The 71,548-nt window shown below is 41.9% G+C and overlaps 4 protein-coding genes and 1 pseudogene across 9 annotated transcripts; all 5 read left to right on the top strand.

The window, feature by feature from the left end:
• Window positions 1–3,634: 3,634 nt before the first annotated feature.
• Window positions 3,635–7,659, top strand: LOC118375647 (ectonucleoside triphosphate diphosphohydrolase 2-like; annotated as a pseudogene).
• Window positions 7,660–14,474: 6,815 nt separating this feature from the next.
• On the top strand, window positions 14,475–32,473 carry LOC118375642 (negative elongation factor B-like). Of its 5 annotated transcripts, none has more exons than XM_035762226.1 (13): window positions 14,475–15,028; window positions 22,292–22,452; window positions 22,559–22,658; window positions 23,064–23,294; window positions 23,718–23,903; window positions 24,037–24,149; window positions 24,254–24,356; window positions 24,469–24,564; window positions 25,257–25,399; window positions 25,975–26,081; window positions 26,193–26,334; window positions 26,520–26,628; window positions 31,977–32,473. In XM_035762226.1, exons 1-13 carry the CDS (start codon window positions 14,927–14,929, stop codon window positions 32,127–32,129), a joined length of 1,746 nt encoding a protein of 581 aa, XP_035618119.1. In that variant the 5' UTR covers window positions 14,475–14,926; the 3' UTR covers window positions 32,130–32,473. The 5 variants fall into 5 exon arrangements, with proteins under 5 accessions (XP_035618119.1, XP_035618122.1, XP_035618123.1 ...); XM_035762229.2 differs by having other exon boundaries at window positions 14,629–15,028; window positions 22,296–22,452; XM_035762230.2 differs by lacking the exon at window positions 14,475–15,028 and adding an exon at window positions 15,781–16,272 and having other exon boundaries at window positions 22,296–22,452.
• Window positions 32,474–37,735: 5,262 nt separating this feature from the next.
• On the top strand, window positions 37,736–39,917 carry LOC118375648 (P2Y purinoceptor 2). The gene is made up of 2 exons (XM_035762238.1): window positions 37,736–37,855; window positions 38,488–39,917. Exon 2 carries the CDS (start codon window positions 38,492–38,494, stop codon window positions 39,599–39,601), a length of 1,110 nt encoding a protein of 369 aa, XP_035618131.1. The 5' UTR covers window positions 37,736–37,855; window positions 38,488–38,491; the 3' UTR covers window positions 39,602–39,917.
• Window positions 39,918–40,055: 138 nt separating this feature from the next.
• LOC118375649 (P2Y purinoceptor 2-like) lies at window positions 40,056–42,606 on the top strand. The gene is made up of 2 exons (XM_035762239.2): window positions 40,056–40,547; window positions 41,208–42,606. Exon 2 carries the CDS (start codon window positions 41,255–41,257, stop codon window positions 42,293–42,295), a length of 1,041 nt encoding a protein of 346 aa, XP_035618132.1. The 5' UTR covers window positions 40,056–40,547; window positions 41,208–41,254; the 3' UTR covers window positions 42,296–42,606.
• Window positions 42,607–46,094: 3,488 nt separating this feature from the next.
• LOC118375640 (arrestin domain-containing protein 1-like) lies at window positions 46,095–56,865 on the top strand. Of its 2 annotated transcripts, XM_035762224.2 has the most exons (9): window positions 46,095–46,308; window positions 51,182–51,292; window positions 51,634–51,684; window positions 54,300–54,454; window positions 54,571–54,756; window positions 54,950–55,126; window positions 55,230–55,547; window positions 55,717–55,815; window positions 56,119–56,865. In XM_035762224.2, the coding sequence occupies exons 1-9, from the start codon at window positions 46,191–46,193 to the stop codon at window positions 56,173–56,175; spliced, it is 1,272 nt and encodes a 423-aa protein (XP_035618117.1). In that variant the 5' UTR covers window positions 46,095–46,190; the 3' UTR covers window positions 56,176–56,865. The 2 variants fall into 2 exon arrangements, with proteins under 2 accessions (XP_035618117.1, XP_035618116.1); XM_035762223.2 differs by having other exon boundaries at window positions 55,230–55,815.
• The last annotated feature ends 14,683 nt before the right edge of the window (window positions 56,866–71,548 follow it).

The raw sequence follows: 71,548 nt of genomic DNA, 5'->3' as shown, positions 1-71,548 counted from the left end.
CTTTTGAAGATATCAAGACTATTTCAAGGACAGCTTTTTTCCAATGTTGAGGATCAGCGTGGCAGATGTGTTGTTACCTACCCTCACCACCTGGGGGTGGCCCATCAGAAAGTCCAGGATCCAGTTGCAGAGGGTGGTGTTTAGTCCCAGGATCCTTAGCTTAGTGATGTGCTTTGAGGGTACTATGGTGTTGAACGCTGAGCTGTAGTCAATGAATAGCATTCTCACGTAAGTGTTCCTTTTGTCCAGGTGGGAAAAGGCCGTGTGGAGTGCAATAGAGATTGCATCATCTGTGGATCTGTTTGGGCGGTATGCAAATTGGATTGGGTCTAGGGTTTCTGGGATAATGGTGTTGATGTGAGCCATTACCAACCTTTCAAAGCACTTCATGGCTACAGACGTGAGTGCTACAGGTCTGTAGTCATTTAGGCAGGTTACCTTTGTGTTCTTGGGCACAGGGACTATGGTGGTCTGCTTAAAACATGTTGGTATTACAGACTTAATCAGGAACATGTTGAAAATGACAGTGAAGACACCTGCCAGTTGGTCAACACATGCCCGGACAACACGTCCTGGTAATCCGTCTGGCCCCGCAGCCTTGTGTATGTTGACCTGTTTATAGGTCTTACTCACGTCGGCTACGGAGAGTTTGATCACACTGTCACCTGGAACAGCTGATGCTCTCATGCATGCCTCAGTGTTGCTTGCCTCGAAGCGAGCATAGAAGTGATTTAGCTCATCTGGTAGGCTCGTGTCACTGGGCAGCTCGCGGCTGTGCTTCCCTTTGTAGTCTGCAATAGTTTGCAAGCCCTGCCACGTAAGACGAGCGTCGGAGCCGGTGTAGTATGATTCAATCTTAGCCCTGTATTGACGCTTTGCCTGTTTGATGGTTCATCGCAGGACATAGCAGGATTTCTTGTAAGCTTCCAGGTTGGAGTCACGCACCTTGAAAGCGGCAGCTCTACCCTTTAGCTCAGTGAGAATGTTGCCTGTAATCCATGGCTTCTGGCTGGGGTATGTAGGTACAGTAACTGTGGGGACGATGTCCTTGATGCACTTATTGATAAAGCCAGTGTCATGACGTTTCCTTCTTTGGGTACAGCAAGCCGCATCCCCCTCTCCCTGTCTCCTACACCTAGGCTGCTGTGGTCAGAGAGAGGTCGTAAATTCTTGGAGGAGATTATCTCCTCATGGCCGCAGTATAGAGACAGAGTGAATTTTCATAGACAACAAAGGATTTTTTTCCACCTCACAGAACTTGAGGTCCGAACAACATTTATGTTCCGGAGAAGGTATAAAAGATCGGTTTCGAATCCAGCTATGAACTGGTCCGTTTGGTACAGTTTGGTGAAACTCATAGGAGACAATACGGCCACATTAACATAACGCTGTTTATATAATAGGCTCAGATATGAGGTTTACATCTAATTGTTGTATAAGATGAATGAGTGAGGATGATACTGTTTGTAAAATTGTGTAATGTGACTTCGGACTGTTTAATGAAGGAAACTCCAATTCCCTAAAAAGTTTCACAAAGTCCTTGGCACGCCCCCCGGGGTACAGACAGGACCGGGTGTCATGAGACAGCCCTTTTCAATGTTCTGCATAAAAAACCCACTTTGAGAATTTCTCAACAGACCATGTTTCTCTCAATTACGAGAGGACAAAGGTTGCAGACCAGCTTACCTCGATAACGAGAGGGCCAAGGTGGAAACCAGACTGCTGAATCTTTTAACCATCCCACGTGGTTAAACTCTTAGACTATCGATACCGACAGAATAAGAACAAGTCTTTGATATTAATTACTAGTCTGCAGCTAGGAATTCGGTATCATTGAACGGGAAGACCAACAACGGCCGAAACATATTCTATAACGACATGAATGTCACTCTGAACTATCCATTCTAACCACGACAGTTATGTACAGACTCAGTGAGCATAGCCTTGCTATTGAGAAAGGCCGCCGTAGGCAGACATGGCTCTCAAGAGAAGACAGGCTATGTGCTCACTGCCCACAAAATGAGGTGGAAACTGAGCTGCACTTCCTAGCCCCCTGCCCAATGTATGACCATATTAGAGAGACATATTTCCCTCAGATTACACAGATCCACAAAGAATTAGGAAACAAATCCAATTTTGATAAACTCCCATATCTACTGGGTGAAATTCCACAGTGTGCCATCACAGCAGCAAGATTTGCGACCTGTTGCCACGAGAAAAGGGCAACCAGTGAAGAACACACACCATTGTAAATACAACCCATATTTATGCTTATTTATTTTATCTTGTGTCCTTTAACCATTTGTACATTGTTAAAACACTGTGTATATATATATATATAATATGATATTTGTAATGTCTTTATTGTTTTGAAACTTCTGTATGTGTAATGTTTACTGTTCATTTTAATTGTTTATTTCACTTTATATATTCACTTTATATATTATCTACCTCACTTGCTTTGGCAATGTTAACACATGTTTCCCATGCCAATAAAGCCCTTGAATTGAATTGAATTGAGAGGACGGACACTCTCCAACAGAAACAAACTTTTCAACAGAGATCCCGACGACACACTGAGCGTAAATATATATATTGATTGCAATTGTTCCCGAATGAGTGAGCGTTCATGTGCAAAGGATTAGCATTTCAATTGTTATAATTATCAACTCTGTAGTGACTTCTCAGCTGACCCCCACTCCCCTTTTGTCTAACAAGCCGCCATGCCGGTTTAGCCCACTAGGGCACATTCCCCTATCATTTCTTGTAAACATATTTACTTTTTTTGTTTGTGTGTGCACTTCTGTGATTGTTTAGTTCGTTAATAAATAAATGATTTAAAACAATTGAGTTATGGATGACTCATAGTGAAGACTGGGTTCGTGCAATTTATGACTTTTGGAATGAGACTAATGTGAGGTAAAATAAATAATTCAATAATTCAGAAGACTATTGATCAGATATGAAAATATCTGAAAAGTTATATTAGGAAAATTATAACTTTGTAATCTGAATATTTTCCTTGGTGTTCCGAATACCTAGTTAATTATAGTTACATGATTAATCAGTTTAATCGCGTAATACTAATTACAGAGAATCTTTGATAAAAACTAAAAGTCTTAATTTAATGATAGTAAAGACACGACACCAGTGACTGATGTGGTGTACTCCATGTTCCAGTCTGTGCTTGCAAAACAGTCCTGTAGTTTAGCATCTGCTTCATCTGACCACTTTTTTATAAACTGAGTCACTGGTGCTTCATGCTTTAATTTTTGCTTGTAAGCGGGAATCAGAAGGATAGAGTTGTGGTCGGATTTACCAAACAGTTATGTTTTGCGTAATTGGGATTCTTAACTGAGTGTTCCGGTTCTTTTCTATTGCCATGTATGCTGTGTGCCCTCTTCAGTTCTTCCTCTATTTCATAAGTTTGGTTTCAGTTGGGCAAGTAATCATAGAAAAACTCCTGAAATTGTATTGCATCCATTCAGATGCAGTAAGTTTACATTTCTTGCTGACATGAAAGAAAAGGTCATGCACAAGTCAAAATTGGCAGAAATCACATATACACTTTGGGGTATTCATATTCTGATTAATATTGTATTCTATTGTATTTTATTGCATTATATTTTATTGAATGTCTACCTACTCAGGGGGAGGGATATCCAGCTATGCAGGGAAACGAAGGGGTGCAGAGAGCAGTCTGGAACCCGGTCTGGAATAGGCTTTGCAGAACATCCCCAAATCCAGACACCACCTCACTCCTGTGTATCTGGGAGCCACAGCCGGTATGAGGCTACTGAAATGAGTGGAGATGCACAACATAACATTAGATGTAGTTTCAGGTCAGATACACAGTATCATAGCATCTTCTGTTCATGGGTTATGTGAGTTACCACATTAGAAGTGCTTTACAATATGTTGGCTAATGACAACATTTGTATCCATTTTTTTGTCTAGTTCTGTCCCCTCTTTTCTCGCTCTTTCCCACAGTATATCCAACCCCACAGAGTCAGAGCAGATACTGAAGGACGTAGGCAGCAAATTGCGTACTTATCCTTTTGACTTCAGAGGGGCGACCATCTTGAGTGGACAGGAGGAGAGGGCATATGGCTGGGTCACTGTCAACTGCACACTACCTGTTAGACAACTTTATCAAGGTGAAGTTTTCACAGTTTCAGATCCGGCATCAGAGCTATTCAAGAACACTGAGGAATGAATGTTAAGCAGTGTTGGCCATGAAGAAAGATGAATTAGAAACATTGGTTTGTTTTCATTGTTTCTCAAGACAAACTGGCCCTTGTCATTTCCTTCTCATTCTTTCTTTTGTCACTTGGTATGGCTTTGTGGGGCGTTGGCTTAGTCCTGGCAGAGATACAGTGGGTGCTCTGGACTTCGGAGGCGCCTCCACTCAGATTACCTTTGAGACCACAGACGTGGTGGAGGATAAGAGTAACGTCTTGGATCTACGTCTTTATGGTCGAGACGATCACCCCTACACACAGAGCTTCCTGTGCTACGGCAGGGACCAGGTCTTACGCAGACTGCTGGCTCACTTGGTCAAGGTAACTAACGTTCTCTTAAAACACAGTAGTATCATAAATGCAGATTGATTGAGTACATAACAAACCAAAGTGCATAGTAATGCTAAAACAATAGAACAATGTTAGGCTAAAATAGTGCACACTGTATAGGCACTTATCACGATATGACTACAGAGCTGTCTTAAGTCTGCTTTGTCTCTCAGACTCAAGGTGCTGGGCCCCATATATCACACCCCTACTATCAGCAGGTTTCAATGTCTCCATGAAGCTGGACAAGGTGTTTGACTCCCCATGCACGGCAGACCAAAGGCCCTCTCCCTACAGCCCCCAAGTCTCCCTGACAGTAAATGGGCACTGGGAATTACCAGCAGTGCCTTGGCAATATGTCCAAGCTCTTCTTCTTCGACAGGTGCTCTTTCTCCAAGTGCTCCTTTGATGGAGCAGCTTCATGGTGAGGAGGATCCCCATGCAGGGATTACATTTGAAGATCAATCACAGGTTCAATCTATGGTTCACTGTTTCTTAGAATTTATCCAATTTTTTTATTCAAATGTACATAATATCATAATATATTTTTAACATACTTTGGTTCAAGCTATTTAACAATCAGATTAATTTCTTTTCAGAAATTCTGTCAGAATAATAAGCTATTTTTCAATTTTCATTCATAGGCTTGTTCACTGTAAGCCAAAGCATGTAGACAAACAGCCCACAGCCTCATGAGATTTATGGGACAAGATAATTGTCTGTTTATTACTCTGATGTCAAGGGGCAGATTGAGCAATCTCTTGTATCCTCCTCTCCACAGGCCTTCTCTGCTTTCTTATACACTCACGTGTTCCTGAAGCGCACAACTGGCATCACTGTCACGTCTCCCATTCTACTGGAGGGAGCCGTCCGCACTGTCTGCAACATGAGCTTCCAGGAGGTAATGCACTGAACTGCTGGGCTCGACTGAGATGTTTAATATGAGTCTGGAAGGAGAGTTTACAGTCTAACCAGACACCTAGGTATTTGTAGTTGTCCACATATTTTAAGTCAGAACTGGCCAGAGTAGTGATGCTAGTGTGGCAGGCGAGAGGGGGCAGCGAATGGTTGAAATGCATGCATTTAGTTTTACTAGCGTTTATGAGCAGTTGGAGGCCACGGAAGGAGTGTTGTATGGCATTGAAGCTCGTTTGGAGGTTTGTTAACACAGTGTCCAAAGAAGGGCCAGATGTACAGAATGGTGTCGTCTGCGTAGACTTGGATCAGGGAATCACCCGCAGCAAGAGCGACATTGTTGATATATACAGAGAAAAGAGTCGGCCCGAGAATTGAACCCTGTGGCACCCCCATAGAGACTGCCAGAGGTCCGGACAACATGCCCTCCAATTTGACACACTGAACTCTGTCTGAGAAGTAGTTGGTGAAACAGGCGAGGCACTCATTTGAGAAACCAAGGCTGTTGAGTCTGCCGAAAAGAAAACGGTGATTGACAGAGTCGAAAGCCTTAGCCAGGTCGATGAACGGCTGCACAGTACAATCGTTTATCGATGACTGTTATGATATCGTTTAGTACCTTGAACGTGGCTGAGGTGCACCCGTGACCAGCTCGGAAACCGGATTGCACAGCGGAGAAGGTGCGGTGGGATTCAAAATGGTCAGTGATCTGTTTATTCACTTGGCTTTCGAAGACTTTAGAAAGGCAGGGCAGGATGGATATACAGTGGGGAGAACAAGTATTTGATACACTGCTGATTTTGCAGGTTTTCCTACTTACAAAGCATGTAGAGGTCTGTAATAGGTACACTTCAACTGTGAGAGACGGAATCTAAAACAAAAATCCAGAAAATCACATTGTATGATTTTTAAGTAATTCATTTGCATTTCAGATGATACGAAAGAGAGGTTGAACAGACTGGTAATAGGGGTTGCAACAATGGCAGTGGATCATTTTAGAAAGAGAGGGTCCAGATTGTCTAGCCCAGCTGATTTGTACAGGTCCATGTTTTGCAGTTCTTTCAGAACAACTGCTGTCTGGATTTGGGTGAAGGAGAAGCTGAGATTTTTCTAACCCCCACCCCCTCCACTAAACAGATGCTAGTGAAGGCCCCAGACCAGTAGGGTCTTCTACAGGATTACTGTGCAGTCTCTGTCTTTGTCCAGGACTGTCACGACTCCCGCCGAAGTTGGCTCCCCTACCTGTTCGGGCGGTGCTCGGCGGTCGTCGTCACCGGCCTACTAGCCGCCACCGATCCCTTTTCCCTTTTCTGTTAGCTTAGTCTTATGAGTTGCACCTGTTCCTATTTGTGTTTTCTTGATTTGCTTACCTATTTAAGCTTGTGAAGCCCGCCCTTGTTTGTGCGGGATTATATTTAGTTCACGTCTTGTATCGGAGGTGTTATTGTGCACCGGACCATTGTTACCCTGTGTTTTGGGTTGGTCTGTGTTTTTACGGCCTGTGTTTTGGGTTGGTCTGTGTTTTCCGCCCTGTGTTTTGGGTTGGTCTGTGTTTTCCGCCCTGTGTTTTGGGTTGGTCTGTGTTTTCCGCCCTGTGTTTTGGGTTGGTCTGTGTTTTCTGCCCTGTGTTTTGGACATGACCATTCTGTGCCGGATTAAGGTGCATTTCTCCGTGAACCCTCTGCTCCCTGCATCTGATTCCTACCTTCCCCTCCTAGTCATCCGTGACAAGGTCTTCATGCTCCAAGGCTATGGCTTTGATGACCTCTCCTTCCCTCAAATCTCTTTTAGAGAAAGGTGAGCAGCAAAGTAAAACAATACAAAGGCTTGACTCTATTTCAATGCAATAAAAGCTATTTCAATATTTCTTTTCATGTACCACTTGCCTGTACATATGCTTAGGAGTTCAGTTGTGGTGTGTTGTTCTTATTTTGTGCAGGCAGGAGACACCTCTTTTGGCTGGGCGCTGGTTTACATGCTGTGCCTGAGCAATATGTTGCCAGGGGAGAGCATGGGACTGAGGAAGACTCTGCCCCCCAAGGCCTGGTCTTGTCTCATCTTCCTTTTTGTCTTACTCATCGTTGCGCCTGGATATCTTCTACTTAAGACCTACCAAAAGAAGAAGGGCAGTGTGACGGCATCATCTAAGATTGTCTTCAGGACACATTTTGGTTAATTTTCTCCCCAGTCAGAATATGCACTTTTTTTTTTGGCTGCCTTAACCCAGCGCAATTCTCAAATTCACGCTTTTAAACATGTTCGACCTGTTAAAGCAGCCGCTCTGCTATTTTCAAACCCTTGCGCCAGGATTGTTAATTGACCTGTCTTATATCAACTTGCTTGCACTGGGGAGGGAGGGATGGAAATATTTGAAGTGCGCCAACGTGTCAACAGCGCTTTGGGGATATTTAAATACCGAACAAAAGCTGGTCTTAGCGGTAGGGCAGTTGTCTATGGTATGGATTTCGCCAGCGGAGGTGCACAGTATCCTAATCAATAGAACAGCGTATCACCAATGTTTAATTAAAATATCACTTTCGGGAGCAGCAAAACAGTCAACCCCTATTTTCATTATATTGGATAATATTTATGTCCAGCTCCTGTGAAAGGTTTCGACGTGCGATGCCTTGGAATGAAAGATGTCAAGCCTATTTAGAAACATCAAGTCGTTAAAAGGCATTCTTGTTTCTCGTTTATCATTTAGTTGAAAAATGTATCTTCCAGTGTCCTCTGTTGAATTATGTTCACTGTCCGTGGTACTGAATCTGCTATTGTATTGATATTTGCCCACGTCTCTTAAAACCGACTCTAGGTGGACAGATACATTGTAGGAGGCAATCTGTCTGCATATAGGGAGACCAAGATTTGACAGATTGTTTACCTTTACAATTATATACGTGGCAAAGTCACCATAGAGACCATCTCAACGGCGAAGGTAGGCTAATCGTATTACGTTTGGTAGGCAATGTCTATTGCTCAGATATGCAATGCAATTTAGGCTATAGGCTACTGAAATTCAAATGCAACATTCCCATGTTGAAGCCAATAACTGTTTTTAAAAAGGTATATGAAAAACTGGATACGTAAACATTTGTTATAACTAGGACTATTTTAGAGTTACTGTATGCTTTTTAATAAAATAGTAGGCCTATCTTCAATGGATAGGACAAGCATCCATGCTCTCCCGACAGAGTTTATGACAAAAGAACATCAAACAGCGTAAATACACAACTTGAAGCAACCACAGAAAGCTTTGGAGTAGGTTTTCATTGTCCAGTGAGTGGTCACACCTTCAACGTGTTAATTCATTCCTGCCTCTTTACGCTACCGCCAGGCGTTACGCCCATAATGTTTTTGACACACCCAGGACTCAACTGCACCGCAAGAATGCACTCAGAATTACGTTAGTGTTTGGTTCGTTAAAATAGAGTCCTAGAGTTTCAATCATTCCAATGTCACACATTTCGGAGGAGGCCACAGAAGAAAAGCATATCCAAATTGACGAGGAGATGTATATTTCATTTGTGGTCAGATGTATTGATTGCCATTCAAACTACACTTTGTACAACTTTTGGTAATGATTAAGTGATTTTATGGCATGCACTGTAATTCCGAACCATTCTATCAGAGGTTCAAGTCAAAGGAAGCTGCTGAGGCGAGAACGTCTCATAATAATGAACAAAATGGAGTAAATGGAATGTCATCAAACACATGGAAATCATGTGTTTGATGTATTTCATACCATTCCACTTATTCCACTCCAGCCATTACTACGAGCCCGTCCTCCCCAATTAAGGTACCACCAACCTACTGTGATTAAAGTGGACCTGCATACTCTACAATGCTGAAATGCAAGTGAGCCGTCTGAATTCATGAATTGTCTTTTTATGCTGTTTTTAGACTTTGTGTTGACTCAGGACTGTGTGTGTGTGTGTGTGTGTGTGTGTGTGTGTGTGTGTGTGTGTGTGTGTGTGTGTGTGTGTGTGTGTGTGTGTGTGTGTGTGTGTGTGTGTGTGTGTGTGTGTGTGTGTGTGTGTGTGTGTGTGTGTACGGCATTCACTGCTAGAATGTCATGTCATTTTAAATAAGCTATGTTTATTTATTTTTCCATGTTGATAATCTGTCATTTTGACATTCCGTACCATGGAAAGATCGAATAGATCATGTCCAATCAGGAGGGATCATTGTGAATAAGAAAGTTGGACATCTTCAAAATTGTACTCCCTGTTCACTCATGCGGGCACAGCCATGCAGGACTCCAACACCATCATTGAGTTTGTCAATGACACAACAATGGTAGGCCTGATCACCGACAACGATTAGAATAGGAATAGGTTTGGTCGTGCCCTCTTCACTACTGTCTTGGTGTGCTTGGACCATGTTAATTTGTTGGTGATGTGGATGCCAAGGAACTTGAAGCTCTCAACCTGCTCCACTACAGCCCCGTCGATGAGAATGGGGGCTGTGCTCGGTCCTCCGTTTCCTGTAGTCCACAATCATCTCCTTTGTCTTGATCATGTTGAGGGAGAGGTTGTTATTCTTGCACTACATGGCCAGGTCTCTGACCTTCTCCCTATAGGCTGCCTCATCGTTGTCGGTGAAAAGATTTGGCATGGGTCCTCAGATCCTCAAAAGGATTTACAGCTGCACCATCGAGAGCATCCTGACGGGTTGCATCACTGCCTGGTATGGCAACTGCTCGGCCTCCGACCGCAAGGCACTACAGAGGGTAGTGTGTACGGCCCAGTACATCAACGGGCCAACCTTCCTGCCAACCAGGACCTCTATACCACGGTGTCAGAGGAAAAGCCCTAAAAATTGTCATAGACTCCAGCCACCCTAGTCATAGACTGTTCTCTCTGCTACCGCACGGCAAGCAGTACCGGAGCACCAAGTCTAGGTCAAAAAGGCTCCTAAACAGCTTCTACCCCCAAGCCATAAGACTCCAGAACAGCTAATCAAATGGCTACCCTGACTATTTGTATTGCCCCCCTCTATGCTTCTGCTACTTTCATTTTCTATGCATAGTCACTTTAATAACTCCACCTACATTTTCATATTACCTCGACACCGCTACCCATTGTATATAGCACCGCTATTGTTATTAACTGCTGCTCTTTAATTAGTTATTCTTATCTCTTACTTTTTTGGTGCATTTTCTTAAAATGCATTGTTGGTTAAGGGCTTGTATAAGTAGGCATTTCACTGTTGTATTCGGCGCATGTGTATTCGGCGCATGTGTATTCAGCGCATTGTTTCACTTCCGGCGCCGACAGAGATGGCCGCCTCGCTTCGCGTTCCTAGGAAACTATGCAGTTTTTAGTTTTTTTACGTGTTATTTCTTACATTAGTACCCCAGGTCATCTTAGGTTTCATTACATACAGTCGAGAAGAACTACTGAATATAAGATCAGCGTCAACTCACCATCAGTACGTCCAAGAATATGTTTTCCGCGACGCGGATCCTGTGTTCTGCCTTACAAACAGGTCAACGGAATGGATCGCATGCAGCGACCCCCCAAAAAAACGACTTCGTAAAAGAGGGAAACGTAGCGGTCTTCTGGTCAGACTGAGGACACGGGCACATCGCGCACCACTACCTAGCATTCTTCTTGCCAATGTCCAGTCTCTTGACAACAAGGTTGATGAAATCCGAGCAAGGGTAGCATTCCAGAGGGACATCAGAGACTGTAACGTCCTCTGCTTCACCGAAACATGGCTCACTGGGAAGACGCTATCCGGGGCGGTGCAGCCAACGGGTTTCTCCACGCATCGCGCCTACAGAAACAAACATCTTTCTGGTAAGAAGAGTGGCGGGGGCGTATGCCTCATGACTAACGAGACATGGTGTGATGAAAGAAACATACAGGAACTCAAATCCTTCTCTTCACCTGATTTAGAATTCCTCACAATCAAATGTAGACCGCATTATCTACCAAGAGAATTCTCTTCGATTATAATCACAGCCGTATATATCCCCCCCCCAAGCAGACACATCGATGGCTCTGAACGAACTTTATTTAACTCTTTGCAAACTGGAAACCATTTATCCGGAGGCTGCATTCATTGTAGCTGGGGATTTTAACAAAGCTAATCTGAAAACAAGACTCCCTAAATTTTATCAGCATATCGATTGCGCAACCAGGGGTGGTAAAACCTTGGATCATTGTTACTCTAACTTCCGCAACGCATATAAGGCCCTGCCCCGCCCCCCTTTCGGAAAAGCTGACCACGACTCCATTTTGTTGATCCCTGCCTACAGACAGAAACTTAAACAAGAGGCTCCCACGCTGAGGTCTGTCCAACGCTGGTCCGACCAAGCTGACTCCACACTCCAAGACTGCTTCCATCACGTGGACTGGGACATGTTTCGTAATGCGTCAGATAAAAATATTGACGAATACGCTGATTCGGTGTGCGAGTTCATTAGAACGTGCGTTGAAGATGTCGTTCCCATAGCAACGATAAAAACATTCCCTAACCAGAAACCGTGGATTGATGGCAGCATTCGCGTGAAACTGAAAGCGCGAACCACTGCTTTTAATCAGGGCAAGGTGTCTGGTAACATGACCGAATATAAACAATGCAGCTATTCCCTCCGCAAGGCTATTAAACAAGCTAAGCGTCAGTACAGAGACAAAGTAGAATCTCAATTCAACGGCTCAGACACAAGAGGCATGTGGCAGGGTCTACAGTCAATCACGGACTACAAGAAGAAACCCAGCCCAGTCACGGACCAGGATGTCTTGCTCCCAGGCAGACTAAATAACTATTTTGCCCGCTTTGAGGACAATACAGTGCCACTGACACAGCCTGCAACGAAAACATGCGGTCTCTCCTTCACTGCAGCTGAGGTGAGTAAGACATTTAAACGTGTTAACCCTCGCAAGGCTGCAGGCCCAGACGGCATCCTCAGCCGCGCCCTCAGAGCATGCGCAGACCAGCTGGCCGGTGTGTTTACGGACATATTCAATCAATCCCTATACCAGTCTGCTGTTCCCACATGCTTCAAGAGGGCCACCATTGTTCCTGTTCCCAAGAAAGCTAAGGTAACTGAGCTAAACGACTACCGCCCCGTAGCACTCACTTCCGTCATCATGAAGTGCTTTGAGAGACTAGTCAAGGACCATATCACCTCCACCCTACCTGACACCCTAGACCCACTCCAATTTGCTTACCGCCCAAATAGGTCCACAGACGACGCAATCTCAACCACACTGCACACTGCCCTAACCCACCTGGACAAGAGGAATACCTATGTGAGAATGCTGTTCATCGACTACAGCTCGGCATTCAACACCATAGTACACTCCAAGCTCGTCATCAAGCTTGAGACCCTGAGTCTCGACCCCGCCCTGTGCAACTGGGTACTGGACTTCCTGACGGGCCGCCCCAGGTGGTGAGGGTAGGCAACAACATCTCCTCCCCGCTGATCCTCAACACGGGGGGCCCCACAAGGGTGCGTTCTGAGCCCTCTCCTGTACTCCCTGTTCACCCACGACTGCGTGGCCACGCACGCCTCCAACTCAATCATCAAGTTTGCGGACGACACAACAGTGGTAGGCTTGATTACCAACAACGACGAGACGGCCTACAGAGAGGAGGTGAGGGCCCTCGGAGTGTGGTGTCAGGAAAATAACCTCACACTCAACGTCAACAAAACTAAGGAGATGATTGTGGACTTCAGTAAACAGCAGAGGGAACACCCCCTATCCACATCGATGGAACAGTAGTGGAGAGGGTAGCAAGTTTTAAGTTCCTCGGCATACACATCACAGACAAACTGAATTGGTCCACTCACACTGACAGCGTCGTGAAGAAGGCGCAGCAGCGCCTCTTCAACCTCAGGAGGCTGAAGAAATTCGGCTTGTCACCAAAAGCACTCACAAACTTCTACAGATGCACAATCGAGAGCATCCTGGCGGGCTGTATCACCGTCTGGTACGGCAACTGCTCCGCCCTCAACCGTAAGGCTCTCCAGAGGGTAGTGAGGTCTGCACAACGCATCACCGGGGGCAAACTACCTGCCCTCCAGGACACCTACACCACCCGATGTTACAGGAAGGCCATAAAGATCATCAAGGACATCAACCCCCCGAGCCACTGCCTGTTCACCCCGCTATCATCCAGAAGGAGAGTTCAGTACAGGTGCATCAAAGCTGGGACCGAGAGACTGAAAAACAGCTTCTACCTCAAGGCCATCAGACTGTTAAACAGCCACCACTAACATTGAGTGGCTGCTGCCAACACACTGTCATTGACACTGACCCAACTCCAGCCACTTTAATAATGGGAATTGATGGGAAATGATGTAAATATATCACTAGCCACTTTAAACAATGCTACCTTATATAATGTTACTTACCCTACATTATTCATCTCATATGCATACGTATATATTGTACTCTATATCATCGACTGCATCCTTATGTAATACATGTATCACTAGCCACTTTAACTATGCCACTTTGTTTACTTTGTCTACATACTCATCTCATATGTATATACTGTACTCGATATCATCTACTGTATGCTGCCCTGTACCATCACTCATTCATATATCCTTATGTACATATTCTTCATCCCCTTACACTGTGTATAAAACAGTAGTTTTGGAATTGTTAGTTAGATTACTTGTTGGTTATCACTGCATTGTCGGAACTAGAAGCACAAGCATTTCGCTACACTCGCATTAACATCTGCTAACCATGTGTATGTGACAAATAAAATTTGATTTGACGTGAGAAATAACATTTGATATATAACCTGAAAACAGCTAAGCCAACTCTGCTTGGGCGAGTAACATTCTTTAAGGAATACCTAGGATAGGATAAAGTAATCCTTCTCACCCCCCCCCCCCTTAAAAGATTTAGATGCACTATTGTAAAGTGGCTGTTCCACTGGATGTCATAAGGTGAATGCACCAATTTGTAAGTCGCTCTGGATAAGAGCATCTGCTAAATGACTTAAATGTAATGTAAATGTAACATGGTCAGTGAGGTGTTCCCTTGTTTGTCTGGAAGTAGCTAGCAAGCTTGCCAACTTTAGCCAGTGAGCTTGGGTGTTTGATTGCCGTTGTGAAGTCAGAACTCTCGGATCAACCCTTCTCCTCCGTCAGAGCTTCCAGTGTGCAATCTGAACTGATAATTTAACAGCGATCCGAATTTACAAACGACCCCAGAGCTGCGCACTCTGACACACTGGAGACAATTTACGAATGCACCCTAAGTAGACCAGACCCAGCTTCTATGCCATATGGGATACACACTCAGTTATGTAGACCGGAACGGGCTTTTTCGGGTGGTAGTCTTTATTTATTCATAATCTTTGGTTTGCCAAGAAGAACCAAAGTTGAGAACTTGTAGTCATTCATTCATCAACGTATTGTATTATTAGCCCTGTGTTTATTTGATTAATATAGCTAGTTATATTGTACACACAAAATGTTTGCGGGCCTGCCTGAGCTTGGGATATCTAATGGCGAGGATCTAAAAGAAACACTGACCAACTGCACAGAGCCTCTGAAAGCCATTGACCAGTTCCAGGTAAGCTAACCTGAAGTTAGCTAGCAAGCTAACAGCTAGATAAAACAGGACTAAAAGCATGTTGATACTAGCGTATCGACAGTACAGTGGTTAAAACTATGTATTGTGCTCATTGGTTACTATAAATATCAGTTAAGTTAGTGGTTAGTCAACGTAGGTCATTCAAATAACGTTAGCTAGTCAGTTAATGTTAGCTAGCAATGACACAGGGCATCGTTCGGCAGCGCTTCCACCGTCGCCCTGAATTAATCGTTCATTAAATAACCCCACTGGGGGAATTTTGTTTGGGAATGGCTTCAGTAAACGTAGGTAACTTAATTTCCGAAGTAAACACGCTGCTGGAGTTATTTAGAACAATTCTTTCTATTCGCGCCTTCTAATTTCTCCAAAATATGAGTGCGCGTGGACCCGAGGCTTTATTTAACTAGAAAAAAAACTAGGCAAGTCGGAAGAAATTCTTATTTACAATGACGGCCAACCCCTGTATGATGTCAAAGTGCTCTAAAGTCGTGTATTTTAAACGGAAAACGTTTTGCAACGAAAACCAGTGGTGTATTCATTACACCGATTCTGTTTCGTCTTTTAACATAAGCGTTTAATCCTAACGCTGTTGGGTTCCGGGGTGTATTCATTACGGAAACCGGTTACAATTTAACAGCCAAACGGAGTTTCAATTGGACAAATTCAGTTAGGTCCCTCCCTCCCCGTTCCATTTGCTTCTGTATAAGACACGTTTTGCAACAGCGTCTGGAAGAAAGAACCCTGCAGATTTCTCCACTTTAGATCAGGGAAGAATCGATAATTGAGATGTGCAATTTGTGCCGAACACTTCGCAGATTACTCAGATTGGAATGGCAACACGTGGAAATCATACAATTGAAAAATAACCACTACTTCCGTTTAAGAACACAACAGCTTGTATATGATGTTGAAGAGCACTTGAAGTAAACTGTTCCTGTTGCAAAACGTTTAGCAACAGAATTGGTTCAAAGAATGCACCCCGGGAGAGTCCATCACAACGTTTTGCAATGGAATCCGACGAGCATCGGAGCCGGTGTAGTACGATTCGATTTTAGTCCTGTATTGACGCGTTCTCTGTTTGATGGTTCGTCGGAGGGCATAGCGGAGTTTCTTAGAAGCTTCCACGTTAGTCGCGCTCCTTGAAAGCGGCTGCTCTACCCTTTAGCTCAATGCGGATGTTGTGATTGGATGAAATCTGTGGTATATCAGACCGTATACCACGGGTAGGACACAACTTGTATTTGTACTGCTCTAATTATGTTGGTGAACCGTTTATAATCTAAATAAGGCACATGGGGTTTGTGGAGAGCAAGAAAAAATAATCAGTGTTGCAAGCAGTAGTTTTTCCATGTTAACGCTAGTAATGTTAGCTAGCAGGTGTTGTAGTAGTGTGAAAATTGCGGCTGCAGCAGCTGTTATCAACTTTAAGGGTAGATGTTTGTTAGCATCACCCTTTTCAAGATTGACTTTCAAACTTTGTTTACAAATGATCATCATCTGGTTCGTGGCACTGTTTTTTGTTGCAGCCCACTTGCTCTTAGCTATCTCTTTGAAAAGAATGACTGAGAAACGTTGTTACATTTAAACTTTAAATCACTGGTTAGTGTGATGAAAGCTATAAAATATATTTGCAATGGGAAGGAATAGCTGGTTAATTTCATTTTGCACATGAAATGTTTGTGCTTTCGTATTGGTATGATTTCATGGAGCCTAATGGAGTGAATGGGCTGCCTATTCTTTAACATTGTGTGTGACTGTTGTCTCCTGTCTATCAGTAGTGTCTGTGTTTGACCAAAATTGTCTCCTTCAGAGCCATGGAGTGCAAAGGTATTAAGGTTGCTGTCCTTTCAGCACCATAAGCCTGTCACCTTTGATGTGACACTGTTGTTGTCACTATTGGTTATAGTGTGTTGGCTACCATAAGTTGGTAAACTGCATTATTTTATGCTGTGTGTCATGTATGCATGCCGGTTCTGTCTTTGTGTGCAACAGCCCGAAGCGCAGCCAGGCCTGTTTTGATTCATTCTTCATAATGTCATCAAAAAGTATTGCTCCTCCTTCACTAGAACAATAATGGTCCTACTAAAGAAGATATGTCAGGCGCGTTAATGATGCTATGTTTTCTGTTATTTCCAAAGATTTTGTTTTGTTTGATACAACGTATAGGTCTTGATCATATGAAGAGGTAACTCCGGTGACCATTTAGCCAATTTATTGAAAGCAAGCCAATGTTACAGTTGCCGAGCCAGCTAATATTGTCAATGTACCTGCTCAGGAAGCTAGTGTTTCATTAGCTATCTCTGTCAGTGAATTCAATTGAAATGTTTTGGCACGATTGTCTCATTTCATGTAACCAAACTCAGCAAAAAAAGGAAATGTCCTTTTTCAGGACCCTGTCTTTCAAAGATAATTCTTAAAAATCCAAATAACTTCACAGATCTTCATTGTAAAGGGTTTAAATACTGTTTCCCATGCTTGTTCAATGAACCATAAATATGATTGAACATGCACCTGTGGAACGGAACGTACGTTAAGACACTAACAGCTTAGACGGTAGGCAATTAAGGTCAGTTATGAATATGTAGGACACTAAATATGCCTTTCAACTGATGAAAAGAAAGATGCCCAGGGTCCCTGTTCATCTGCCTGAATGTGCCTTAGTCATGCTGCAAGGAGGCATGAGGACTGCAGATGTGGCCATTGACGCCTAAGACAGCGCTACAGGACGGACAGCTGATCGGCCTCGCAGTGGCAGACCACGTGTAACAACACCTGCACAGGATTGGTACATCCGAACATCACACCTGCGGGACAGGTACAGGATGGCAACAACAACTGCCCGAGTTACACCAGGAACGCACAATCCCTCCATCAGTGCTCAGACTGTCCGCAATAGGCTGAGAGAGGCTGGACTGAGGGCTTGTAGGCCTGTTGTATGGCAGGTCCTCACCAGACATCACCGGCAACGATGTTGCCTATGTGCACAAACCCACCGTCGCTGGACCAGACAGAACTGGCAAAAAGTGCTCATCACTGACGAATCGTGGTTTTGTCTCACCAGGGGTGATTGTCGGATTTGCGTTTATTGTCGAATGAATGAGCGTTACACCGAGGCCTGTACTCTGGAGCGGGATCGATTTTGGAGGTGGAAGGTCTGCCTTGGTCTGGAGCGGTATGTCACAGCATCATCAGACTGAGTTTGTTGTCATTGCCTGCAATCTCAACGCTGTGCGTTACAGGGAAGACATCCTCCTCCCTCATGTGGTACCCTTCCTGCAGGCTCATCCTGACATGACCCTCCAGCACGACAATGCCACCAGCCATACTGCTCGCTCTGTGCGTGATTTCCTGCAAGACAGGAATGTCCGTGTTCTGCTATGGCCAGCGAAGAGCCCAGATCTAAATCCCATTGAGCGCGTCTGGGACCTGTTGGATTGGAGGGTGAGGGCTAGCCCCCCTGGTGCAGTCCATTAGGAGGAGATGCACTGCAGTGCTTAATGCAGCTGGTGGCCACACCAGAGACTGAATGTTACTTTTGATTTTGACCCGCCCCCTTTGTTCAGGGACACATTATTCCATTTCTGTTAGTCACATGTCTGTGGAACTTGTTCAGTTTATGTCTGTTGTTGAATCTTGCTATGTTCATACAAATATTTACACGTTAAGTTTGCTGAAAATAAACGCAGTTGACATTGCAGACGCTTATTTTTTTGCTGAGTTTAGCTGCAGGCTTAAAGAAACATTCAATCATATAATTTGCATAGAAACCCAAATAAAAGCATGTCGATGCGAAGATGTGTGTGTCATGTATGCTAGAATGAAGGTTTAAAAATGACAGCTGCATATGCGTATTAATCAATACACATGGCATAGCCTACACACATGGCATACCTTGAAATACAATCCTCTCTAAAAACAGCTGTACAATGTGCCTTGCAATAATATAATCAGAGTTTGATTTCTAAACCAGATCAGTTGTCAAATAGCAGCTTCCCAATCCCATAGTGGGTATGCATAATGTTGGATGCATTGGAATGTAAGATATGGAGAATGATAAAGGGTCGGTAGGATTATAGAAAAAGCATTTGGGAAATTGTTTGAGTTGCAAATACTAAATGTTCAGTGAATGTGAGTATATTTGGGTGGTTAGTAACTTTGGCACCATAAACTTTTAGAAGGTTGTTAACAATTATGTATTATTCTAGTAACTATGACTGGGTGTGAGGCATGTTTCCATTTCACGCATATGCATTCGAACACAATCCCAAATAGTGTTTCACCATTTATTGAGTACAGAGACAAATAGCAAAGGTGTCTCAGGCAGTATTTGAATTATCTAAATATAGTGTAACCAACCATACTTTGGAAACTACTCAGACCCCTTGACTTTTTCCATATTCTTTACAGCCGTATTGTAAAATGGATTTAAAATAAAATGCTCAGCAATCTATACACACTACCCTATAATGACAAAGCAAAACCAGGCTTTTTGAAATGTTTAGACCATTTGCTATGAGAGTCGAATGAGCTCAGGTGCACCCTGTTTCCGTTGATCATCCTTGATGTTTCTACAACTTAATTGGAGTCCACCTGTGGTAAATTAAATTGATTGGACATGATTTGGAAAGGCACACACCTGTCTATATAAGGTCCCACAGTTGACAGTACATGTCAGAGCAAAAACCAAACCATGAGGTCGAAGGAATTGTCTGTAGTTGTCTGAGTTCCGAGACAGGATTGTGTCGAAGCACAGATCTGGGGAATGGTACCAAAACATTTCTGCAGCTTTGAAGGTCCCCAAGAACACAGTGGCCTCTGTCATTATTAAATGGAAGAAGTTTGGAACCACCAAGACTCTTGCTAGACATGGATGCTCGGCCAAACTGAGCAATCGGGGAAGACGGGCCTTGGTCAGGGAGGTGACCAAGAAACCGATGGTCACTCTGACAGAGCTCCAGAGTTCCTCTGTGGAGATTGGAGAACCTTCCAGAAGGACAACCATCTCTGCAGCATGGTAGAGTGGCCACTCCACAGTAAAAGGCACATGACATCCCGCTTTGAGTTTGTCAAAAGACAACTAAATACTCTGACCATGAGAAACAAGATGCCATGATGGAACTCTTTGCCCTGAATGCCAAGCGTCTAGAGGAAATCTAGCACCATCCCTATGGTGGTGGCAGCATCATGCTGTGAGGATGTCTTTCAGCGGCAGGGACTGGGAGACTAGTCAGGATTAAAGCAAAGATTAACTGTGCAAAGCATAGAGATCCTTGATGAAAACCTGCTCCAGAGCGCTCAGGACCTCAAACTGAGGTGAAGGTTCACCTTCCAACAGGACAACGATCCTACGCATACAGCCAAGACAATGCCGTAGTGGCTTCGGGTCAAGTCTCTGAATGTCCTTGAGTGGCTCAACGAGAGCCCAGACTTTAACCCAAGCTTACATTTCTGGGAGACCTGAAAATAGCTGTGCAGCAACGCTCCCCTTCCAACCTGACAGAGCTTTAGAGGATCTGCAGAGAAGAATGTGAGAAACTACCCAAATACAGGTGTGCCAAGCTTGTAGCGTCATACCCAAGAAGACTCAAGGTTGTAATCGATGTCAATGGTGCTTCAACAAAGTACTGAGTAAAGTGACTTAATACTTATGTTTTTGCTTTGTCATTATGGGGTATTGTGTGTAGATTGATGAGGAACAAATACAATTTAATCCATTTTAGAATAAGGCTGTAACGCACCAAAATATGGAAAAAGTCAAGGGGTCTGAATACTTTCCAAATGCGCTGTATATGTCACGTGTTGTGTGGGCACAAGCTTACAATGTTTACAGTCCAGAAATGAGAGCTTTACCATCTATGCCAAAAGCCCGGGCCTTTGATGGAGACTGTAGAACTGTCATCAACGCATGCTTCAGTATTCTCCCTTCTATCTAGGATCATTTGTGTGCTCAGGCCACATATGAGTAAAATAAATGATCACAACAAAGGAATGTAGTTTGTGAGCTAGAAAATGAACATCCTAGCAGTCTGAGTCAGGTTGCTCTCCAATCATCTTACTCTAGCTATCGACAAGGATAATGTGGCATTTCTTATTTGTCAGTATGAATGAAATTAGTGGGTCCTGCCTTGATGACTGTATTCCCTTTACACTACTTAACCTATAGATTTGTTTTTTTTTGTCTGAAATTATTACTTGGATTAAATTGATAGCTAAAACACTCCTTGTCCTGGAATGACATAGCTAGTGATTTTTAAAGCTATCTGTTCCTGCTAACTAGCAACTGATCTACTTGTTGTACCTAGCTAACTAACAAGCTAGCTACATTACTAAGGCTAATGCATTTTAAGTTGGGAGTCATTTTACAGCTAAATAGTTAGATTACAATTAAATAAAGACTCTCTCTCAAGCTGTTACCAGATGTGTTTTGTACCTTAGATACAGAGAATGTGATTGGCAGATGTGATCAGCAGAGATGGTATCTGGATAGTGAACAAGTTTTGATTGGTTTACAGTTTAGTAGTCGGCAGCATTTGGCTGTCCAGCTAGTGAACATAAAAGTATTTAGAACAAATGTGCAAGAATTGACATTGCCAACAAATGGAAATGTATTCAGAAGGAACATACACTATCTAAAAACCAGCTCCTCTCTTGACATTTGGAAACTAAAGCAAATGGCTTGCTTCAGCTCACCATCAAGTACATGTAATGATTACACATTTTTTTTAAACTGTAATAATTTGTTACCTGCTAAATTATTGTAATCATTACTTCTTCTATTACTTTTAAATCCAGGAAGGATGTTTGTGAAGAAAATACCTTTTCTGTTTTCCTGAATTTTTCAATTCAGCATGAAAAAAAGGCACACGTTTTTTAAGTTTGTTCCACTTGAGCAAGTCTGATCCACCAGTCCGAGACCACTATTTAGACTCATGGATCCTTTTGTCTTTTTCTAAAGGCTCTTAAGGGAAAGGTAATCTGAAAGTAATTAGATTGGTATGGAGTTTGGGTAATCCAAAAAGTCTGTTACTTATTACATTTCTAGACAGGTGAATAGTAACTAACAGATTACATTTAGAAAGTAACCCACTCAACCCTGGTAAGCAGGCTCCATGAGTAATGTTAGATTACACAATTATCCCTGCAATGATTATAAAATGTGTAACACCACCATGTCAGTGCATTGATTATTATCTCATCTTCATCAGTCTGTTTTTGGTCTGTCTGGGCTGTGTTGTTTTGCAGACAGAAAATGGCATTTTGTTACCAACTCTTCAGTCAGCTCTTCCCTTCCTGGACCTTCACGGAACTCCTCGGTTGGAGTTTCACCAGTCTGTCTTTGACGAGCTTCGTGACAAGTTGATGGAGCGAGTCGCCACTATCGCGGGGGGCAAGGATGAGGACCGGTGCGACATCAATGCTAGTAAACGGCAGGTCTTGATAGAGAAGTCATCAACCATTGTACATGTATTTTAGGCATTGAGTTTCTGGGTATTCCTGCTCCCTCTACAGTTATGGTAAACTTAAAGAGCTGCTGGAGAAGAGCTTTCCGCTGGTGAAGATGCCTTCCATTCAGCCAGTGGTCATGCAGGTGCTGAAGCATCTTCCAAAGGCAAGTCTCGGTCTTCCCACCTTCAAATCCAATCTGCATTAGGGGAAACAGCTCCACTGTTCGCCCTAGCTCCTTTGTTATGGTTTTGTTGTTGGAATAGAGGAGAGGATCCTCCGGCAGCATGGTAAAAACAGGTACGTACTCCGCTGTTCAATCTCCTGTGCAATGATGTCCGAGATGTAACTTCTTTGTTTTAATATCCCAAACGGATGTGGCACTTTCACCAATTTTAATGATTCTAGCTTTAAGTGAATGCACTTCTTTTTCAATTTATAGTTCTTTGCAAATCACATTAGCCATAAGAAGTGACTTGTTTTCCATGATTCTTTCTCCAAAGCACCTTGATCTCTACCACAGCTCAGTGTTTGAAATGTTCTGATTGAGTGTTTATTTTCCTATGAACAGGTACCAGAGAAAAAGCTGAAGCTTGTGATGGCTGATAAGGAACTGTATACGGTCTGTGCTGTTGAGGTGAAGAGGCAGATCTGGCAGGAAAACCAGGCTCTCTTCGGAGATGAGGTCTCGCCCTTGCTCAAGCAGTATATCGTGGCAAAGGAGGCAGCACTTTTCAGCAGCGATCTCTCTATTCTGCACAACTTCTTCAGCCCCTCCCCCAAAGCAAGACGCCAAGGAGAGGTGAGCCACCCCAGTACATCTGGACCTTTTCATTACTTTTTCACTCCCAATAGATTCTGTTCACATTCCAATAAGCATTTGTTATGATTAGGGCCATGAACCCATTATAACAAGTAGGGCTGTGACGATACCAGTATCACAATATTATTTTTATTGCAAAAATGATAACACAACGCAGACAAATCTTTGGTTCTTTAAAAACCTGCTGTATGTAAAATATTGCATAACTGTTTGTTTAAGATTGTTTTCCTAAAGAAGTTAAATGTGCTTAATGTTTTGTTTCCTTGCCATGAAACAAACAGGTATCATCCCGGCCCTAATAACAAGAGTCAATAGTTTTTTTTCCCTCAGTCAACCATTTGTTAGTCTGTAAATTCAAGAGAGAGTTGGGTGTGCTTGAGACTATCCCTTCTTCTGTTTTAGGTAGTCTTGAAACTGACCCAGATGATTGGGAAGAATGTGAAACTATATGACATGGTGCTCCAGTTTCTGCGAACACTTTTCCTGCGTACTCGTAATGTCCACTACTGCACCCTGCGTGCAGAGCTGCTCATGTCCCTCCATGACCTGGACATCAGTGAGATCTGCTCAGTAGACTCCTGCCACAAGGTATGGCCTAACTCATGTGTACAGCATGTCTTCTGTAAGCAAACAGGAGTAGTATTGATTTCAAATATATGCAAATACGTTGGCGAATGTTTTGGATGCTTGTGCAGAGTGCTGTATGTCTATATCTTGGCAGTTCACCTGGTGCTTAGATGCCTGTATCCGTGAGAAGTTTGTGGATGCCAAGCGGGCCCGGGAGTTGCAAGGTTTTCTGGATGGAGTGAAGAAAGGACAGGAGGAAGTTCTTGGGTGAGAGAAGAAGAATGGGGGAAATGTGATTGAACATGTCTTATTGCACCATTTTAGGATTAATAAAAAGATGTCACAAAAATGTTATTGGTCTTGCTTTCCAGGGACCTGTCCATGATACTGTGTGACCCATTTTCCAGTAACACCCTGGTTTTGAGTACGGTCCGAAACCTGCAAGAATTGCTAAGCCAGGATGCTCTACCCAGAGTAAGACATTCAATGTTGCCTTATATGTTTTTGTGTCCATTTCCACAATCTGTCGATGCTATGTGGAGACCTATTGCCACTACTAAAGAGATGTTTCTGTGTGAATGAACAGGACAGTCCAGACCTGATGCTGTTACTCAGAATGCTGTCTCTTGGACAAGGTGCTTGGGATATGATTGACAGCCAGGTCTTTAAAGAGCCTCGATTGGTATGCAGTCATTTCTTTCTATTAGTATTATTTTATAATCACGTATTTTTGTTCAGTGAGTTTACCTGTCTGTATTACATTACTTATGAGCTGCACAGCAACAATAGTTTGTTGTGCAGAGTAGGAAAACAACCTCTTTACAATGAACTACAGCTAGGTCCTCCCGAGTGGCGCAGTGGTCTAAGGCAGTGCTAGCTGTGCCACTAGAGATTAGAGTCCAGTCTCTGTCGCAGCCGGCCGCGACCGGGAGACCAATGGGGCGGCGCACAATTGGCCCAGCGTCGTCCGGGTTAGGGGAGGGTTTGGCTGCCAGGGATGTCCTTGTCCCATCGTGAACTAGTGACTCCTGTGGCAGGCGCAGTGCACACTGACAAGGTCGCCAGGTGTATGGTGTTTCCTCCGACACATTGATGCGGCTGGCTTCCGGGTTAAATGGGCATTGTATCAAGAAGCAGTGCGGCTTGGTTGGGTTTCGGGGGAACGCACAGCTCTCGACCGTCGCCTCTCCCGAGTCCGTACGGGAGTTGTAGCGATGAGACAACCAACTACCAATTGGATACCACAAAATTGGGGAGAAAGGGGGGTAAAAAAAAATATATATAAAATAATACAATGAACTACAGCTAGATGGTGTAGATGTGACATAACCAGCCAGGGCAGAGACTCATCATATTTGATTCTTTCCCTCTCAGGAACTGGAAGTTGTGACCCGTTTTCTCCCAGCCATGTTGTCAGTACTTGTGGACGACTATACCTTCACTGTAGAGCAGAAACTCCCTAGTGAGGAGAAGACCTCCCTCTCCTACCCCACAGCCCTGCCTGATAACTTCAACAAGTAGTTACTGGGATGGGATGTCACACTGGGGAAGGGACATACTGTTACTTTGGTAGATGTGGCATGCCTGTAATTCAATTTTGTATATGTGTGTTGACATTAAGAACATTATCATGTAAAAAAAGTAGTATTGATATTCTAAAATAGACATTGAAATGATCAGTGTTATTTACAGTGTACATGAACCTGCTATATGTTTAATGAGGACAAACCTGGGTTCAAATACTATGTAGGGCATTTAAATTACTTTCAAAGATATTTGGAACTAAGTAAAGACAAGTAGTTGAAGATTGGAATGTATTTGGAAATGCACTTTGAAAGTTTTGGAAAATAATCAAATACACTCACTCAAATAAACTCCCATGCATTTAACTCAGGTATTTAAAAATAGTATTTGAAATAAGTATTTGAAATACTGTATTGAAGTATTTTCAAAAATAATTATAAAAATAATTTGAAAATACTCAAATACACAGAAAATAAGTATTTAAATAACATGTTTAAATACACATTTATTTGAACAGAGGTCTGAATGAGGACCCTTTTTGATTAAAGTAAGTTCTCCCCTGCCCTAGGTACCTGCAGGAGAACAGGGTGGCTTGTGAGATGGGTCTGTACTACGCACTCCACATTGCCAAGCAGAGGAACAAGAATGCCTTACAAAGGTTACTTCCCGCATTGGGTAGGTTCTGCACTTGTTTTGCCACAGGTTAATATAAATAAATAAATACTGTTAGTAAATTGTTGTTAACCTGGCTCTCACCATTGTTTTGTCTCTATCATGTAACTGCAGTGGAGACCTACAACGACATGGCCTTTGGGGACATGTTCCTGCACCTCCTGACAGCACACCTCACCTTGCTCTCTGATGAGTTTGGGACTGAAGAGTTCTGCTCTGCTGTGTTTGATGGCTTCCTCCTCAACTCTTTCTCCAGGTCTGTCTTTTCCTGGGACATACAGGAGATTACTGCAAGTATTGCATTTGAAATTAATGGAAATGTTACTAAACATTTATGAAATGTGTGAAATTGAGGTAGAGTACTGTACTTCCTGTACTAATGGTCATATATTTTACCTTTATTTCACATTACACCCTGACATATTTTTATGTGTATTCCAGTAAAGACAATGTCCACAGACACAACCTACGCCTGTTGCTTCACCTTCACCAGAAAGTGCTGCCATCTTGTGTGGAGACCTTAGTGAAAACCCTGGAACCCTCAAAACAGGTGGGCAAACTGCCATATTGCATGAAATAGGTTCCAAAGGAGATTGAACAGGATCTTGAGCACTTACAAATTCGTAATACATTGTATAAATTGCAATTCGGGATTGCAGGATTATTACATGTTTTATTTGCACGGTATCATACTAAATGAATGATGATGTAAACAATTGTGCACAATTTTCAGAGATCTGTTTTGGCTCATGAGCACTGCTTTCAAAATTACTTGCATAAATTATACAAATCCTTTCATCTTTAATTGAAACACCTAAATATCTAATGGTGTAACCACGCATTTTCTCCATGAAAACGTAATATTAACCATATAAGATCAATGTTTGGGGTTATGTAAAAAAAATTGTCTGTCGATCACACTAGGTGGGGGCGGAGCCAGTCTAGGAAGATCCAATTACACAACATGATTGTTGTAGACACTCCACTTCTCATATAAGTGGCCGTAATGCGCTCTCATCTCACTTCTTTCGTCTTCCTCACGGAATTGATGTAGATCCTCTACGACTCTCCTAACGATCGACTTGGACCTCTGTCACCTGTGAACAGGTTAGCAGGAAAAAATGAAGGACACCGCCGCCAAGCATTGAACAGTAGCTTCTCGTCGAGAGGATTGAGCTCACAACAAAATCTACTCAGGTTTGAGGCTCACAGCTAGCCTTCGCCCGCTTAGCATCCTCCAGATGGCATATGTGTCCGCAGCATGCTCTGTTAGGGCACTGTACGTTACCGCTCACTGATGGCCTGTCAAGGAGAGCTACAGGAGACCGAGCGGTCATTCGCTGTAGATGTTTCAAGGTCCCGCCCCAACGATTCCCCTGGAGGAAAGGGGGGGAAGACGGTCCTAGGGGTCCCTCCCCAGCAGCAGAGGGGTGCAGTGCATGGTTCACACGATGTTCGGCCCTGCCCCCTCCCAGGCTGAAGACTGCAGGAGGGGCACTCTGCTCCACCAGAGCGCGTTCCCAGTGCAGCGGCCAAGCGTTTTTCTATCAAAGCACAGAAAAGATGGAGCAGACCACTCTCCCGCGGAGTGTCCTCCATACCCTAGTGTTCACCTCAACACCGTTGTTGGTTGAGTCAGAGGCCAGAAGACAAGATTTCAGTTGCCACAAAGCACTGTCCCCGTTTGTTTTATTGCCTTTTCAAATAAAAATACCACTGTTGCACCAAAGCATTTCGCCAGGAGCACAGAACATATAACCAAAAGAGGAGCACAGGGTGCTACGACAGTGACCCACTTGCTACACTTCCATCCCTGGGTTCTATCCATGGTTACGAGAGGCTTCCGACTTCAGTTCACCAGAGAACCGCCAAACTTAGAACAGAATGTTGGTTTCTGTAGTGACTGGCGACTCAAATACTGGAGCAGGAGATCTCCACTCTGTTGAGCAAAAGGAAGATCAGAGTAGTAGCAGCAGCAGAAGCCCAGAGCAGTTTCAACTCTCGTTACTTCCTGGTTCCCAAGAAGGGTAGGGCAGCACCCCATATTGGACCTACGGATCCTCATCAGCTATCTAAGAAAGTCCACGTTCTATAATGTTAGGCGAAACGTGTGGTCTCTCTTCATTCGTCAAGGCTATTGGTTCATTACAGTTGATTTGCAGGTGCCTATTTCCACAAGCGTGGAAAAGGACCTTGTGGCTGAAAGGAGCCATGGTAAGTTGCTAGCTAGCATTAAACATATCTTATAAAAAAAACAATCAATCTTCACATAATCACGACTTAACTACACATGGTTGATGATATTACTAGGTTAACAAGCTTGTCATCCTTTGCATATAATCAATGCAGTGCATGTTAATTTATCATCGAATCACAGCCTACTTCAACTTCGCCAAACGGGAGATGGTTTAACAAAAGCGCATTCGCGAAAAAAGCACAATCATTGCACAAATGTACCTAACCATAAACATCAATGCCTTTCTTAAAACAAATACACAGAAGTTTTTTTTTTTTTAAACCTGCATATTTACTTAAACGAAATTCATGTTTGGAGGCAATATTAACTAGGGAAATTGTGTTACTTCTTTTGTGTTCAGTACAAGCAGAGTTAGGGTATATGCAACAGTTTGGGCTGCCTGGCTCTTTGTCAACTAATTTGCCAGAATTTTACATAATTATGACACAACATTGAAGGTTGTGCAATGTAACAGCAATATTTAGATTTAGGGTTGCCACCTGAACGGTTACATATTTAACTGAAATAAAAAAATATATATACATTTTTAAATGATAGTTTCCGGATTTAACCATATTAATGACCTACGGCTCTTATTTCTCTGTTTATTATAATTAAGTCTATGATTTGATAAAGCAGTCTGACTGAGCGGTGGTAGGCAGCAGCAGGCTCGTAAGCATTTATTCAAACAGAACTTTACCGCGTTTGCGAGCAACTCTTAGCAATGCTTGAGGCTCAGAGCTGTTTATGACTTCAAGCCTATCAACTCCTGAGATTAGGCTGGCAATACTAAAGTGCCTATAAGAACATCCAATAGTCAAAGGAATATGAAGTACAAATGGTATGGAGAGAAATAGTCGACGCGTCATAATTCCTATAATAACTACAACCTAAAACTTATTAACTGGGAATATTGAAGAACTGGGAATATTGAACCACCAGCTTTCATTTGTTCTCATGTTCTGAGCAAGGAACTTAAACGTTAGCTTTTTTACATGGCACATATTGCACTTTTACTTTCTTCTCCAACACTGTTTTTGTGTTATTTAAACCAAATTGAACATGTTTCATTATTTATTTGAGACTTAATAGATTTTATTTTTAATATATTAAGTTCAAATAAGTGTTCATTGTTCATTCAGTATTGTTGTAGTTGTCATTACTACACACATATATATATATATATATATATATATATATATATATATATATATATATATATATAAATAAAGAAGTGTGGTGTGTTTGATAGACGGTGTGATCAGAAACAGATCCTTCCATTTCTTTGCTCAATTCCAGAGTTACTCTGCCCCCTGCAGGACCTTTTGGACAAGGACAAGCCTTTTACACTGCAGAGATGTACTTGGCCTGCAACATAGGCTTTGACAATGGTACAGCAGAGAAGTACCACCTCGTCCGTAATTTTAAGGGTGCCCAGTATCCAAACGGCTAGTCTCATCCTGGGACCCTTCTGCGTGCTTGAGGACATTTCACAGCAGCCATTCATGCCGCTGGAAAGCATGGACATTTTATTTATCTCGTTTAAAACTGCTTTTAGCCATTATATCTGCAAAACAGGTGGGGGAATTGCACGCTCTGTCAGTCCACCACTAGTACCTGAGCTTTGCCCTGTGGTCATCCAAGTTTAGTTTTCTTGCATCCTTACCCCGCTTTTGTGCCTGAAGTAAGTTGTGCTTATAATCGCCTCACTTTACAGCTGTTGACCTTTCACCCACCGGCCTTGTCCTCCATGGAGGATGAGCGTCTCCACTGCTTGTGTCCAGTACGTCCATTGCATATCTAAATGTCTGGACGAGAGCCCTATGAAAGAGCGATCTGCTCTTTGTTTCTTGGGACCAATTTCTTGCAAGTGTTTATTCCATCGGATGATGGAGGCTATTTTACTGGCATATAACAGCAAGGGTTTACAACCTCCGAAGGGCCTGAGTGCTCACTCCAACAGACGTATGGCTGTGTCACGGGCATTGTTCAAAAGCGTCTCTGTTCAAGAGGTCTGTAATGCAGGGCTACCCCCCCATACCAACTGGACATCACTGTGCCCTCATTAGAGCATACGGTGCTTACTGTCAGGACTTCTGAGGGTTGATCCTGTCTAGACTTGGCTTCGGAGAGATTAGGAGCTCTACTGGAGTCGGCTACATTTTTATTTATTTAACTAGGCAAGTCAGTTAAGAACAAATTCTTACTTACAATGACGGCCTACCTACATAAGGTTACTTGACATAACCCAGGGTCTATGATATGAGTGAGGTGACTCAGTGTTTCCCTCACGCTCTGTGTAAGGAAGACCACATGTCCATTTTAAGTCGGAAGTTTACATACACTTATGTTGGAGTCATTAAAACTAGGTTTTCAACAACTCCACAAATTACTTGTTAACAAACTATAGTTTTGTCTAGTCGGTTAGGACATTACTTTGTGCATGACACAAGTAATTTTTCCAACAATTGTTTAGCCGGATTATTTCACTGTATCACAATTCCAGTGGGTCAGAAGTTTACATACACTAAGTTGACTGTGCCTTTAAACAGCTTGGACAATTCTAGAAAATGATGTCATGGCTTTAGAAGCTTCTGATAGGCTAATTGACATCATTTGAGTCAATTGGAGATGTACCTGTGGATGTATTTCAAGGCCAACCTTCAAACTCAGTGCCTCTTTGCTTGACATCATGGGAAAATCTAAATAAATCAGCCAAGACCTCAAAATAAATTGTAGACCTCCACAAGTCTGGTTCATTCTTGGGAGCAATTTCCAAATGCCTGAAGGTACCGCGTTCATTTGTACAGACAATAGTACGCAAGTATAAACACCATGGAACCACGCAGCCGTCATACCACTCAGGAAGGAGACGCGTTCTGTCTCCTAGAGATGAACGCACTTTGGTGCGAAAAGTGCAAATCCATCCCAGAACAACAGCAAAGGACCTTGTGAAGATGCTGGAGGAAACGGGTACAAAAGTATCTATATCCACAGTAAAACGAGTCCTATATCGACATTACCTGAAAGGCCACTCAGCAAGGAAGAAGCCACTGCTCCAAAACCACCATTTAAAAAAAGCCAGACTGCAGTTTGCAACTGCACATCGGGACAAAGATTTGACTTTTTGGAGAAATGTCCTCTAGTCTGATGAAGAAAAAAAAAATGACCATCGTTATGTTTGGAGGAAAAAGGGGGAGGCTTGCAAGTCGAAGAACACACATTCTTAAAATAGTGGTGATCCTAACTGACCTAAGACAGGGAATTTTTACTGGGATTAAATGTCAGGAATTGTGAAAAACTGAGTAAAAAAAAAATGTATTTGGCTAAGGTGTATGTAGACTTCTGACTTCAACTGTACTTAGAAGTGAGATGAAAGTGTATTACAGCCACTTATATTTGGATCTTCCGAGATTGGCTCCACCCCCAGGCGATACCCATTGTGAGACTCCTCACTCATATTATCATAGAGCTGGGGTTATATCAGGTTACGTTTTACTGTTCTGAAAATTACATGTGGCTTATAAAATAGTTTTTCCTACTCAGGTCACATAGTCACGTCCCATAGTCAGGGCCATGGGAAAGCTCCTGGCCCTGTGGCATAACTACTGTATTTCCATATTCTTCATTCTCTGTTCTCTGTGCTTGTCTGGTGTCCACAGAGCAGTGACCAGGTAAAGGAGCTGTACACCAAGCTGACAGAGAAACTGGAGGCCCAAAAGAAGGGTCCTCCCCAGCCAGACGAAGCCCCCTCCCTGGACCTCCATCCTGTTAAAGTGCCCACTACAGCTTCCACTCCAACAACATCGCTCTGAGAGAGGAGGTGGTAGGGAGCCGCAAAAGAAGGAAACCAATTAGTCTGAAAAAAGGATGCTGATATTACATGTTGAATTTAGGTTGGCTCATGAAACCATAAAAAAATGACTAAATGTAATTTCCTCTATGGGTACTATGGTTAAGGTTTAGTTTGTTTTCTAATACTTGTTTTATTAAGATGTCGTATTTGAAGCAGTTTTCCAGCTTTAACAATGTAACTCAGTTGCCAATGTTTTTCAGTGTGAATTATTACTTTTTAATTTTAGAAATACTTATAGTCTTGCTTAATTATTGTTATAAGTATATTTTCTTATGTACTGTATCTATAAAGACTGAATGTCAATGTGTGTGTATGTACTGTTTGTATTGTGTCAGTGGTGACGCAAGCTTTAAATAAATTAATTTAGAAATGGTTAAAAAAGTTTATACTATATATAGACGAGTATGTGGACACCCCTAGGATCTCCATAGATGAACATCGGCAGTAGAATGGCCTTACTAAAGAGCTCAGTGACTTTGTGTGGCACTGTCATTGGATGCCACGTTTCCAACAAGTCAGTTCATCAAATTTCTGCCCTGTTAGAGCTGCCCTGGTCAACTGTAAGTGCTGTTATTGTGGAAGTGGAAATGTCTAGGAGCAAGAACAGCTCAGCTGCGACGTGGTAGGTCCCATAAGTTCACAGAACGGGACCGCTGAATGCTGAAGCGCTTAAGAAAACGTCTGCCCTCTGTAGCAACACTCACTACCGAGTTCCAAACTGCCTCTGGAAGCAACGTCAGCACAATAACTGTTCGTCGGGAGCTTCATGAAATGGGTTTCCATGGCCGAGCAGGCTCACACAAGCCTAAGATCACCATGCTCAATGCCAAGCGTTGGCTGGAGTGGTGTAAAGCTCGCTGCCATTGGGCTCTGGAGCAGTGGAATAGTGTTCTCTGGAGTGATGAATCACTCTTCACCATCTTGCAGTCCTATGGAAAAATCTGGGTTTGGCCGGCACGAATGCTACCGGCACGAATACATAGTGCCAACTGTAAAGTTTGGTGGTGGAGGAATAATGGGCTGGTTCTGGCTAGGCCCCTTAGTTCCAGTGTTGGGAAATCTTAACGCTACAGCATACAATGACATTCTAGACGATTCTGTGCCGCCAGCTTTGTGGCAACAGTTTGGGGAAGGCCTTTCCTGTTTCAGCATTTGTATTTATAAGCTGCTGCAAAGGCAGCAGCAACTTTTCCTGGGGTCCGGCAAAATGAAGGCAGTTATACAATTTTAAAAACATTACAATACTTTACAGAATTCACAACACACTGTGTGCCCTCAGGCCCATACTCCACTACCACATATATACAACACAAAATTCATGTGTACTTGTGTTTACAGTGTGTATGTTATCATGTGTTTGTATGCCTGTGTCTGTGCCTATGTTTGTGTTCCTTCAGTCACATTTCAGTCCCCAGCATGACAATCAGTGCTTGACCTCACTAATGCTCTTGCGACTGAATGGAAGTCCCCTGCAGCAATGTTCCAACATCTAGTGGAAAGCCTTCCCAGAAGAGTGGAGGCTGTTATAGCAGCAAAGGGGGGACCAATTCCATATTAATGCCCATTAATTTGGAATGAGATGTTCGACAAGCAGGTGTCCATATACTTTTGACCTTATAGTGTCTTGAATTCCAAAAATAGTATAAAAAATGGAAGTTGTCAAGGGCAGCAGTGACTCATACAGGAGTTAAAATATCAGACATACAGAATGTTGACCTTTTTTAATTTAATCTCAGACCTCACAATGTAGAGCAGCAGTGTAAAGTTAAAGTATTTTTACTTACACAACTTTTAAGTACTACTGAAGTATTTTTTTTCTGTACTTTACTATTTATATTTTTGACAACTTTTACTTCACTACATTCCTAAAGAAAGTGATGTACATTTTACTCCATACATTTTCCCTGAAACCCAACAGTACATTTTGAGTGCTTAGCAGGACAGGAAAAGGGTCCAATTCACACTCTTTATCAAGAGAACACCCCTGGTCATCTCTACTGTCTATGATCTGGCGGACTCACTAAACATACATGGTCAATTTATAAATGATGTCTGGAGTGTGCCCCTGGCTGTCCGTAAATGAAAAAAAAAATGGTGCTGTCTGTATGGCTTAATATAAGGAATTTGAAATCATTTTTCCTTTTGATACTTACGTATATTTAAAACCAATACTTTTAAACCTTTACTCAAGTAGTATTTCACTGAGTGAAATTCACTTTTGCTTAAGTCACTTTCGATTACGGTATCTTTACTTTTACTCAAGTATGACAATTGGATACTCTTTCCACCTCTGATGTCAAGTGACCACTATAAAGAATATGGACTCGATTCTTGCTGAGTTTCAGGAAGAGGGTGGCTTTTGGAGGACGCTCTTTATCATCTGCTCATTTGAGTCTTTAAGTGTGAAGGTGACTTTAAGCTGGCCTGGATCCCACTTGTTAATGAAGAAAGGGTCTGCTGTGTCCTTCGAACTGTCCTCTTTACTTGTGTCCTCTATTTTCCTGCCACTCGCACACCCTGCGTCCTTATGGGAGTCATTTGACACCATACTCTTGAAGAAAGTCTCTTTTACTGGGTGACTTGTAGGTAGTGAGCTATACCTCTTACCCCCACACAGCTGGCCCCACTCCCCCTGCAGACACAGGCCCTCTAGCTGAAGCTGCAGGGCGTCTGGGGAGCAGCTACGGACCTCCAGGCAGTAATCTGATGTTGCCGTCTCTAGGTGTTCATCATCCATGTGACCTCCAAACGTTCCTGATGTGTGGGCAGATCTATAGGAGGGAAACAATGATATCATGTTTGAGGGAAAGTGAATATTACCAGTTAGCTAATCCTGCGAGCCAAACAAACTGTGACAAGAGTTGTCAAGGAAATGTCAGTGCTTGCCTTTGCCTGTCTTGACGTCTTCTCTGTGGCTCCTCAAGCATCACCTCATAGAAGCGCCTGAACACAGGAGCCGTGTTGTCACCCTGGTGGTATTTCTCTTGCACATTCTTCATAGGATCTTAGGAGGAAATGTGATTTATCATCACATAACAAAAGTTGAAACAGTCTTGAACAACTAAATGTTTTATCAATGGTTACAGTAGAAAGTCTGAAGAATGCTCAGTTTTAAATGAATGAAAGAACGAACAATGTGATTTTACCTGAAGTTATGCCAGTACACTGGAATATACTTGGTCTCTGTGGGCCAACAGGTTTCAAAGGCTTCAAACCACCATTCCTCACATGGATTGATTTCCTGTACTGCTTAAGATCAATGCTCTTTAGGCTGGTATCAGGTCTGAGCTGACTCCGGCTGTCCTGCAGTGTGTCGGTCTTAAAATCGTGTAGGTGTTGGATCCTAGCAGTGTTTACCCGTGAGACATTGACACTCTGAAGGAAGAGACACATCATTGATGTTATCTTTCCTCTTTCCCCTCAATACTCATGAAAGAGTTTGTGTTAGCAAGAGTCAACTCACCTGTGATACTGAGCTTGGTATTCTAAAGGGCTTGGACATTCGGGAATTCCTGATCCTCAGTGGCGACTTTGGGCCGGGGAAAGACAGTGCTGAAGTGCCGTCAAAAATAGGCCTAGCACCCCCAAGAAAGAAATTAATAATGTTTTCATTTCAATATGTATAATGAGTAAATTCTTCTGTCTCTCAAAATCCTGTTCTCACAAACGAGCTCTGACTGCTCAGGGTCCAGCCTACATAACACCGTGCCTCCTCATTGGCTCTGACAGAATGTCTTGAATTTGAGTGGTTGAAAAATCCATCTGACTGATAGTTCAAAGACATGTAAAATTTGCCTCTAGCTATCCCCTGATCAAGAGTCATCTTTTAAATCACTAGCTAAATTAGTTTAAATCAGGATGTGTGTGTATCTGACCATTGATCTGTTTTACGACCCGATTCCTATTGTTTTAAAATAGTTGCACTTGACTTTTTGCAAAGTTGTAAATATTGGCTAGTAGCTAAAGATTTGAAGATAGCTGTGTTGTTTCCTATAGCTATAACAGTAGGCTACTAGCTGTAAAATATTGAACCCAAGCTAATTGGCATTGGAGTAATGGAGGGCTGTTGTTTGGGAGTTAACCGTTGGTTTCTTGCAAACCCTAACATGATTTTCAATGACATGTTGAGTACATATGTATACTCAAAGATATTTGGTGATCGAGGTCGACATCGTTCTCCCTCACCTCACAGACGTGATCGCGTGTGTGCATGTAATCCACCCCTATGCAGTGAACAAGCTACCCCATAGCTACCCCAGTGAAAAAATCCTGCCGCCACCAATGCTGATCCTGTTGATGTCCCATTCAGACCGCTCTCTTTGACTCCACTTGTCCACATTGACTGTCCCCGACCTGTTACAATGGGATACTAAGAACTCATAAAGAACCCTGAACCGACATCACACATCTCCATGTAACTGTGTTACAACTGGAAAGGTGATAGTATCAGTTCCAGTTACAATCTCACACTACGTCATGTGTCTGGCCAGACTTGCATAGATAGGCCTTCTCAAATGTACATCTCTAGCATTATTATCTTTTCATCTGGTGTGATTAATGTTAGTCTAATAGAATGTACAGTTTTGCTAGCCTACCGTGGATCAATGGAAAGCATTGATGTATTCTCATGCTTTGAGGATGACTTGAAGCATGCTGACCTGCTTCTGATAGTATATCTTATCTGCATAACAAAATAATGTCAGAGGAAGAGACATGGCTATAGTTTTGAAACAGTTAAATGTCAGATGATTTGCAAATTAGTGCCTCTGGCATCATGATTCCCCTACCTGTTTTTTTCTCACTTGATTTGGAGTCTGTCTGGCTACTGACCTGGGCTGTAGCAGTGCTTTACCAATGCATTGCACAAAATCCAGGGGCGTTCCAGAACTTTTTTCTGGTGCCAGTGGAGTGGTTTGTTTGAGTTTCCACAAACTGGACATTTTTATCTGTCAAAACATTGAATGTGAGAAAAATTACAAATGTGTCTTTATAGCAGGTAGGCTACATGATTATACAGAATGAACAAACTTTGTCTTTTTTTATTGTCTCATCTTAATAATATGATCATCATTGCTGCATTCTTGTGAATTCTTTGTCTAATTACCATAGCGACACCTATTCATTTAAAGTTCCTTGGTATTGCTATGGTAACTGGACAAAGTAAAGAATTCGGAATTCACAATGTAGAAATACTGATTCTATTCTTAGCATTTCAAGACATTAGACTCAAAATAGAATACAACAAATCGAAATGATTGGACTTATAGGAAAGACAAAGTTAGAATAATTGTTAAAAAAAAATTATTAGATAAATGTTTAACTGTTTATTTAAATCCATTACTCAAGAACTGTTCCAAGTTTTACACAATGACAACTGCCAATGCTACAGTAAGATTTCAAGCATGTACTGTAAGCATTCGGTGAAGTGGTTTCACATCCTGGCTATAATAAAGTTGGGGGTTTTGACTCTTATAACTACACAGGAAGAATAATTTGATCTAGCCCATATTTGTGCTTCAACACGTGGTTATGAGAAAGACCAATTCTGCTTCTGCCTGTATATATTACATATCATGGTTGTGTGCGACTACAGCAGACCAAATCCTCACATAGAAGTCAGGGGAAGTTCGAACTAGCTTGTCATTCAGGTCTTGTCCCACTGATGGACTGCAAGCGCGAGCTTAAGTAAGTAGCCTACTCAAAAGTAGATGTTATAACCTTTCATCAGGATCACAAGATTCTCCATAATGCAGTATTTTCCTTTAAATGTGTCATTGTGTATAGATATTTTAACCTGCAACTAATTGGATTCTGATAAACTTTTCACAATTGTGTTCATTTACACTTCCCTCTTGTTTTTTTGGACAGTGAGGCTAAAATGTGGAATCCAAAATGCTAGAGTATAGAGCCAAATGTAAACACTTTTTTTTTTTTTTAAATATGGAGGGGAGTGTATGTAAGCTTGAATTTGCTTTAAATCATATATTGTGCATATATTGATTGAATGTTCATTTTAAAATGTGGTTATACTTTAAATCAGAGAGTTCTATTTGTTTTGTTGGAATTAAAAGCTATTTTGTGACGTGATGTCCCTACAATAGTTGACTTGGGGTGAGATCTGTTCTCACTTCAAGTTTTACATCCTGTTTAATGTGTTTTCAGTTCTACTGTCTGACTACACTGAACACCACCTTATAAGAATTAACAAGGATGCAACACACAATGTCTGCATCATTTATTTTACAAAATGTAACATTTCAAAGTTTCTTTGTGGTCTGACTAGTAATCCATTCGAATTTACTCTATTTTTCCTTCAGGTGAATGTTGATAGCCGGCATACCCCATACATCCCATCCTAAAATGAACAGCACAGTGTCTCCGTCCGTGTTGCCTCTGGACAACAGAAGTCTCTCTGAGTCCTGTACAGTGGAACCCCAACACGTGTCCATCACTGTTTTCCTCCTCCTGGTTGTCCTGGTTGGTTTCTTCCTCAACAGTTTCAGTCTGTGGGTCTTCTGCTGCCGTATACCACAGTGGAGCTCTGGTACTGTCCTGCAGTTTCATTTGGCTGTCAGTGACACTGTTATCACACCAGTTGCACCATTAATGGCAACATACTTTGTTATGGGTAGCCACTGGCCCTTTGGAGCTTTTCTGTGCAAGCTGAAGATTGCCTTGCTGAGCATTCACTTCTATGGCAGTATCCTGTTCCTAACACTCATCAGCATTCATCGATACGTGGTAGTTGTCCAGTTTAAAAGGGGCTCCTGTATGAAAAGAAAGGCGTTTGTTCAGAATCTGTGTGCTGGAGTCTGGCTGGTTTTGCTGGCTAAGGGAATTGCCTGTTTCTTCTTATTAAACACAAGCCCAATGGGAAACCGCACACAATGTCTCAGCATTCATCAGGAAAAATACATTGACGTCTACTTCGCCATCAACTTCGTTATGCTCATCCCTGGGTTCCTGCTGCCTCTCTCAGTGGCAGTGACCTGCTATGTTCAGCTAGCAAGATCAATGTCTCGTATCAATATCAACATGTCCAAGGGCCGTGATATAAAGGCCAAGTCACGTAAAATGGTGGCCATGTGTCTGGTGATATTTGCACTGTGCTTGACTCCTCTGAACGTGATACGAACTGTGGCTGTCATATTAAAGAAGTACTTTCCAGAACAATGCAGTCTTCTCCTGCAGGTGGAGACTGCATACTATATCTCCTGGATTTTGGCTGGAGCAAACTGCTGCCTGGACCCATTGCTTTATTGTTTTGGATCACACAACTTTGTCAAGGCTATTCATAGGTCTCTCAGAAAATTTGATGTCAAGTTTAAAGAAGACCCGGCCACAAATGACCAGATCATCTATGATACTGCTATTGATTCTCCCTCCATTGACTTAGAAGACATCCACACCCAGCATTCAAACACGTCTTGAATAAGGAACCTCATAGTAGTATAATCACATTGGCTTATTGTTTATTGTGTTTGCTCAGTGTCTTTTTCTTTTTTACATAAATAGTATCTAACATTGACATGGGACCTGTGAAGGAAGAATGTACAGGTAAGTGCCAAAATAAAGGAAACACTTGAGTAAACGAGGGATACAAATTATATTGAAAGCAGGTGCTTCCACACAGATGTGGTTGTTGAGTTAATTAGGTAATTAACATCTCATCATGCTTAGCGTCATGTATAGAAATGCCCAGTTGCCTATGATTTTGGCTACAATGGCTAGTCAGTCAGTCAGTCACCCACCAGATCTCAACCCAATTGAACACTTATGGAAGATTCTGGAGCAGAGCCTAAGACAGATTTTTCCACCACCATCAAACAAACACCAAATTATGGAATTTCTTGTTGAAGAATAGTGTCGCATCCTTTCAATAGAGTTCCAGACCTTTAGAATATATGACAAGGCACATTGAAGCTATTCTGTTGGCCCGTGGTGGCCCAACGCCCTATTAAGACACTTTATGTTCGTGTTTCCTTTATTTTGAAAGTTACCCGAGGGTGATCATAAATGTAGTTTTTTATTGATGTGTTATAATATAATTAGATACTGTCATATGGCATACTGTAATTGTAAAGCAAAACATGCTCTGTTTTAAACCAATTCAATTGTATATTGTATGCATTTTAAAAGGAAGATCTTTTCCACAGTCTTCATTTGTAATAAGTCCATTTTAGTCAGTTATACTGTATGGTTTTGTCACTTTTTTTTGTGGTTTGATGATTGCATTGCTGATGACGAAAAAATATTGTCATTACTTTCCCCACATCATGCAGGAAGTCACTAGATGTGTTGTGAGAAGAGGTGTTCACACTGTCCCATTCTGAGAGCAGCAAGTGTGACTGGTGTAATGCAAAGCTTACAAAGCTTGGTAAGATCTCTCTTATGGGTTTATAATAGCAGGTTGTCTCTGACAAAGGCAGATGGTAGAGAGATTAAATTTTTTTATTTTACCTTGATTTTACTAGGCAAGTCAGTTAAGAATAAATTCTTATTTTCAATGACGGTGGGTTAACTGCCTGTTCAGGGGCAGAACGACAGATTTGTACCTTGTCAGCTCAGGGATTCGAACTTGCAACCTTTCGGTTACTAGTCCAACGCTCTAACCACTAGGCTACCCTGCCGCCCAAGATGCACATATTTGCTTACTGTTAACAATATACAGTTATAAATTGAGAATTGCAGTCTTGATCTTAATATCATGGTTCATAAATATTTAGTTGTAGGCTACCTTTACTCACATTTCAGATGTTTTTGTTTAAATCCAGATCTGTACCTGGGTTTGTGAACTGGATATTCTTAGACAATCTTACCATTGTGAGATATAATTGTTGAGAGGCAGTGTAAGAAAATGTGGCAACACAGGAAAAGTTCAATGCAATAGCATCCTTTGACATCAGTCTATGAAGTGTTGTAAGATACAATAAAATGGTTTAAATGCATGAAAATGAGAAACAACATTTTGATATATTTTGGGGGGTAATAATTTTCCCATCCTAAATATTACTCTTCATAAATGTTTCCTTCAAAGGTGTTTTAAGAATATCTACTTCCACTCTACATCGATTTCTTCTCAAGATGACCAGCACAGAGTCTCCCTCCATGTCGCTCCAGTCCCTGACCACTATCCCAGCAAACATAAATGCCGACATAACCACCATCCCAGCCAACAGCAGTAACACTGAGCTCTGTACAGTGGAATCCCAACATGGTTCCATCCCTGTGATCCTAATCCTGGTCTTTGTGGTTGGCTTCCTCCTCAACAGCTTCAGTCTGTGGGTCTTCTGCCTCCGTATACCACATTGGAGCTCTGGTACCACCCTGCAGTTCAACTTGGCCCTGAGTGATGCCCTTGGCACCCCTGCAACTCCCCTGATGGCTGTATACTTAACCAACGACAGCAACTGGACATTTGGACCATTACTGTGTGTATTCAAGATTGTCCTTCTAAGTGCACACTTCTTTGGCAGCATCCTGTTCCTCATGCTCATCAGCATTCATCGTTATGTGGTGGTTGTCAAATTCAACAAAAGCTCCCGTATGAAACAAAATGGGTTTGTAAGGAAGTTATGTGGTGGAGTTTGGTTGCTGCTTCTAGTAGAAGCTCTTGTCCTAGCTTTCTTTCTTCCACCCAGTAAGGAGGGAGATAAAACCCAATGTCTGACCATCCATCAGCATGATCTGACAGATGTGTACTTTGTCATTAACTTCTTCTTATTCATCTTAGGATTCCTTCTGCCTTTCTCAGTGGCTGCAGAAAGCTATCGTCGCCTGGCAAACTCAGTGTCTAAACTCAATATCAACTCAGCAAGGGGCCTTGCCGTTAAGATCAAATCACAGAGGATGATAGGTATCTGCTTAGTGATATTTGGGCTCTGCTTTCTACCACTCAATTTAGTGCGGACAATAGGGGTAGTGGTAAACAAATACAGTGAAGCTTGTACGATGCTTCGACATTTGGATACGGCATATTATGTGTCATTCATCCTGGCAGGTGTCAATAGTTGCCTGGATCCTCTGCTGTATTGTTTTGGGTCCCAGACATTTAGAAAGGCATTTCAGGGTGGATCCTTCAGTGTGGGTCGGATGAACACTCAAAGAAGTACAACAGAGCTTTGAGTGAGTCGGAGACAGAGAGGTTATCAATTACACTGCAATATTATTGAATATATCACATTCTATGTACAGTATGCTGCTTTCTCTGTTTCATATTCATGTCTCATTGATAATTATCTGGATTGGGGTCATATTGGGTCAACTTTTTAACGGTTAAACTAAATTCTTTTTTTATTTTCCTTGTGTATGAATTTGCTATCATATTTTGTAATGTAATTATTGTTTCTTTGACATTTTGCTTTTATTTGAGAAAATAATAATGTATGAGGTCAATTACCTGTTCAAAATTCGGATTAAAAGAAGATGTACCTCTATTTTTCTATAGTTCTCATTTCACAAGCTCACAAAGGTGGGAGTGTTGACTATCCATACAGTAGGCATATCAGACACCCTAATTTGTCTCAGTCCTGTAACCAAAAACAATGTTTTACCTAGTCAATTTCAATTTGATGAATGAAAATGACATGGAATTCAAATGGATTTACCCCAATCACTTTCTGACAGCACCCCTTTTGATTTGAATGAAACCATCCCTGAAAACCATGAAAAACCGCCCAGACCATTATTCCTCCTCCACCTAACTTTACAGTTGGCACTATGCATTGGGGCAGGTAGCGTTCTGCTGACATCTGCCAAACCCAGATTCATCTGTTGGACTGCCAGATGGAGAAGTGATTCATCACTCCAGAGAACGCATTTCCACTGCTCCATGCTTGGCATTGCGCATGGCAATCTTAGGCTTGTGTGTGGCTGCTTGGCCATGGAAACCCATTTCATGAAGCTCCTGACAAACAGTTATTGTGCTGACATTGCTTCCAGAGGCAGTTTGGAACTTGGTAGTGAGTGTTTCAAACTAGGACAGAGGTTTTATATACCCTACACGCTTCAGCACTCAGCGGTCCTGTTCTGTGAGCTTCTGTGGCCTACCACTTCGCGGCTGAGCCGTTGTTGCTCCTAGACGTTTCCACTTTACAATAACAGCATTTACAGATGACTAAGGCAGCTCTAGCAAGGCAGACGTTTGACAAACAAACTTGTTGGAAAGGTGGAATCTTTTAATGTTCCACTTTGAAAGTCACTGAGCTCTTCAGAAAGGCCATTCTACTGCCAATGTTTGTCTATGGAGATTGCATGGCTGTGTGCTCGATTGTATACACTTGTCAGCAACAGGTGTGGCTGAAATGGCCGAATCCACTCATTTGAAGTGGTGTCCTCATACTTTTGTATATGTAGTGTATTTGACCATTGTAGAAGTGCTCAGAAAGTGACTTTTTGGACTTGAATGCCAAAACATTCAAGAGATAAAAGTGCTCAAATTTGACCCTTTTTTGCAAACTACAGAGTGCCTTGAGACATCAATGTCTTCATCACTGGAAAAGATAAACAGTTGAGATTGATATCATTTAAAAGCTTACAAACACGGTTGTCAAACTATCTTATAATTTATTTCTTCTTAAATGTTTAATAAAATGTTTCATTTTCACAAGGGGTACGTGTAATGCTGTCGGGTGTACCCCAAATAAAATGTGATTCACATTGTTTTTAATTTAAAAATGTATTATTCACATTTTCAAAAAGTCCATTTATATTTTCTAATGGGGCCATATATGTAGGTGAGGTTTTTCTCTCGCCTGAGTAGCCTCGTTTCCCTGCCAAAAATAAAATTAAACCATCTCGTGTTCAGCGAAATAACAACATAATGTCAAATACAGGTAGCCTAATCAAATAATTCACATCCAAACACATTAACCGTTACTCTCTTGCAGGAATTCCACTAACGGTCCGTATGTAGCCAAACGTAGCTGCTGCTCATGTTGGTATCTGTACTGATGGCACAAAAGCCATGACAGGAAGACATAGTGGAGTGGTAACACGTGTGCAAGCAGTTTTTCCCGACGCCACTTGTGTACACTGCAGCATCCACCGAGAGCCTCTTGCTGCCAAGGGAATGTCTGACAGCTTGAATGACGTTTTGGACATTACAGTGAAAATGGTTAACTTTGTTAAAGCAAGGCCCCTGAACTCTTGTGTATTTTCTGCATTATGCAATGATATGGGCAGTGACTATGTAACACTTTTACAACATACAGAAGTGCGCTGGTTATCAAGGGGCAAAGTATTGACACATTTTTTTAAATTGAGAGACAACCTTAAAGTTTTCTTTACTGATCATAATTTTCACTTGTCTGACCGCTTGCATGATGACGAGTTTCTCACACGACTGGCCTATCTGGGTGATGTTTTTCTCACCTGAATGATCTGAATCTAGGATTACAGGGACTCTCCGCAACTATATTCAATGAGCGGAACAAAATTGAGGCTATGATTAAGAAGTTGTAGCTCTTCTCTGTCTGCATTAACAAGGACAACACACAGGTCTTTCCATCATTGTATGTTTTTTGTGTGTAAATAAACTCAAGCTTACGGACAATGTCAAATGTTATATAGCGAAACACCTGAGTGAGTTGGGTGCGCAATTATGCAGGTACTTTCCCGAAACGGATGACAAAACAACTGGATTCAATACCCCTTTCATGCCTGGCCTCCAGTCCACTTACCAATATTTGAACAAGAGAGCCTCATCGAAATTGCAACAAGCTGTTCTGTGAAAATTGAATTTAATCAGAAGCCACTGCCAGATTTCTGGTTTGGGCTGCGCTCAGAGTATCCTGCCTTGGCGAATCATGCTGTTAAGACACTGATGCCCTTTGCAACCACTTACCTATGTGAGAGTGGATTCTTGGCAAATTATTTAAGACTGAGACTCTCTCCAATACCAGCATTGCATAGTTATGGTGCATCCTTTCAAGCACACCCTTCTCATTAACCTGTGGTGAGTTATTCACAATTTTCGATTAACAAATAAGGTTTTATATGTAAGTTGGTTAAATAAAGAGCAAAATTTGTGATTATTATTATAATATTATTATTTGTGCCCTGGTCCTATAAGAGCTCTTTGTCACTTCCCACGAGCCGGGTAGTAGAAAAACTCACACTCATTCTCATGTTTAATAAATGTATTGTATAGTGTTTGTGGCAGGCTTACAATGATGACAAAAAACAATATTTGAGAGTGCGCTGACCCTGGTGCGAGAGGTGGTACGCAGCTGGAGGTTGAATGTTTGAAGAGGTAAGGGACTATAACATTTTGGGAACCACTGGTGTACCAGATCAATTGCAGTGGTATGAAGGGATAGGTCCATTCTATGAATTATATTTCTATGATTAAATGGACGCCCACCTTGTAATCAAGAACATGTGTCTCAACCAATGGGGCACATAAAAATGTAAAAAACTCAGATTATGTAAAATAGCGTCTAAACGAAACATATGCGAATATTTCAAGTTTACACGTTTATAAATAATTGACGTAAAAAGTAAAAAATTACAATGTTTATTAATAAACGTGTTAATGATATCAAACTCAAACGTTTATCTTTTCTAGTGATGAAGACGTGGATGTCTAAAGCTAGCGTGAGGTATGCAAAATGGGTCAACTTTGAGCACCTTTATCTAATTCAGGTCCAACAGTCACTTTCTAACCACTTCTGGGAAGTTTCGTTTTAAACAAAAGGGGTGAGATGTCAAAAAGTGATGGAATTCAAATGGATTTAACCATTGAAAAATAATATCTGATATTTTGTTTACAGTACAAAGGACACATGCATAACATTTAAATACGTATTTAACATATACATGTGAGATACATTTTATGTGAGATTTATTTATATATTTATGTTTAATTTTTATTTAATACGAGACGCTAAAAAAGAAAAAAAGAGCTGTTTCCTGTTAGTGACGTCACGGCGGATCAACTTGGACAGGGAAGAAAACGCCACTACTGCGTAGTGCGCACAGGTGATTCAGTTGTCGGTGCCACCTTCTCGTGGTGGAAAACATGGGAAAACTCAAAGAATTCGACATAACTTTTAAAGACAATAAAGTTGTTTATAGTCCTGGAGAGTCACTTTCAGGCACTCTGAAAATCACAACCACCGAAGCTCTGCTATGTAAAGGTAGGGTTCTGGAAAACGTCACCATTTAACAATCATTGCTAACTTTCTTTCACCTGTCGTCTCCTCGGACAAGGAAGTGGCATTAGTGTTCCACTGAAGCAAACAATGGTTATGCAATTGTGATTTAGGACGTTTTAATTACAGTAGCCTACATTGTATCTTTGTATTTGTATTATTTTCAGGTGATGAACGTGTACAACTGACTTAATGTTTAAAGAATTCAGGTAGACTGACTTGTAATCATGTTCTTGGGAGGGCTTTTACTCGAACAGACACTTTCTTTAGATGTGTTTGAAGGAAAACAAAACCAAGGCGATCAGTCTCATTTGTTGTCAGAGAGGCAAATTGGACTCATTTTTGGGGTCTGTTGACTAACTTAATTTGTCATTTTACCATATCTAAAAAGTAAAACTATGCGAACAAGATTAGTCAAACTATTAACATTTATACCAATAATTTATTTGCAAGCATAGAAGGGGCAATGATCAACTCAAGCTGTGTGTGTGTGTGTGTGTGTGTGGTAGGATATAACATTGAATTGTTCAATGGGACAATATCTGTGTGCCTAATGAAAGGAAGGATCTCAAAGGGCTTTCCCTGTATCGAATAGCTATTGACAGCTGGTGGTCACCCTCATCCCTATCACCTGTTATAGTAGAACAAAATAATTCATCTATTCATCAAAATTGCACTGTGGGTGATCAAAAATGTTTTGAGGTAGTCACACATTTATATATACATTTTCACTGGTGTTTAGACAGTAGGTGGAGTTAAAGAACAACCCCCCAAAAAATATGTTCATGGTAAAACACATATTTTAAGATACATTTTCTATGACCCTTATTGAACATGAGAACTAAATTGCCCTCTTAAAACACAGAAGATGTTTTGTTTCATGGTTGTTTCGGCTCAATGTCTTGTGTTAAAGCTCCGGTTTGTTTACATTCCAGGTCAGGAAAAACAGATCAGGCTGTAGCAGCTTGAGTAATGCATTTAGATATGGAATACAGTGTCACTGGCCTCTCTGTTTTTAACTGATGTCTTAAGAACTTCATAATCAATACTGCAGTAACTTGGGCAGGTTATCTGACCTGTTGTGAGGACTTCACATTTGATTTTCACAACCGGTGGTACTCAACAATGTCACATATTTAGACTCTGTAAAGTGGATCTTTGTATTTATTATGGATCCCCATTGGCAGCAGCTACTCTTCATGGGGTCCAGCAAAATGTAGGTCAGTTTCTACAAATTTAAAACATTACAATACTACATTTACAGATTACACAACACACTGTGTGCCCTCAGGCCCCTACTCTACCACATATCTACAGTACTAAATCCATGTGTATGTATTAGAGGTCGACCAACTATGATTTTTCAATACCGATTTATTGGAGGACCAAAAAAAGCTGACACATTAATCGGCCGATTTGTATAATTTTTTTCAAAATTTGTAATGACAACAATAATACCGAATAAACACTTTTATTTTAATATAATACATCAATCAAATCAATTTAGCCTCAAATAAATAATTAAACATGTTCAATTTGGTTTACATAATGCCAAAACAAAGTGGTGGGGAAGAAAGTAAAAGTTCAATATGTGCCATGTAAAAATGCTAACGTTTAAGTTCCTTGCTCAGAACATGAGAACATTTGATAGCTGGTGGTTCCTTTTAACATGGATTTTCACTATTCCCAGGTAAGAAGGTTGAGATTATTGGACTTATAGGACTATTTCTCTTTCTACCATTTGTATTTCATATACCTTTGACTATTGGATGTTCTTATAGGTACTTTAGTATTGCCAGTGTAAGAGTATAGCTTCCGTCCCTCTCCTCGCCCCTACCTGGGCTCGAACCAGGAAGACATCGACAACAGCCACCCTCGAAGCATTGTTACCCATCGCTCCACAAAAGCCGCAGCAAAACAACTACTCCTAGTCTTAGAGTGAGTGACGTATGAAACGCTATTAGCGTGAACCCCGCTAACTAGCTAGCCATTTCACATCGGTTACACCAGCCTAATCTCGGGAGTTGATAGGCTTGAAGAGCTGCTGGTAAACACAAGAAAGTGCTGTTTGAATGAATGCTTACGAGCCTGCTGCTGCCTACCACCACTCAGTCAGACTGCTCTATCAAATCATACACTTAATTATAACATAACACACAGAAATGCAAGCCTTAGTTTCCAGATTTGACCATATTAATGACCTATCATTTAAAAAATAAAATGTTTATTATTTTAGTAAAATACGGAACCGTTCCGTATGTTATCTAACGGGTGGCATCCATAAGTCTAAATACTCCTGTTACATTGCACAACCTTCAATGTTATGCCATAATTACGTAAAATTATGGCAAATTAGTTCACAACGAGCCAGGAGGCCCAAACTGTTGCATATACCCTGACTCTGCGTGAAAGAAGTGACACAATTTCCCTCATTTAATATTGCCTGCTAACATGAATTTCTTTGAACTAAATATGCAGGTTGAAAAATATATACTTCTGTGTATTGATTTTAAGAAAGGCGTTGATGTTTATGGTTAGGTACACATTGGTGCAACGACTGTGCTTATTTCTCGAATGCGCTTGTTAAATCACCCGTTTGATGAAGTAGACTATGATTCAATGATAAATTAACAGGCACCGCATCGATTATATGCAAGGCAGGACAAGCTAGATAAACTAGTAATATCATCAACCATGTGAAGTTAACTAGTGATTATGTTAAGATTTATTGTTTTTTATAAGATACGTTTAATGCTAGCTAGCACCTTACCTTGGCTCCTTGCTGCACTCACATAACAGGTAGTCAAGTCAGCCTGTCACGCAGTCTCCTCGTGAACTGCCATGTAATCGGCCATGATTGGTGTCATAACATTGAAAATACAGATTACTGATTGTTATGAGAACTTGAAATCGGCCCTAATTAATCGGCCATTCCGATTAATTGGTCGACCTCTAGTATGTATAGTGCTGATGTTATCGTGTGTGTATGCATGTATGTTCCAATGTTCCATGAGGTGTTTTTTTAAAAACAATCTGTTTTTTAAATCTAATTTTACTGCTTGCGTCAGTTACTTGATATGGAATAGAGTTCCATGTAGTCATGGCTCTATGTAGTACTCTTTGCCTCCCGTAGTCTGTTCTGGACTTGGACTGTGAATAGGCCTCTTGTGGGGTATGCATGGGTGTCTGAGCTGTGTGCCAGTAGTTTATTAAACAGACAGCTCGGTGCATTCAACATGTCAATACCTCTCATAAATAAAAGTAGTGATGAAGTCAATCTCTCCTCCACGTTCAGCCACGAGAGATTGACATGCATATTATTAATATTAGCTCTCCGTGCACACCCAAGGGCCAGCCATGCTCCCTGTTCTGAGCCAATTGCAACTTTTCAAAGTCCTTTTTTGTGGCACCTGACCACACGACTGAACAGTAGTCAATGTGTGACAAAACTAGGGTCTGTAGGACCTGCCTTCTTGATAGGGTTGTTAAGAAGGCAGCACATTGATTTATTATAGACGGACTTCTCCCCATCTCAGCTACTACTGCATCAATGTTTTGACCATGACAGTTTGCAGTCTAGTGTTACTCCAAACAGTTTAGTCATCTCAACTTGCTCAATTTCCACATTATTTAGTTGAGGTTTAGTGAGTGTTTTGTTCCAAATGCAATGCTTTTCGTTTTTTAAATATTTAGGGCTAGCTTATAACTTGCCACCCACCTTGAAACTAACTGCAGTTATTTTTTTGAGTGTTGCAGTCATTTCAGTAGTAGTAGCTGATGTGTATAGTGTTGTCATCCGCATACATAGACACTCTGGCTTTACTCAGTCAGTGGCATGTCGTTAGTAAAAATGTTAAAAAGCAAGGGGCCTAGACAGCTACCCTGTGGAATTCCTGATTCTAACTGGATTATATTTGATAGGCTTCCATTAAAGAACACCCTCTGTGTTCGGTTATACAAGTAACTCGTTATCCACATTATAGAAGGGGGTGTAAAGCCATAACACAAGTTTTTTCCAGCAGCAGACTATGATCAATAATGTGAAAAGCTGCACTGAAGTATAACAAGACAGCCCCCACAATCATCAACATGCTCTTAACAAGTATAATTGTTTTAATGTTATTCAATTGTCGTTATGGGAAGTTAAGTTTAATTTTAACTTGTATAATTTAGCTGAATATCAGAGTACTGAACTTTATACTTCCACCGGGGTTTTTGATTAGTTTTTACTTGGCTGTCCTTCTCCAGGACTGTGTGTTGTTGGGCTCCATCCAGAATTATGATTGATTGAACTATTAATTAATGTGGGTCATAACCCACTACTGGCCAAGAGCCGTTTCCAATCCCCTCTAGGACTCCCATTTAGCACCCTTTAATTGATGTGCTAATTTGATTTGTTTATTTAACTAGGCAGACTTTGACCTTGTCAGCTTAGGGATTCGATCTAGCAACCTTTCGGTTACTGACCCAGCACTCTAACCACTAGGCTACCTGCCACCCTATTGGCTTGTGTGACTTTGGTGTGTTTTGAGTTTCACTGCTAGGTATGTGACTCTCATAAGAAAACAGACTGTTCAAGTGTGTTGCTTTGCGTCACACCAGAAACTGTTTTGTCTGTTTGACTTGTCTTTGTTTTAGGATCCCTCGTTATTTGAGTTTGGTTTTTACGAATATGTTCTGTGACATGTTACGTGTTTGCAGGAAAATTTCCCTCAATGTAAACTCTCCTCAAAGGCCTGTGAATAATTGATTGCTGTGGTCTGCATCTGCCAATCAAATGGAAGATACAAACATTCTAGGGATCTTAAGTTCTCTTATTTTCTTGTGAAGTTAATAGTTCAGTGTATTATCCCTGCAGATATCAAAGTGAATTGCCAAGGCTTCTGTGGTGTCACCAGCAAGAGCAATGACACAGCCTGGATGGTGGAAGAGCAGTACTTCAGCAGCACGCTCTCTGTGGCAGATAAAGGTGCTGTCAACTGGTTCATTATCTGCTCACGTTTACAGTTATAGGCCACATTCACCTCCCTTTTCCACTTCTTACTGACACTTCAGTTATGGTGTAACTGTTTCCTTTGAAATGACACGTACACACCTTCCAGTCAGTCTTTGTTTTTGTAATGATTTTCCTTTATCACCTACATATGCAAGAAGGATGAAGTAAACAAACATTGAATCCCTATTCTGAGAGCTTCCCCTTCTACCCTGAAAGTTGAATGTGATTCATAGAACAGGAACAACAGACATTGTTAATGGACAGAATGTTTTCAGACAGCTGATCTGGTGCTTATCTATCTTCCTGTCTCCCAGGAACCCTGAAACTGGGAGATCACAGTTTTCCGTTCAAGTTTCTCATTCCAGGTAAGGCCGCTGAGTGATGGAGCTTTGCAGACCTATGCACCACATCCTTTAAAATATATGGGTTTTCCTCACATTTTATAATCGGACATGCCCTGGCATGTGAGTAGATACTTTAGTTTTGACATGGCTCGTTCATTATCAGCAGAAGTAATATGAGGAATGTAGTACAGTTCCTGAATCTCTACATTAATGATTGAGGATGTGGATTACCATGGGGACCGTTGACGTGTCTAGAATGGAAATGGCGCTACAAATGACTGCACATTGGCAGAGTAATTGATGTGAGCCTCTAAAATAACTTACTCGTCTATAAGTAGTTCATAAATGTTTCATTATTAGCGCATACATACATGCAGTACCAGTTTGTACACAAGTTTGTACACACCTACTTATTAAAGGGTTTTTCTTTTGACTATTTTCTACATAGTTGATATCTTCACTATTATTCTACAATGAAATAACACATGGATTCATGTAGTAACCAAAAAAGTGCTAAACAAAAAAAAAAATATATATATTTTAGTTTCTTCAAAGTAGACACCTTTTGCCTTGACACCTTTTGCCTTGATGACAACTCTTGGCATTCTGTCAACCAGCTTCACCTGGAATGCTTTTCCAACAGTCTGGAAGGAGTTCCCATGTATGCTGAGCTCTTGTTGGCTGCTTTTCCTTCACTCTGCGGTCCAACTCATTCCAAACCATCTCAATTGGGTTGAGGTTGGGTGATTGTGGAGGCCAGGTCATCTGATGCAGCGCTCCTTCACTCTCCTTCTTGGTCAAATAGCCCATATACAGCCTGGAGGTGTTTTGGTTTATTGTCTTGTTGAAAAACAAATGATAGTCCCACTAAGCACAAACCAGATGGGATGACATATCGTTGCAGAATGCTGTGGTAGCCATGCTGGTTAAGTGTGTCTTGAATTGTAAATAAATCACTGACAGTGTCACCAGCAAAGCACCATCACACCACCTTGCTTCACGGTGGAAACCACATGTGGAGCTCATCCGTTCACCTACTCTGTCTCTCAAAGACGGCGGTTGAAACCAAAAATCTCAAATTTGGACTCATCAGACCAAAGGACAGATTTCCACCTGTCTAATGTCCATTGCTCGTGTTTCTTGGCCTAAGCAAGTTTCTTCTTATTGCTGTCCTTTAGTAGTGGTTTCTTTGCAGCAATTTGAACATGAAGGCCTGATTCATGCAGCCCCCTCTGAACAGTTGATTTGTCTGTTACTTGAACTCTGAAGCATTTATGTGGGCTGGTAACTAATGAATTTATCCTCTGCAGCAGAGGTAACTCTGGGTCTTCCTTTCCTGTAGTGGTCCTCATGGGAGCCAGTTTCATCATAGTGCTTGATGTTTTTTGCTACTGCACTTGAAGAAACGTTGAAGTTCTTAATTTTCCGTATTGACTGACCTTCATGTGTTAAAGTAATGATGGACTGTCGTTTCTCTTTGCTTATTTGAGCTGGTCTTGCCATAATATGGACTTGGTCTTTTACCAAATAGGGCTATCTTCTATATACCACCCCTACCTTATCACAACACAACTGATTGGCTCAAACACATAAAAGGTACTTTAACAAGGCACACCTGTTAATTGAAATGCATTCCTCATGAAGCTGGTTGAGAGAATGCCAAGAGTGTGCAAAGCTGTCATCAAGGCAAAGGGTTGCTACTTTGAAGAATCTCAAATATATTTGTTTAACATTTTTTGTTTCTTTACTGCATGATTCCATATGTGTTATTTAATAGTGTTGATGTCTTCACTATTATTCTACAATGTAGAATATAATAAAAATAAAGAATCCCTTGAATGAGTAGGTGTCCAAACTTTGACTGGTTGTATGTCTGTTAAAAAAGATAATTCTATAATGAACCATTTTAATGCGTTTGTTGAGATTGTGCCCTTGTCATTAGCTCATTAGCCTCCTTTTCCCCTGGTTGACTAGTATGGTAGGGACTGAGAGCATTGATACCCTGAGATGTGTTAGCTGAACTGCTTAGTTGCCAATTTCACCTGCTGTTTCAAGCCACCTCTTACCTTTGTTATACTATCCTCTGTACTGGTGTGACCGTGGCTTCCTCGCTTATGGTTTGTTCGTATGAATGACCATGAGACAATCTGGTATGGCCTACTTCTCTTTTGTTTCAAAGTATGACTCTTGATTATTGGACCGTTACACTTTGCATTCTAAGGAAATGAATCCCATTGATCATTATATGAACTATGTCACATTCTGCCTTATCTATGCAATAGCTCACAGGTAGAGGAGCCCTATGATAACATAAACCCTCCGCTCATTACTTATTGTTAAGATCTGTCAGACTGACCGACAGACTGCCTGTCCAGTTGAGAAGGGATTCACTTTCCCTCTGACAAAGTTATCTTTCATAACAATGTAGGTGATCCATACCACAGAAACCCAAACCAACCTAACTGGTCCTCAACTGTCCATTCTGATTTGAAACTTGCATCTGCTGTTCAATGTACACCGTCTTTTAATTGTAAAACAATTAGATACAGGCCATTTGTGTTGCCACTTTTTGCCTATTCTTGCCACCATGAAAAGACATCCTGTGCTAAATAACTACTCCTTCCATTCCCATATAGCCTCTGTTCCCACATCCTTTGAAGGAAACTATGGAAAAGTTATGTACAGAGTGAGGGCTTTCATTGACACTCCTCGCTTCTCTAAGGACTATAAGGTGGAGAAGCCTTTCTACCTGCTGAGTCTCCTCAACCTCAACGATGTACCTGACATCCATGTGAGAGCTTCCCTGGCTGATTTTGATACCTTTTCACTTTATCAGAGATATCCAAACCTCAGACACTGGAGATTGGTGAATCTGGTCTTAACTTTATATTTCCCACCTGTTTCCAGGGATGTAGTTCATCTTCCGTTACTAAGAAGTTCACCTACCTACTGGGGGTAAAGACAGGAACTGTGGTGCTGAAGGCCCATAGTGACATGAAGGGCTACACGCCTGGTCAGGTCATCCAACTGACCACAGAGCTCCACAACCAGTCTGGGAAAACCACAGGGACTGTGGTAGCCTGTCTCATTCAGGTATAGAGTACTGACCTCGTCTTCAGTGCTTGAAATAAAGCAAGGCTAAGGGAAGTGTTTCAACAAAGTGTGGTTGTGTTAATGACGCTATAAAGCTGCAATGGGGTAATTCTTGTCTCAGGTGAGATAAAAAAGGGATTGCTTTATCACTCAAACATTATCTACCCTATTTCTGTGTGCTCATCTCCAACAGAGAGTAACTTACCAGACAAAGAAGCCTACCATTGACTTGAGGACTTTAGTGCAGGTGGAGGGTGCGGGGGTGAAGGCTGGCAAACAAGTTGAGTGGAAGGAGCAGATTATTGTACCTCCTCTGCCCCAGTCATCTCTGGCTGACTGTGGTCTAATAAACATGGAATACTTTATTCAAGTAAGCAACTTTTCTCTTCATGATAACATTCCTCTACAGTGAAACCCTTTTTCTCTACAGTTTAGCACCCATGTTTTGATAATACCTTCTCCTCTTTACTTAGATCTCCTTGAAATCTCCTGAGGCTTCGTTTTTGTTGCCCATCCACATTGGAAACATCTCAGTGGATACCACGTCAGCACGACCCTCCAGACCCCCTCCTCCAACCACCGATCCTTCTCGCTCCTCCACAAACCCTACCAAGCTAGAAAACAGCAGACGCTCTGAGCCGTCCTCCCAAGACCAAGAAACTCCTACTTGCCCTTCCCCCCACCCAGCCCCAAAACCTGTTCCCAGAATCAGAGTCTCCACTTCCTCCCCTGCCTCCCCCAGTGCCCCTCCAGCTGAGATGGACTATCTGGTCATGGGCGCCAAGGGGCAGGTGACCGAGGCCCTCCCAACTGAGAGCCACTCCCAGCTTGGTTTCTTGAGCTCTCAGGCCACTGTCTCCCCCAGTGCCTTCAGCTATGCCCCAGGCCTCACCTTCTCCCAGAACCAGTCCCAGAGTGATGCCACAAACCCAACGGGACCTTTGTTCTGTGTGTCCACAGGCGCCACCATCCCATTCTTCTCTGAGGGCAGTACCAACCCCAAGCCTACCCTCTACCCACTCCTGCCTCCTGAGTACAGCACCTCAACACTCCCACATGGTCAGTCTTACACTCCTGTAGTGACTGGCGGTGCCAATGCTATTTACTTTTTACTCAGTTATCTTATTGTACAGTTTGATATTTAGTATTTGGGTGAGGTGTTTCTATTATTGTCATCTCAATGTATCAGTTGTGGCAGGTTTGAGAGTCTTGGCTAATATCCATTATGAAGGAGTCTAATTGCCACACCTTAGACAGTTATGTCTTTGCTTTGTAAGTTTTGCTGTGACCTCATGTAGTTAGGTGGGTCTTGTGTAATAATGTCTTTGTCTGCTAACTAATATCCGCTGTCCTCTGTTACAGAGGCTCCTCCCAGCTATGTCGAGAGCTGTAGCAGCAACACATAAAACAACGTCATGACACAGGAGAGACTGCTGGCAACACTGAACATGACAACCAACCTCCCTTCTACTCGATCATGCTGCCAGATAGACCTCTTATGTACGTTAGCCCAGGTTAAGCAACACCTTTTTTATGATTACTGATTGCTTTCACACATAGTTTGCGCTTTCAGGACAGTACTGTTTTTACGTAAACAATTTGTATAGCTGGAGACAAGTTTTCAAAGTTAAGTCAGGGTGGAATTAGTTAAGAATATTTTGAAATTGTATTATTTATTTTTTACTAGGCAAGTCAGTTAAGAACAAATTCTTATTTACAATGACGGCCTACACCGGCCATACCCGGACGAAGCTGGGCCAATTGTGTGCCGCCCTATGGGACACCCAATCACGGCTGGTTATGATACAGTCTAGAATCGAACCAGGGTGTCTAGTGAGGTTCTAGCACTGAGATGCAGTGCTTTAGACCGCTGTGCCACTCGGGAGCCAAAACACCTATGATTGAAACCAAGTGAAGATCCATGAAGCCCACTAGCAACTGCCCAGGCTATGTTTTATGTAACCTGTATGTTTATTTATTGTTTTCACTAAACTGTCTATTCATAGTGAATTGTCTATGTTCTATATCCAAATAATGTTTTATGCATAGGAAATACAGTGCCTTGATACTCTACAATGCACAACCTAATAAAATTGTGTTGTATGTTTAGCCATTTTTGTTTTGCTTTGTTTACTATGCCAGGGTAATTGTACATCTCTAGTTTTAGGCCCATTTATCAGTTGTAAACATGAAGGTTCTTGCACTCCAATATAGATGTCTGCTCAACATGGATTCTTGCTCAACATGGATTCTTGCAAGTCGGTACAATTCTTGTCTGACAGGGAAACTTTATTTTTATAGTTGCACTTTTTAAAGCATAATCATATTTAGTGGAATTGTAAGGTAAATCTGTATGCCTGGAAATGCCCTTGTCTGGAGCAGAGCATCCAAATTTCAAACTGTCCAGAAAAGTGCTTAAAATTCTAAAATCTCTCTCCCAGATAAATAGGAATTTTTATTAAAATGTTTTTAAAATTAGGTTTTCGAGTCAAAGCAACTGAGGAAAAACTAAATTGCTACTTTGTATACTACTTAAATGAAGAAAAAAGCAATTTTTGTCAACTCCATCTTGATTATTTAAAAAAGTTTATTTAACTGAATTGCCTAGTTAAGAACAAATTCTTATTTACAATAACGCCTAGGAACAGTGGATTTACTGCCTTGTTCAGGGGCAGGACAATAGATTTTTACATTGTCAACTTGGGGATTCGATCTAGCAACCTTTTGGTTATTAGTCCAAAGCTCTAACCCCCTCGGCTACCTGCTTCCCCAAGGGTGTTAACTCTGACAGAGTGCTGATAGACTGGTTGTTTTGGGGGGATTATTGTTGACATTTTACAAATGTTTATTGACTTTTTAGAAGGAACAATATGTCTGTTTTGAGTATCTGTCAACTCTGTTAGAGGCTTGTCAACTCCTCCATCACTGATGGATAAACCTCTTTAAGATTATAATATTTTTGTCAATATTCAGGAAAAATATTTTGATGCTCCCGCCTGCTGTGTACTGAAGTCTTAGCTTGCTAGCACAAGGTGTCCATCGCTCCTGCCTGCCAAACACCTGCTGTCGTTAACAGAACCTGTTCTCATTTACAGAGCTGCGGGAAAGTGCCGTGTGGTCTGCTCTATATATATATATATATATATATATATATATATATATCTCATGATGACTAAAGGGGCTCTGTTTTGAAGCCTCTGTGCCTCCATCTTGGCACTTCACCACAATTTTTTTGGGGAAGCTATGGAAATGCATTTATAAATGTCTACCTTTTTGTTTTTGCCATGTCTTTTCTATTACAGACACATTTAATGCACACTTTTAACGATATTGTGAGCTAAACATACTTTTTTATTTGTATAAAATGTATAACATTTTCCTTAGTACATTTACAACTAAGTAAAAAAATGTATAACTGTCCTCACATATAATTTTGTCCTTAACGTTTAATTGAAATACTGTAGAATTCCATTCATTACTATGAAGGACTGCTTTTTCTGGGCACTGCCAATATGGCCGCCCAGTGGCTTCAACACATAGCATCAGCAATCCAGGGTGTATAAACATCTAAACTTGGCAAAAAAAGAAAAGCCTCTATTTCAGGACCCTGTCTTTCAAAGATAATTCTTAAAAATCCAAGTAACTTCACAGATATTTGTTGTAAAGGGTTTAAATACGGTTTCCCAACAATTAATGAACATGCACCTGTGGAACGGTCGTTAAGACACTTAACAGTTTACAGACGGTAAGGTCACAGTTATGAAAACTTAGGACACTAAAGAAGCTTATCTACTGACTCTGAAATATGCCCAGGTTCCCTGCTCATGTGTGTGAATGTGCCTTAGGCATGCTGCAAGGAGGCATGAGGACTGCAGATGTGGTCAGGGCAATAAAGTGCAATGTCCGTATAGTGAGATGCCTAAGACATCGCTACAGGATGGACAGTTGATCGTCCTCGCAGTGGCAGACCACATGTAACAACACCTGCGCAGGATCAGTACATCCGAACATCACACCTGCGGGACAGGTACAGGATGGCAACAACTGCCTGAGTTACACCAGGAACGCACAATCCCTCCATCAGTGCTCAGACTGTCTGCAATAGGCTGAGAGAGGCTGGACTGAGGGCTTGTAGGCCTGTTGTACGGCAGGTCCTCACCAGACATCACCTTCAACAACGTTGCCTATGGGCACAAATCCACCATCACTGGACCAGACAGGACTGGCAAGAAGTGCTCGTCACGGTTTTGTCTCACCGGGGGAGATGGTCGGGTTAGCTTTTATCATCGACGGAGTGAGTGTTACCGAGGCCTGTACTCTGGAGTGAGATCGATTTTAGAGGTGGAAGGTCTGTTATGGTCTGGAGCGGTGTGTCACAGCATTGAACTGAGCTTGTTGTCATTGCATGCAAACTCTAAGCTGTGTGTTACAGGGAAGATATCCTCCTCCCTCATATGGTACCCTTCCTGCAGGCTCATCCTGACATGACCCTCCAGCATGACAACGCCACCAGCCATACTGCTCGTTCTGTGCATGATTTCCTGCAAGACAGGAATGTCCGTGTTCTGCCATGGCCAGCGACGAGCCCAGATCTAAATCCCATAGAGCACATCTGGGACCTGTTGGATTAAAGGGTGACTTCTAGGACCATTCCCCCCAGAATTGTCCGGGAACTTGCAGGTGCCTTGGTGGAATAGTGGGGGTAACATCTCACAGCAAGAACGGGCAAATCTGGTGCAGTCCATGAGGAGGAGATGCAATGTAGTACTTAATGCAGCTGGTGGCTACACCAGATACTGACTGACTTTTGATTTTGACCCCCCTTTTTGTTCAGGGACACCATTATTCAATTTCCATTAGTCACATGTCTGGAACTTGTTCAGTTTGTCTATTGTTGAATCTTGTTATGTTCATACAAATATTTACATATCTTAAGTTTGCTGAAAATAAACGCAGTTGACAGTGAGAAGACGGTTCTTTTTTTGCTGAGTTTAGTACTTCATTTGTAAATTGGGAGGTGCCGGTGTTGTGCCGAAAAGTTCCCTCCTGCCAGAATCCCCCCGCGTGAACGCGCACGCACTCAATTCTTCATTGCTGTTACTTGCAAGTTGAGATTTCTGATCAAGTTAGGCTGTGTTTCACTTTATTTTTTATGTCTGTGTGATTGCGAGGGAGGCACGAGTAATGTCTGCAGTTTTTGGTTTGGCTATTTGTTTCAAGTGTATTAGTCTATAAATAAATCTCTACCAAAATTCGTTATCTCTCCCATGTCTTATTTGACTAGTAGTTGTTCTGAAATGTTTATTGCTTGCCTACATTTTACTACTTCCTCTGTTTCAATATAACACATACTTTAAGTTCAGTTGCCTATCCTGATGTGGAGTTTGTTCTATAGAAAGTATTTGACTCGAGCCACAAAATTAAGGAAATTAGAAGGGGGTGTGGAGGATTTCAGCAAGGCTATTTTCTTGCCTGCTGAAATTCTGCCCTCCCATTTTGTAATGTTTAAGAAAATAATGATAATGCTCTATAACAGAACATCAAAGTTCAGTTTTAACAAACATTAAATTAGAAATACAAATTTCCATCTTTGCATAATAAGATATAAAATGACTAAATCAAATATAAAAAGACAAACAAATATTGGAAAGCTGCAACAGCTCGACTGAACATTTTAGTACACTTTTTATGGAGGGTTTTCCAGGTGATACCGTCAACTCAAGCCAAACCTAGTCTTGACAGGCAGCGCAGACACAATCCTCCAATGATGTTATGGTTTTCATACAGGACTGGTGGAACCATCGTGGGCAGTGGTCACAACCAATCTGAAATTTATGATAAAATGTTTATATTTAAAACATTAAATACATTTTCTTGAATTACAATGTATTTCATTATCAGACAAAGCGGATGATACTACCTCTAGAAATATTACTACTAAATCATTTGTACTCCTAAAAATGTGCCTCTAAAAAATATTTTTTTAGAAGTGAACAAGAAATTACCCAGTTCGTGTCTTCCTCATTATTGTCCACCTCCCCACAGAAGTGGCACAGTTGGCTCAGGTCATCTTGCAAAACATAATGTCAAGTAGTCTATTCATCTTTACATGTGTTTTTCTGGGCAAACAGGGAGCAAGGGAATAGTATAGGTTTCTTGTAACATAATTATTTAAATACATGTGTTTTAGTGGCCATCTAGTCAGAAGTTGGATCAAAGATAACCTTGAAAGATCCATATAAATGTTTTGTTTTTTCTACAATTATATTAAATTAGAAATGGAACATACCAGTGTTTAAGAGGAGAGTGACTGCTATTTCTTTTCTCATGATGTTAACATCTTCGTCCGTATTTGAAAAGACAATCTACTCCTCCAGAAAACATTCAGCTAACTGGGTAAAAAATGTGATGGCCATTTCATTTTCCCCAACAAAATTGTTACACTTGAGATTCTAATTCGCAAGTATACAACGACATAGCTATAATATAATTTGACAGTTCTGTTTTGCCTTTTAGTCAGTATACTTTCACTAGGTTAATTGTACATGAATTATAGTCTCAAACTTACTTTCAAGGCAAAGACCTCACAAGAAGTAACATCTTGTTGGCATGGGTGAGGAAGGGTACCACACGCCCATCTGGAGATATTACACCCCTTCTCTCTCAGGAATGATCTGAACATATGTTAATAAAAGTACAGCATTTTGAAACACTTTATTGATTACAATCTAGAGATTAATAACAGAGGAACCTGAGAATGCAGGGATTCCAGCAGGGTGTGAGTTGAAGTAGTCAAATCGAGCTGACAATGGCTGGAATGTAAATGACGTGATCATCTCGGTTATCTAACATCTGAGAATGGTCAGGCATTCCCTCGGATGAAGGGCATCTCCGTCTCGCGTGCTGTCATCCAGGTGGAAATGTCACCTGCATATCTGATGTAGGAAAAGAGATGAGGGAAATTGAGTGTCCTGTGAATATGTTTACATATATTTAAAAAATTAAAAAATATTTCACCTTTATTTAACCAGGTAGGCAAGTTGAGAACAAGTTCTCATTTACAACTGCGACTTGGCCAATACAAAGCAAAGCAGTTCGACACATATAACAACACAGAGTTACACATGGTGTAAAACAAACATACAGTCAATAATACAGTTGAAAAATAAGTCTATATACAATGTGAGCAAATGAGGTGAAATAAGGGAGATAACGGTAATAAATAGGCCATGGTGGCGAAGTAAATACAATATAGCAATTAAAACACTGGAATGGTAGATTTGACAGTAGATGAGTGTGCAAAGTAGAAATACTGGGGTGCAAAGGAGCAAAATAAATAAATACAGTCGGGGAAGAGGTAGTTATTTGGGCTATTTATAGCTATTTACAGTGATATGTGAGCTGCTCTGACAGCTGGTGCTTAAAGCTAGTGAGGGAGATGTGTTTCCAGTTTCAGAGATTTTTGTAGTTCATTCCAATCATTGGCAGCAGAGACCTGGAAGGAGAGGCGACCAAAGGAAGAATTGGCTTTGGGGGTGACAAGTGAGATATGCCTGCTGGAATGCGTGCTACGGGTGGATGCTGCTATGGTGACCAGCGAGCAGAGATAAGGCGGGACTTTACCTAGCAGGGTCTTGTAGATGACCTGGAGCCAGTGGGTTTGGCGACGAGTATGAAGCGAGGGCCAGCCAACGAAAGCATACAGGTCGCAGTGGTGGGTAGTATATGGGGCTTTGGTGACAAAAAGGATGGCACTGTGATAGACTGCATCCAATTTGTTGAGTTGGGTGTTGGAGGCTATTTTGTAAATGACATCGCCAAAGTCGAGGATCGGTAGGATGGTCAGTTTTACGAGGGTATGTTTGGCAGCATGAGTGAAGGATGCTTTGTTGCGAAATAGGAAGCCAATTCTAGATTTAACTTTGGATTGGAGATGTTTTATGTGAGTCTGGAAGAAGAGTTTACAGTCTCACCAGACACCTAGGTATTTGTAGTTGTCCACATATTCTAAGTCAGAACCATCCAGAGTAGTGATGCTGGACGGGCAGGCAGCTGCAGGCTGCGATCGGTTGAAGAGCATGCATTTAGTTTTACTAACATTTAATAGCAGTTGGAGGCCACGGAAGGAGAGTTGTATGGCATTGAAGCACGTCTGGAGGGTTGTTAACACAATGAAGTATACATAATGGTGTCTGCGTAGAGGTGGATTAGAGACTCACCAGGAGAAAGAGCGACATCATTGATATATACAGAGAAGAGAGTCTGCCCAAGAATTGAACCCTGTGGCACCCCCATAGAGACTGCCAGAGGCCCGGACAACAGGCCCTCAGATTTGACACACTGAAAACTGTCGGAGAAGTAGTTGGTGAACCAGGCGAGGCAATCATTTGAGAAACCAAGGCTGTTGAGTCTGCCGATGAGGATGTGGTGATTGATATAGTCGAAAGCCTTGGCCAGGTCAATGAATACGGCTGCACAGTATTATTTCTTATCAATGGCGGTTAAGATATCGTTTAGAACCTTGAGTGTGGCTGAGGTGCACACATGACCAGCTCTGAAACCAGATTGCGTAGTGGAGAAGGGATTCGAAATGGTCGGTGATCTGTTTGTTAACTTGGCTTTCGAAGACCTTAGAAAGGCAGGGTAGGATAGATATAGGTCTGTAGCAGTTTGGGTCAAGAGTGTCCCCACCTTTGAAGAGGGGAATGACCGCAGCTGCTTTACAATCTTTGGGAATCTCAGATGACACGAAAGAGAGGTTGAACAAGCTAGTAATAGGGGTTGCAATAATTTCGGCAGATCATTTTAGAAAGAAAGGGTCCAGATTGTCTAGCCCGGCTGATTTGTGGGGGTCCAGACTTTGCAGCTCTTTCAGAACATCAGCTGATTGGATTTGGGAGAAGGAGAAATGGGGAAGGCTTGGGCGAGTTGCTGTGGGGGCTGCAGTGCTGTTGACCGGGGTAGGGGTGGCCAAGTGGAAAGCATGGCCAGATGTAGAAAAATGTTTTTTGAAATTCTCAATTATTGTGGATTTATTGGTGGTGACAGAGTTTCCTATCCTCAGTGCAGTGGGCGGCTGGGAGGAGGTTCTTGTTCTCCATGGACTTTACAATGTCCCAGAACTTTTTTGAGTTTGTGTTGCAGGAAACAAATTTCTGCTTGAAAAAGCTAGCCTTGGCTTTTTTTAACTGCCTGTCTATATTGGTTTTTAACTTCCCTAAAAAGTTGCATTTCACGGGGGTTGTTCGATGCTAATGCAGAACGCCATAGGATGTTTTTGTGTTGGTTAAGGGCAGTCAGGTCTGGAGAGAACCAAGGGCTATATCTGTTATTGGTTCTAAATTTCTTGAATGGGACATGCTTATTTAAGATGGTGAGGAAGGCATTTAAAAAAAAAAGCCATCCTCTACTGACGGGATGAGGTTGATATCAAATCAAATCAAAATAAAATGTATTTATATAGCCCTTCGTACATCAGCTGATATCTCAAAGTGCTGTACAGAAACCCAGCCTAAAACCCCAAACAGCAAGCAATGCAGGTGTAGAAGCACAATGGCTAGGAAAAACTCACTAGAAAGGCCAAAACCTAAGAAGAAACCTAGAGAGGAACCAGGCTATGAGAGGTGGCCAGTCCTCTTCTGGCTGTGCCGGGTGGAGATTATAACAGAACATGGCCAAGATGTTCAAATGTTCATAAATGACCGGCATGCTCAAATAATAATAATCACAGGCAGAACAGTTGAAACTGGAGCAGCAGCACGGCCAGGTGGACTGGGGACAGCAAGGAGTCATCATGCCAGGTGGTCCTGAGGCATGGTCCTAGGGCTCAGGTCCTCCGAGAGAGAGAAAGAAAGAGAGAATTAGACAGAGCATACTTAAATTCACACAGGACACCGGATAAGACAGGAGAAGTACTCCAGATATAACAAACTGCCCCTAGCCCCCCGACACAAACTACTGCAGCATAAATACTGGAGGCTGAGACAGGAGGGGTCAGGAGACACTGTGGCCCCATCCGATGATACCCCCGGACAGGGCCAAACAGGAAGGATATAATCCCACCCACTTTTCCAAAGCACAGCCCCCACACCACTAGAGGGATATCTTCAACCACCAACTTACCATCCTGAGACAAGGCCGAGTATAGGCCACAAAGATCTCCACCATGGCACAACCCAAGGGGGGTACCAACCCAGACAGGAAGGTCACATCAGTGTCTCAACCCACTCAAGTTACGCACCCCTCCTAGGGACGGCATAAAAGAGCACCAGTAAGCCAGTGACTCAGTCCCTGTAATAGGGTTAGAGGCAGAGAATCCCAGTGGAAAGAGGGGAACCGGCCAGGCAGAGACAGCAAGGGCGGTTCGTTGCTCCAGAGCCTTTCCATTCACATTCACACTCCAGGGCCAGACTACACTCGATCATATGACCCACTGAAGAGATGAGTCTTCAGTAAAGACTTAAAGGTTGAGACCGAGTTTGCGTCTCTCACATGGGTAGGCAGACCATTCCATAAAAATGGAGCTCTATAGGAGAAAGCCCTGCATCCAGCTGTTTGCTTAGAAATTATAGGGACAATTAGGAGGCCTGCGTCTTGTGACCGTAGAGTACGTGTAGGTGTGTACGGCAGGACCAAATCAGAGAGATAGGTAGGAGCAAGCCCATGTAATGCTTTGTAGGTTAGCAGTGTAGGGAGGCTAGCACTGGAGTAATATGATCAAATTTTTGGGTTCTAGTCATGATTCTAGCAGCCGTATTTAGCATTAACTGAGGTTTATTTAGTACTTTATCCGGGTAGCCGGAAAGTAGAGCATTGCAGTAGTCTAACCTAGAAGTAACAAAAGCATGGATTACTTTTTCTTCATCATTTTTGGGCAAAAAGTTTCTGATTTTTGCAATGTTACGTAGATGGAAAAAAGCTGTCGTTGAAACAGTCTTGATACGTTCATAAAAAGAGACATCAGGGTCCAGAGTAACGCCGAGGTCCTTCACAGTTTTATTTGAGGCGACAGTACAACCATTAAGATTAATTGTCAGATTCAACAGAAGATCTCTCTATCCTTCCAGGATACCCAGTCCAGGTCGATTAGAAAGGCCTGTTCGTTGAAGTGTTTCAGGGAGCGTTTAATAGTGATGAGTGGAGGTCGTTTGACCGCTGACCCATTACGGATGCAGGCAATGAGGCAGTGATCGCTGAGATCTTGGTTGAAAACAGCAGAGGTGTATTTAGAGGGCAAGTTGGTTAGGATGACATCTATGAGGGTGCCCGTGTTTACGGCTTTAGGGTTGTACCTGCTTAGGTCCATGGATAATTTGTTTGATATTGAGGGCATCAAGCTTAGATTGTAGGATGGCCAGGTTGTTAAGCATGTCACAGTTTAGGTCACCTAGCAGCACGAGCTCTGAAGATAGATGGGGGGGCAATCAGTTCACATATGGTATCCAGAGCACAGCTGGGGGCAGAGGGTGGTCTATAGCAGGCGGCAATGGTGAGAGACTTATTTTTAGAAAGTAGAAGTTCAAATTGTTTGGGTACAGACCTGGATAGTAGGACAGAACTATGCAGGCTATCTCTGCAGTAGATTGCAACACGCCCCCTTTGGCCGTTCTATCTTGTCTGAAAATGTTGTAGTTAGGGATAGAGATTTCAGAGTTATTGGTGGTCTTCCTAAGCCAGGATTCAGACACGGCTAAGACATCCAGGTTGGCAGAGTGTGCCAAAGCAGTGAATAAAACAAACTTAGGGAGGATGCTTCTAATGTTAACATACATGAAACCAAGGCTTTTACAGAATTAATCAAAAAAGTAATCCACTCCAAAGAAGTCATCCACTCCTATTCCAGGGCCTGGATTCACCTCTACATCGCCAGAGGAACAGAGGAGTAGGAGGATAAGGATACGGCTAAAAGCCATGAGAATTGGACATCTAGGACGTCCGGAACAAAGAGTAAAAGGAGCAGGATTCTGGGGGCGATAAAATAGATTCAAGGTATAGTGTACAGACAAAGGTATGGTAGGATGTGAATACAGTGGAGGTAAACCTAGGCATTGACTGATGATGAAAGAGATATTGTCTCTAGAAACATAATTGAAACCAGGTGATGTCATCGCATGTGTGGGTGGTGGAACTGAAAGGTTGGATAAGGTATAATGAGCAGGGCTAGAGGCTCTACAGTGAAATAAGCCAATAAACACTAACCAGAACAGCAATGGACAAGGCATATTGACATTAAGGAGAGGCATGCTTAGCCGAGTGATCATAAGGGTCCAGTGAGTAGTGAGGTTGGTTGGAGTAACAGCGATTCAGACAGCTAGCCGGGCCATGGGTAGCATGCTAGCAGAAGATGGAGGTCTGTTTTTAGCCACCCCGTGCATTTCCGTCGGTAGATTAGTGGGTTCTGTGTGGTAGAGGGGACCAATCCAATTGTCAAAATAGTTATATTGGCCCAAGAAGATTGTTCGATGGATCTGTTCAGATAGCAGCCGATATGCTCATGACAGCTAACGATTAGCGGGCCACAGTTAGCAGATGGGTGTTCAGGTTACGTCGCGATGGAGGGGCCAGTTGAATAACTCCCTCGGGCAGATAACGTCGGTATTCCAGTCGTGAAGGCCCGGTGGGGCTCCGCATCGGCAGTAAAACGGTTCCGGATAGGTGATTGTAGCCCAGGAGTGGCTGATGGTATCTTCAGCTGGCTAGCTCTGGGATAATTGGTGTTTGCTCCAGAATCGACGTTAGCCAATAGTCACTCGGATAGCAGCTAGTTAGTTGCAAGAACCAGGTGTAAATGTCCAGAGCTTGCGGTAGAAATCCGGGGATATGGAGAGAAAATAGGTCCGGTATGCTCTGGTCTGAGTCACGTTGTACAAAACTGGCGATAGCTTTCCGAGCTAAAGGATAGCTGATGACCCCTAGCCGCGGTTAGCTGAATACTAACGTTAGCTAGTTAGATGCCTAACTCCTGGCTAGCTTCTGTTGTGAATAATACTTTTGAAAAAAAAACAGATCCTTACCACATTTGGTGAGGCGGGTTGCAGGAGAGTGTTTTGAAGTTGAGTTTTTAGAAAAAATATATAAAAAGATATGCGAAGAAAAATACAAAATCATACAAAACATATATACACAGGACAAGACGAGGACAAAAGACGTCTGACTGCTACGCCATCTTGGAACCCTTGAAGAAGCTATAGAAATAGAATATAAACGCAATAGAAGCGTTGTTTCTTATACTATTGTCTCTTGTGTCTTTAGAGGACTGTTTCACTTTGATGTCCTTTTTCTTCTGTCCTTATGTTGTCTTTCTTTTCTTCTGTTAACTAGATATTCTTTGTTTTTCTTTGTTAGATAGCTAGCTTCTTCCAGGAGAGTCCCTAGCAACAATATGTACTGTACGTGTGTGTATGTGTATATATATCTTGGAATATATATATATATATATATATATTTTTTTTTTTCTTCTATATTATCATGATTGTGTTTTGTGATTGAGGGGTATATTATTGTAAAACAATATTTGGAAGTTGACCAAATATTTTGGTAGCCTGCATTTGATTTGATAGTCTGTATTTGAAATATTGCGAAAGGCCTGTTTTGTCTGCATGCTGTTTGTTCACCGACAGCTTTGCCGGTCGTTCCCGACTGCAGGCTATTCATTGTTATTGGGCTACAATCCACAGCTAGGCTATCCATCTCTGTGGCTAAATTATAGGACTTCTCATGGTGTAGTAGGCTATTCTGAATTTGATTTCTTTCTGAACAGACAGCTGTAATTCCATAACCATAAAATGTATTTAAATGTATCAGGCGTGCTGCAGTATATTCAGAACCATTCACGTGGCTAATATTCCATAAGGAAATAAATCTAATTGTATGTCACATGCGTCAAATACAACCTCACATTGAAATGCTTATGAACAAGCCCTTGACCAACAATGCAGTTTTAAGGGGAAAAAAGTGTTAAAGTATTTGTTAAAAAAATAATTAATAAAATAACAAAAATAACAAATAATTAAGGTGCAACAATACAATAACAGTAGAGAGGCTATATACAGGGAGTACTGGTACATAGTCAATGTATTGGGGCACCAGTTAGTCAAGGTAATATGAACATGTAGGTAGAGGTAAAGTGACTGCATGGATAATAAACAGAGAGTAGCAACAGTGTGAAAATGGGGGAAGGGGTGGGGACAATGCAAATAGTCTGGGTAGCCATTTGATTAGCTGTTCAGGAGTGTTATGGCTTGGGGGTAGAATCTGTTGTGGTAGCCGTGCGGTAGCAGAGAGACAAGTTAATGACTAGGGTGGATGGAGTCTTTGACAATTTTTTGGCCTTCCTCTGACACTTCCTAGTATAGAGGTCCTGGATGGCAGGAACCTTGGTCTTAGTGATGTACTGGGCTATAAGCATTACCCTCTGTAGTGCCTTGCCGTCAGAGGCTGAGCAGTTGCAATACCAGGCGGTGATGCAATTAGTCAGGATGCTCTCGACGGTGCAGCTGTGGAACTTTTTGAGGATCTGAGGACCAATGCCAAATCTGTTTAGTCTCCCGAGGGGGGAATAGGCATTGTTGGGCCTCTTTACGACTGTTTTGGTGTGTTTGGACCATGTTAGTTTGTGGGTGATGTGGATGCCAAGGAACTTGAAGCGCTCAACCTGCTCCACTACAGCCCCGTCGATGATAAGGGGGCTGTGCTCGGTCCTCCTTTTTCTGTAGTCCACAATCATCTCATTTGTCTTGATCAAGTTGAGGGAGAGGTTGTTATCCTGGCACCACACTGCTAGGTCTCTTACCACTGCCAGGTCTCCCTATAGGCTATCATCGTTGTCAGTGATCAGGCCTACCACTGTTGTGTCGTTGGCAAACATAATTATGGTGTTGGAGTCATGCTTGGCCATGCAGTCATGGGTGAACAGGGAGTACAGGAGGGTGACTGAGCATGCCCCCTGAGAGGCCCCTGTGTTATGGATCAGCGTGGCAGATGTTTTGCTACCCGTACCACCTGGGGGCGGTCCATCAGGAAGTCCAGGATCCAGTTGCAGAGGAAGGTGTTTAGTCCCATGGTCCTTAGCTTAGTGATGAGCTTTGAGGGCACTATGGTGTTGAATGCTGAGCTGTAGTCAATAAATAGCATTGTCACGTCGATGTTCCTTTTGTCCAGGTGGAAATGGGCGGTGTGGAGTACAATTGAGATTGCATCATCTGTGGATCGGTTGGGGCAGTATGCTAATTGGAGTGGGTCTAGGGTTTCTGGGATAATGATGGTGTTGTGAGCCATGACCAGCCTTTCAAAGCACTTCATGGCTACAGGTGCTACAGGTGCTGAGTGCTACGGGTCGGTAGTCATTTAGGCAGGTTACCTTGGTGTTCTTGGGCACAAGGACTATGATGGTCTGCTTAAAACTTCTTATATGGCAACAGCCAGTTAAAGTGCAGAGCGCCAAATTCAAACAACATAAATCTCAAAACTAAAATTCCTCAAACATGTATTTTATACCATTTTAAAGGTAATCTTGTTATTAATTCCACCAAAGTGTCCAATTTCAAATTGGCTTTACAGCGAAAGCACCACAGACGATTATGTTAGGTCATAGCCAAGCCACAGAAAAACACAGCCATTTTTCCAGCCAAAGAGAGGTGTCACAAAAAGTACAAATAGAGATAAAATTATTCACTAACCTTTGATGATCTTCATCAGATGACACTCACAGGACGTCATGTTACACAATACATGTATGTTTTGTTTGATAAAGTGCATATTTATATAAAGACAATCTCAGTATACACTGGCATGTTATGTTCACTAGTTCCGAAAACATCCGGTGATACTGCAGAGAGCCACATAATTTTACAGAAATACTCATTAGAAATGTTGATGAAAATACAATTGTTAGACTTGGAAATATAGATACACTTCTCCTTAATGCAACCACTGTGTCAGATTTAAAAAAATCTTTACGGAAAAAGCAAACGATGCAATAATCTGAGTACAGCTTTCAGACAACAAAGCAGCCAAAAAGATATCTGCCATATTGGGTAGTCAACATTAGTCATAAATAGCATTATAAATATTCACTTACCTTTGATGATCTTCATCAGAATGCACTCCCAGGAATCCCAGTTTTACATTAAATGTTTGATTTGTTCGATAATGTTTTTGTCCAAAGAGCTACTTTTTAAGGTTTTTTTCCCCCCTCTGGTTGCACATTTAATTAGGTCAAATGGATTTAAGTTTCCCTGCATTATAGTCCCTGGCTACTAGGAGCGCCACATCTGGATGAGCATTTTCTTGTTTGCTTATGGCCTTATACAGCTCGTTGAGTGCCATCGTAGTGCCAGCATCGGTTTGTGGTGGTAAATAGACAGCTACGAAAAATATAGATGAAAACTCTCTTGGTAAATAGTGTGGTCTTGTTGGGCCTCTTCATGACTGTCTTGGTGTGTTTGGACCATGTTAGTTTGTTGGTGATGTGGATGCCAAGGAACTTGAAGCGCTCAACCTGCTCCACTACAGCCCCGTCGATGATAAGGGGGCTGTGCTCGATCCTCCTTTTTCTGTAGTCCACAATCATCTGCTTTGTCTTGATCAAGTTGAGGGAGAGGTTGTTAATGCTAATCATGAGATACTCTTCCTTAGGCGAGCAAAACCTTGAGACTTCCTTAATATTAGATTTTGTGCTTTTATTTATAAATACACACAGACCGCTACCCCTTGTCATACCGGATGTAGCTATTCTATTTTGCTGATGGACCGAAACCCCCGTCAGCTGTATGTTATCCATGTCGTCGTTCAG

The sequence above is a fragment of the Oncorhynchus keta genome, chromosome 14 (genome assembly GCF_023373465.1).
Source record: "Oncorhynchus keta strain PuntledgeMale-10-30-2019 chromosome 14, Oket_V2, whole genome shotgun sequence".
NCBI classification, from domain to species: Eukaryota; Metazoa; Chordata; class Actinopteri; order Salmoniformes; family Salmonidae; genus Oncorhynchus; species Oncorhynchus keta.
The sequence above is the reverse complement of the archived record's forward strand: the minus strand, read 5'-3'. Positions and strand labels throughout refer to the sequence as shown.

Coding starts and splice junctions, on each gene's coding strand:
- LOC118375648 (XM_035762238.1), top strand. CDS start 38,492: ATGTTGATAGCCGGCATACCCCATACATCCCATCCTAAAATGAACAGC.
- LOC118375642 (XM_035762226.1), top strand. CDS start 14,927: ATGTTTGCGGGCCTGCCTGAGCTTGGGATATCTAATGGCGAGGATCTA. Junction 15,029..22,291: donor AAGCCATTGACCAGTTCCAG/GTAAGCTAACCT, acceptor GTTGTTTTGCAG/ACAGAAAATGGCATTTTGTT. Junction 26,082..26,192: donor AAGGTTACTTCCCGCATTGG/GTAGGTTCTGCA, acceptor ATGTAACTGCAG/TGGAGACCTACAACGACATG.
- LOC118375649 (XM_035762239.2), top strand. CDS start 41,255: ATGACCAGCACAGAGTCTCCCTCCATGTCGCTCCAGTCCCTGACCACT.
- LOC118375640 (XM_035762223.2), top strand. CDS start 46,191: ATGGGAAAACTCAAAGAATTCGACATAACTTTTAAAGACAATAAAGTT. Junction 46,309..51,181: donor CGAAGCTCTGCTATGTAAAG/GTAGGGTTCTGG, acceptor TTATCCCTGCAG/ATATCAAAGTGAATTGCCAA. Junction 51,685..54,299: donor GTTCAAGTTTCTCATTCCAG/GTAAGGCCGCTG, acceptor ATTCCCATATAG/CCTCTGTTCCCACATCCTTT.